Source organism: Rattus norvegicus, chromosome 1, assembly GCF_036323735.1.
Source record: "Rattus norvegicus strain BN/NHsdMcwi chromosome 1, GRCr8, whole genome shotgun sequence".
In the NCBI taxonomy this organism is placed as follows: domain Eukaryota; kingdom Metazoa; phylum Chordata; class Mammalia; order Rodentia; family Muridae; genus Rattus; species Rattus norvegicus.
Genome location: NC_086019.1, coordinates 219,423,389 through 219,479,152, shown reverse-complemented (window position 1 = coordinate 219,479,152; position 55,764 = coordinate 219,423,389). Strand labels below are relative to the sequence as shown.

General features: G+C 39.5%; 3 protein-coding genes, 1 long non-coding RNA gene and 1 other non-coding gene across 6 annotated transcripts; 3 read left to right on the top strand and 2 right to left on the bottom strand.

Moving 5' to 3' along the window:
• The first annotated feature begins 2,322 nt into the window (after window positions 1-2,322).
• On the top strand, window positions 2,323-12,103 carry Or5b96 (olfactory receptor family 5 subfamily B member 96). Of its 2 annotated transcripts, XM_017589526.1 has the most exons (2): window positions 2,323-3,230; window positions 12,061-12,103. In XM_017589526.1, the coding sequence occupies exons 1-2, from the start codon at window positions 2,326-2,328 to the stop codon at window positions 12,101-12,103; spliced, it is 948 nt and encodes a 315-aa protein (XP_017445015.1). In that variant the 5' UTR covers window positions 2,323-2,325. The 2 variants fall into 2 exon arrangements, with proteins under 2 accessions (XP_017445015.1, NP_001001042.1); NM_001001042.1 differs by lacking the exon at window positions 12,061-12,103 and having other exon boundaries at window positions 2,326-3,246.
• Or5b12b (olfactory receptor family 5 subfamily B member 12B) lies at window positions 10,881-11,825 on the bottom strand. The gene has a single exon (NM_001000253.1). The coding sequence runs from the start codon at window positions 11,823-11,825 to the stop codon at window positions 10,881-10,883; it is 945 nt and encodes a 314-aa protein (NP_001000253.1).
• A 16,544-nt stretch (window positions 12,104-28,647) lies between the features above and the next one.
• LOC134485206 (uncharacterized) lies at window positions 28,648-34,611 on the top strand. Its single transcript, XR_010063204.1, has 2 exons — window positions 28,648-32,809; window positions 33,646-34,611. It is a non-coding gene; the product is annotated as an uncharacterized LOC134485206 (long non-coding RNA).
• A 9,779-nt stretch (window positions 34,612-44,390) lies between these two features.
• On the bottom strand, window positions 44,391-45,350 carry Or5b21 (olfactory receptor family 5 subfamily B member 21). The gene has a single exon (NM_001000954.1). It carries the CDS (start codon window positions 45,348-45,350, stop codon window positions 44,391-44,393), a length of 960 nt encoding a protein of 319 aa, NP_001000954.1.
• Window positions 45,351-47,663: 2,313 nt separating this feature from the next.
• Window positions 47,664-47,766, top strand: LOC120100482 (small nucleolar RNA U13). Its single transcript, XR_005500219.2, has one exon. It is a non-coding gene; the product is annotated as a small nucleolar RNA U13 (small nucleolar RNA).
• The last annotated feature ends 7,998 nt before the right edge of the window (window positions 47,767-55,764 follow it).

The following is a 55,764-nucleotide window of genomic DNA, read 5'->3' as shown; positions in this document are numbered from 1 at the left end:
ACATTTGTATTATATAAAATAAATCATAAGGAAAATAACATCCTAAGTCAGACTACTTCCTTTTTATTATTTTATTTTTTGAGATTAAAATATAATTATATAGCTTTCTCCTTAACTTTTCACCCCCTAAATTCTCCAATATATACTGTCTTTGCTCTCTGTCAAATTTGTGACCTCATTTTTCAACCACAAGCATGATATGGAAAAGAAGTAATGCTCATTCTTGTACTTTTTAAAGTAAGAGAGCCATTACTGAAATTGAAAAGCACTAATTCTAGATATACAATTAAACTAAACACTATTTTTAATTTAAAAAAATATTTTGACTTGCTATTGTAAAACGGGGGCTAAAAAGTGCAATCGATTTACTATGTTTTAGAAAGAGTAAAGAAAAATGACCTAAAATTGTTGCAGGGTATAGGGACAACAGTTATGCATCAGGCATAAGGGTGGCTAAGAAGCACATGAGAACCCAAATGATCTCAGTGACGCAGTATGAGATAGGGAAGAATTAAGGGAGCAAAGCTTCTATAATTCTTGAGGCTAAATTCTTTAATGTGACATACACCTGCATTGATCAAATTTAAAAACCATCACCTCATACTGACAATAGCAACATAGCTATCACTAAAAAACTGTAGTTAACAGCCACAATTTATTGTCTTTGAATTATGTTTATTTCTCCCAATAGTATCTGAAAGTGACTATTATTGCTGTCTTCAAGTTGAATGAAATGAGATCATTGTGGAAGTAACACTTAGGAGATAAATGGTAGATTTCATAGGCACCTGTCTCTTCCAGGAACCTCAGCTCTAAGTCTGCTAAATCAAATGGCATAGCATTGTTCAGAACTGCCACTACAAGTTGAGTACTCTTCTGGCAAAGCTACCTGCAACATCAGCTACTCTGAGCATACTATGATGTATCCCTTAAACCCATCTTCAATCCACTTAAATATTAGGAATTTGGTAGTATATATATGGTGATGAAAATATGCATATGAATATATATGTATGAAATGAATATATATGGTAGTAGCTGTTCCATACTGCAGGACAGTCAGTGAGGGTGCAGAGGGTACTTGGAAGAGAATGGAGGACAAGAGACATGAAGGATGCCAAGATAAGAGTCTGATCGAGGTGACAATTTTATTTTTTCCCAGGGCTGAATTTATACCATAACAGAGATAACAGAGAGAGGTGGGAAGTGGGAAACATTTATGTAGTCCAAGGACACAGTACTCATGTGGTCAGCTGATGTCAACAGAATGTTGGTTTTTCAGAAAGGATACAAGTTTGTCATATCATTAGTCAGCAGGATGTTGATTTCTCAGAAAGGTTACAGGTTTATCATATCATTGGGCATCCTGTTGTCAGATGTATTTCTCAGCAAGGTCACAACTTTGTCATATCATTAGTCATCCTGACCACCAGATTTGTATTAGTCTTCTGCAGCTGGCTGGGGATTTTCCATGAACATACTTAACTCTAACTATACTGTTAACAAAAATAATGGAGGGTTTTAAGGGCATCGCTCCTAACAAGTAGCCGTGTGTGTGTGTGTGTGTGTGTGTGTGTGTGTGTGTGTGTGTGTGTGTTGGTACTAAAGAAGGAATGATTTCATTTTCCAGATTTCTTGGTTTTCCTTCTTTTAACACCAAAATGAGAAAACATGGCAAATGAGGTGAAATTACTACCAAATCAATCACATTGCGGTTAACTGTGAAACTCTAAAATTTGTTGTGCTTGAGCCAAAAGAGTGAGTTCAATTAAATTAAATTTTCCCTAGGAAAATACAAAGATAAAACCTCAAAGCATAGGGTCAGAACTTGGCATGGTCTATAACATATTAGTGATAGAAATTGAGAAGAGACACATCCAAAGTAATTCTTGATAGGTGAATGGCAAGGAAGTGTTGGGTTTTGATGAGACAATAGAACATGGTTTCATGAACAGAATTACTCATGTATGTCATGTTAATAGAGTTATTAAAATGTTTGCATCAGAATTAACAAATACATAAAATTAAAATTTTGAATTCCATTAAGAGCACTTCAATATGACTTGTGTGTAATTGGTTAACTCAAGTTAATTCTAAAGCCCATGGTAATTCCCTGCAATGTAGAAGTACATGTTGGCATCGCTAGAGAGGTGGGAAGGATCTGGGAGTAGTTGAGAGAAGGGGAAAGAATATGATCAAAATATATTGCGTAAAAAAACATTTTTAAACAATACAGTTTATCATTTTAAGTTCCATTGAATTTTCAAGTTATCATATTATTCTTTTTATTACTATGGAGAATATAATGATTATAAAATAACAATAATGAAGAACAGGACAGAAGTGACACAGTTCATTCTGCTGGGACTCACCAATGACTCAAGCCTACAACTTCCCCTTTTTATCACCTTCCTTCTCATCTACACCATCACCCTGGTGGGAAATCTAGGAATGATCCTGCTGATTGTCTTGGACTCTCGACTCCACACTCCCATGTACATTTTCCTTGGTAATCTTTCTCTGGTGGATTTGTGCTATTCTTCAGCTGTCACCCCCACAGTCATGACTGAGCTTCTTGGAGGAGACAAGATCATTTCTTACAATGGCTGTGCTGTTCAGATGTTCTTTTTTGGAGCCTTTGCTACTGTGGAGAATTATCTGTTGGCCTCAATGGCCTATGATCGTTATGCAGCTGTGTGTAAGCCCCTACACTATGCCAGCATCATGACTACAAGTGTGTATACAGGGCTGATCATTGGTTCTTATGTCATCAGTTTCATGAGTGCCTCCATCCATATTGGAGATATATTCACTCTCTCCTTCTGCAAATCCAACGTGATCCATCATTTTTTCTGTGATGTTCCTGCAATCATAGCTCTCACTTGTTTTGATAATCAAGCTAGGGAACTTGTTCTTCTTTACATTGAGAGTTTAGATGTGTTTTTTGCTCTAATAGTTATCTGTACTTCTTACATGTTAATTTTTGTAACCATCTTAAATATGCACTCAACTTCAGGACATCGCAAGGCTATATCTACCTGTGCCTCCCACTTCACTGCAGTTTCCATTTTCTATGGGACTGTTATTTTCATGTATTTACAGCCCAGCTCTAGTCATTACATGGACACAGACAAAGTTACTTCTGTATTCTATGCCATGGTCATTCCTATGCTGAATCCTCTTGTCTACAGCCTGAGGAATAACAAGGTCAAGAATGCATTTATAAAGTTGATACTACATTATTAAGGATGAAAAATGCATTAATTTATTAAAAGCAAAAAATAATAGGATTTTAATTTAACTTTGTATGTGACATTATTCTTCTCAGATATCTTTCCTGTACTGAATTAGAGGTAAATTCCACAACAAATTCAAGTAGATGAAATAATATTCTTACTTTTTCTTCAAAACTCTTGAAAATATTTTATACAGAATTATATACTTAGATAATGTACAATAGCTTAGAATTTTTAAAATCCCATTAAGAATACACATTCATCACTTAACTACATGTATTTTTTCTATTACATCTCAATACAAATACACATAAAGCAATTCTAAAATAAATACCATGAAGAAAGAAGTGCATGGAGTGTTCCACGATATGTACATGAGTATGGTAAATTTTATAGAATTTTGTGTGTAATATGGCTATCTGTGGTGCATAATATTATGTTTTCATCTTACTGCATTAATGGTATGGCTGTGACCATATTTCCAAGAATTCAAGTGTATAGAATTAGAAGCAGTGAAATTAGAAACTAAGATGGTCTATCATCTATGTGGGTGAATGGGATCCTACTACTTAGACCTCAAAGAAATGCAACCCTCCTCTCTGTCTCTCTTGCCCCCAATCATTTCCCCTCTCTCTGCCTTCTTCCCCTCCCCCTCCTTTATGTTCCTGGCTCCCTTTTCTTTATTCTTTCCCCTCCTCCCACTTTACCCTGAGCATTAATCTCCTCTCACTCTCAGACATCTGAACTGATTATACGGTCCTCACTTTTTTTTATTAAACTGCACCTTCATTAGTTTAACTAAACTGTACTATCAGTGGGATGGCAGAAAAACAACCAGACTACCATAAAATCCTTAAAATCTATTCTGAGAATCTTAAATCTATAGAATCTATAGAAAATCCTTAAAATCTATAGAATCTACAGAGAATCCTTTAAATCTATAGATTTAATATAACCCAACTTCCTGAATCTTTAGATTTTTATCTTCAAATATAAGTCAGATTGAATGATTTACCAACTTCTCTTCTTCTCAAGCTTAAAGACAGGATATCATGGTATTTCCCAACCTCCATATCACATGAGCTAATGTCCATTATAAATGCTTTCTATTTGTCCATCTATATTATATCCTATTGATGTTGTTGCTCAGGAGAACTCAAAAAAGAGCTAAAGCATTTGGTAAATGTGGTGTTTTGAATGACGAATGTCTCCTATATACTCGCCTATTTGAATATTTGGTCACCAGATCTGGTACTGCTTAAGGAGTTTTAGGTAGTAGAGCCTTGCTAGGTAGGTAGAGGCTTTTGCGTGTTTATAGTTTTGCCTCCATTTCCAGGTTTCCTTTTCCCTAATGTTTGTAGTTGAATATGTCATCTCAGCCTTCAGCTCCTTCACAATGTCTGCCTCTTGTTGCTAAACCTGCTGTCATGATAGACTTCTATCCCTCTGAAAGTGGAATCCCACATAAACTTTTTCTTCCATAAGTTGATTTTGGTGATTTGTATTTTATTACAGCAACAGGCAACAGGAAAGTAGCTAATTTAGTGAGGATAATCTAATATTTCATTTGCTTTATATAAATGTAATATTTTTGAAATATTTATTTCTCTCTGTGTTGTCAATGGTTAAGTGAAAACATGATCAATAATTGAAAGTACATGTTTCTTATTTGACATTCGCAAGTGAATAATTCTGAATTTTTTTACTGATTATTTATGCTGGATTAAATCATTTTGTGTAACAACATCATATCCATACTTGGAATTTCAAAAGGTAAAATAAAAACACATGAAAATGGAATTATTCATATGTTGTTCACCATCTTCAAATGGCATTTTAAGCAAGCTGAGAAATTATGCTTTGCAGTTTTCCTTCAGAAAGTGCTTTGAAATATTTCATAATGACCATTCATTTTTAGTAAGTTCTTTTGTGATTCTCCTAGTCTTTCTCCTATTTCGCTTCCTTTTAACATCAACCAAACCAATCTTGTTCGTTTGCTTTACATTGGCTCATCCAGTAAGACATGTTGCCATTTCATTCAAATATTTGCTCCAGTTGCTCATGGATCCTCTCTGGCAACATTTATGAGTCAGTTATTCTCCACATGCTACACACACTGTATGTACATGCATCTCCCTGTGATATTCTTTATACTTCTTGTTTTGTTTTCATTTATCCTCCCAAAGTAGAATATACATTTCATAAATACAGCAATGAACCTGTTTTTCACTTGATTATCATACCTAAAAAAGACATATTTCATAGATTCTCAGGAAATATTTGTAAATTGAATGAATGAAATATCTGTGCTTCAGTTTATTCTGACACAGTAATGGGATAATTGGCTGTGATGCTTATTTATGAAAAATATGACACTTAAAGAGATACTGCTAATTGTCTGATCACAGAACATTCTCTACATTGTCATTTGTTTCTCACTCTCCTCACTTTTTAAAGTAATTTTCTTGTAAGTACATATTTAAGTAGTTCATTTAAAACTCCCCATAGTTCTATTATGGAGCAACAAACCATTAAATGGTAAGGAATATATCCATTATAAGTAATGTGTCATGATTTATAAGGAAACACTAAGTGGGAAATTATTTAAAGGATTCATATCCAGTTACATTTTGGTATTTATTTATTTATTATTTTTTTATTTATTCCCTTTACATCCTGATGACTGCCCCCTTCCTCCCATTTCCCCCCTCAGATAGTCTTCCCCCAAACCCCTTCCTATTCTGCCTTAAGACAGTTAAAATACCTCTGAGTAGCAACCTATCATGGCAAGAAATTACAACACAAGCACAAATGGCACAATCGACTGAAATTACTGTAAAATTTGTGTTTGGTGTACTGTCATAAAGTACAGTATGCATGCTTTCAACCTTTTGGCAATTTAAAACATTATTTGATTCTATTAAAGGTAATTTACAATGACCATTTTACTTTTCTGTAATCTGAAATTTATTTATTCACTATGGTTTCTCATCACACCCCCCTTTGTTCTCTCTTCCTTGTCCCATTCTGACAAATACCTCCCATCATTACCTCCTCCCCTTTATTTCACAGAAAAGGAGCTCCCTTTGGGTACCACACCACCTTGGGACATAAGCACAATTAGGTATACCCTCTCCTACTGAGGCCTAAGCAGGCAGTCCAGATAGAAGGGGATCCAATGGGAGGGGCCGAGACAGATACAGCCCCAGCCCCAATTCTTATGGAACCCAACAGAATACCAAGCTGGTCTTTTGTTGAAAATGTAGAGGGGAGACACCGCCCAGATCTGAAGGGAACTGGTCAACAGCTCCCTGCACCCAAATCCCATGGGAGGGAGAGCTAAACCTTCAGAGGGGCAGACACACCTGGGAAGCCAGAAGAGACTACACTCAGCCCACATTTCTGATTCCAGAGAAAAACACCTAACACCATCCGGGACCCCTGTGCACAGGGGCCCAGGAAAAGATGGGGCAGGCCTTTCTGATTGCCACCCTCACAGAGAGCTCAAACACAGCCCCCGAGGAGCAACTTCAGCCCTGGGAGCACAGGTAAGACCAACTTTTTTGCCCCCCAGTGACCTGCCTGGTGGACTCAGGACACACAGAGTCAAAATTCCTCTGGAACCGGACACTTCTGGTTTTTAGCTGGAACCCAAACCTCACTGATCCCTGCCCACAGCTCCCTGCTCCAAAACCCCCTGGGAAAAAGATCTCACCGCCCAGGCAGATGGGCACTCTGGAGACTGCAGAGCGGGAAAGACCACCTATACAGCCAACACCTGCCCACATCCCTGGTGCAAGAGGAAACTGCATAGAGCCTCTGGGAACAGGAAGATAGGGGCACTCAAACAGAAGGTAACCAGCAGTCCAGACATCGCCCGGATATGATGGGACCCGGTCAACAGATCCCTGCACCCAAATCCTGTGGGAGAGAGAGCTAAACCTTCAAAGGGGCAGACACGCCTGGAAAGCCAGAAGAGACTACACTCTGCCCACATTTCTAACTCCAAAGGAAAACACCTAATGCCCTTCAACAGAGGAATAGATACAGAAAATGTGGTACATCTACACAATGGAATATTACTCAGCTATCAAAAACAATGACTTTACGAAATTCATAGGCAAATGGACGGGACTGGACAATATTATCCTGAGTGAGGTAACCCAATCACAGAAAAACACACATGGCATGCACTCATTGATAAGTGGATATTAGCCCAAATGCTTGAATTACCCTAGTTGCACAGAACACGTGAAACTCAAGGATGACCAAAACACAAATGCTTCACTCCTTCTTTAAAAGGGTAACAAGAATACCCTTGGCAGGGAATAGGGAGGCAAAGTTTAGAACAGAGGCGAAGGAACACCCACTCAGAGCCTGCCCCACATGTGGCCCATACAAATACAGCCACCCAATTAGATGAGATGGATAAAGCAAAGAAGTGCAGGCTGACAGGAACCGTATATAGTTCTCTCCTGAGAGACACAGCCAGAATACAGCAAATACAGAGGCAAATGCCAGCAGCAAACCACTGAACTGAGAACGAGACCCCCCATTGAAGGAATCTTAGAAAGGACTGAAAGAGCTTGAAGGGGCTTGAGACCCCATATGAACAACAATGCCAACCAACCAGAGCTTCCAGGGACTAAACCACTACCCAAAGACTATACATGGACTGACCCTGGGCTCCAAATTCATAGGTAGCAATGAATAGCATAGTAAGAGCACCAGTGGAAGGGGAAGCCCTAGGTCCTGCCAAGACTGAACCCCCAGTCAACAGGATTGTTGGGGGGAGGGTGGTAATTGGGGGAGGATGGGGAGGGGAACATCCATATAGAAGGAGAGGGAATGGGTTAGGGTGATGTTGGCCTGGGAAAGGGAATAACAATTGAAATGCAAATAAATATCCAAGTTAATAAAGATGGGGAAAAAAGAAACATAAAGAAAAAAAGAAAAGAAATTTTCAACATTCTTAGTCATCAAATAAATGCAAATCAAAACAACCCTGAGATTCTACCTCACACCACTCAGAAAGGCTAGGATCAAAATCTTAGGTAACAAGATATGTTGGAGAGGATGTGGAAAAAGAAAAACACTCCTCCATTGTCGGTGGGCTTGCAAGCTGCTACAGCCACCCTGGAAAGCAGCATGGAGATTTCTCAGAAAATTGGACATTGCACTACCTGAAGACCCAGCTGTACCACTCCTGGGCATATACCCATATGATGCTCCAACATACAAAAAAGACACATGCTCCACTATGTTCATAGCAGCCTTATTTGTAATACACAGAACCTGAAAAGAACCCAGATGCTTTTCAACAGAGGAATGGATACAGAAAATGTGGTACATCTACACAGTGGAGTACTACTCAGCTATCAAAAACAATGGCTTGATGAAATTCTTAGGCAAATGGATGGAACTAGAAAAATCATCCTGAATGAAGTAAAACAATCACAAAAAAACCACACATGGTATGCACTCACATGAAGCTCAAGAAGATGGACAACCAAAGTGCAGATGCTTCAGTCCTTCTTAAAAGGGAGAATAAAAATATTTATAGGAGGAGATATGGAGACAAAGTTTGGGGCAGAGACTGAAGGAATGGCCATTCAGAGGCTGCCCCACTTGGGGATCCAGCCTATATATATATATATATATATATATATATATATATATATATATATATATACATACATATATGTATATATGTGTGTGTGTGTGTGTGTGTGTGTGTGTGTGTGTGTGTGTGTATCAAACAAAGACTATATTGATGAAGCCAAGAAGTACATGCTGACAGGAGCCTGATATAGCTATCTCCTGAGAGTCTCTGCCAAAGCCTGACAAATACAGAGGCAGATGTTGGAGCCATCCATTGGTCTGAGAGAGGGTCCCCCCAATAGAGGAGTTAGAGAAAGGACTGAAGGAGCTGAAGGTGTTTGCAACCCTGTAAGAAGAACAGCAATATCAACCAACCCAACACTCCAGAGCTCCCAGGGGCTAAACTATCAACCAAAGAGGACACATGGATAGACCCAGGGCTCCAATCACATTTGTAACTATGGATAGCCTTGTTGGGAATTAATGGGGGGGAGAAGCCCTTGATCTTGTGAAGTCTGGATCCACCAGTGTTGGATAATGTCAGGGTGTGGAGGCAGGAGGAAATGGGTGAGAGAATGGGTGGTTGGATAGGGGAACACCCTCATAAAAGCATTGGTGGGGGATGGTTGGGAGATGGGATAGGGGTTTTCCAGAAGGGAAACCTGGAAAGGGGATAACATTTAAAATGTAAATTTAAAAAATCCAATAAAAGAAAGTTACTAGAGTAGAAACCACTAATATTTCAAGAAAATGTTAGCTTAACAAACACTGCACTTAACCCTCAAAATACATGTAACCCTCAAGAACCTGGAGGCCCCAGGGAGTTTAGAGGTCTGGTGGGGTGGGTAGGGTGGGAACATCCTTGTTGCAGGTGGGGGCTGGGGGGAAGGGAGGATGTATGGAGTGTGGAACAGTTGGGGGAGAATAAAATCTGGAGTGTAAAAACAAACAAAAAAACCATTGCAATGATAAAGTGTTCAAGAACCTTCCTAAAAATCAGTGTTTCCAAAGAAATGTCACTATTCATTGAACAGCTCCCTATAAAAGTCCTACTTATAGTTTATGGTTTTATTTTACTAAACACAGTTAACTGGGTGAGGAAAAACTCTGTACTTAGAGCCTATGTTCACAGAGCTGCAGCTATTTAACAGTGCAGCTTCCTAATGTATAAATATCGGCTGGAACAAATAACAGTCTAGCCAAACTCTCTTTCTTAACATGGAAATTGTTCTTTAATCAGGACGACTGAAGGCTACCAGTCACCCATGTCATCTTCCCTCACCCCAGGGCATGATGGAAACTGGGGGCACATAGTAGTGTGTGCTTGGTGATTTTTTTGAGACAAGAAAAGAAAACTTGGAGAAAGATTTCATCTGTAGGTCTGTTCCTCTGCCATCCCAAAGTGGTACATAGCAGTGGCGGATGGTATGTTAATACCCTTATCAAAATTATACTGGATTCTGTCAGCCCACAGTTGTTATCAGTCATGTTAATGCTGGATGTTTATCAGGCCACCTGAAGGCTTTTAATTCATTAACTCTTAGTTCCAGACCTTGAGGATTGATTTTTTAGCAAACATATTGTTAGAATGGATAAAAACAAAGCTAACATGTGTGGAACAAAGGAGTACTGAGGAGACACAAAACACTTAGACCCATTCACAAGAAAATGGATGCAGAGATACCAAGGAGAAATAGCAGGTATTGAGATACTTCATAAGAGTTGCCATGGTCATAGTGTATTTCACAGCAATGAAACCTTAACCAAGAAAAGAAGAAAGACATATTATCCAGGGCACAGAAAATGATATTAAAATGTCCAAATGTGGCATCAAATATAGTTCAGTGGAAAGAAACTTGCTTGTCATGTGCCAGGCACTAGATTCTATCCCAATGCTACCAGAATAAAATGAGATAAAATAGTAGAATCTTACATGAGTTAAAAACCATTTAATAGAAACTATCCCTGAGAAAATCCATTTGTTGAACTGAAGAAATATTAATTTGAGGTAGATAAAACTGCCTTTGTACAGGTTCTATATAATTAAAATGTGAATGCTATAGAAAATTTTGCTTTCTCCACAGCCTTTTTGAATGCACTCTTGACCTCTTTGTTCCTCAGGCTGTAGACCAGAGGGTTCAACATGGGGATGATCATGGTATAGAACACAGATGCCATCTTGTCACTTCCCATGGTGTGACTGGAGCTGGGCTGTAAATACATGAAGATGCCTGACCCATAGAAGATGGAGACTGCAGTGAGGTGGGAAGCACATGTGGAAAAGGTCTTCTGGCGTCCTTCAGATGAATGCATCCTCAGAATAGTGATGAATATAAACAGGTAGGAGACCATGATGACCACAATAGAGAAGAGATCATTGAACCCCACCACAAATAAAATCACCATCTCACTGACAGAGGTGTCTGAGCATGAGAGGGCCAAGAGAGGTGGGGCATCACAGAAAAAGTGGTCTATCACATCAGACTTGCAGAAGGAGAGCCTGAAAATGTTCCCAGTGTGAATAGAAGAATTTAGGAAGCCACAGACATAGGAGCCTATGATCAGACAAACACATGTGTTTGTGGTCATGGTGGTGGTATAAAGCAGGGGCTTACACACTGCTGCATAGCGGTCATAAGCCATGGCAGCCAAAAGGAAGCTTTCCGTAGTTATAAAGCTTACAAAGAAGAAGAATTGTATAGCACAACCATTGTGAGATATGGTTTTGTCTATTGAAAGGAGACCTGCCATTACTTTGGGAGTGACAGCTGAAGAATAACCAAAGTCCACCAGAGACAGGTGACTGAGAAAAAGATACATGGGTGTATGGAGGTGTGAGTCCAGCAGAATCAACCCTACCATTCCCAGGTTCCCAAGCAAGGTGCTGAGATAGATGAGAAGGAAGACAATGAAGAGTGGTATCTGGAGCTCTGGGTCATCTGTTAACCCTGCAAAAATGAAGTCAGTCACCTTGGTACTATTCTCCATTGGGGATCATGTGCCCTATAGCAAAGAGAAAGAAGATAAGAATGAGAATGGAGAGGATGCTTCTGGGCCATTCTGTCTATTTTCTGCATGCCTTCCTTCAGCATGTCAATGTTCCTTTCAAACATTCTGATACAAGCAGTCTGTGGGAACAAAATTCAAGTTTTAATTAAAAGTAGATCATACTATGTTTAGAAAAAAAATGATGTGTCTCAATCTAATAACTCAACCTATGTTGAATTGAGGCCCAAAAAAATGCTCATCATGAAATTCTTATATAAGTCACTCACTGGAAAATTTCAAAATTCCTAACTTTATAAAACAAAGGTATTCCTTATTTTACACCATAATAGCTTAATGTCTTTATTTCTTCTGTATATGTAACAAAATACCATAAATTTGACAGAATATAAGTATCACAAATTTATCAAGTACTGTCCTGACAGTTGGAAAAATCTAAGACAAAGATATTAGCAATCCATTGTCTGCTGATTTCTTGGTCTTTTTCTCTCTTCTCAAAGCAAAAGAGGCAACCATCTCTCCAGCCTTTCTTTCCATAAACATTACTCTCATTCATAAGAGCTCTTTCCTCATGTACTGGCCATATTTAAGACTCCACATTATGACTCTCACTTTGGAAATAACAAATTCAAAATAGAAATTTGGTGACAAAAACAATAACATGTAAATGTGAGGTAAAACAAATTAATTTCAGTTCTAATTTTTTATTATTCCCATCGTGTCAAATCTGTCATAGGATAACTTAAGATACACCATCATTTGCTAAGGAAAATCTCATGGTATTATGTAGTCCATTTGACATACAGTTTATCATAACATAAAAAAAGCAGGACAAAATCCCATACAAAGAATAAAGGCATCTATAAACAATGGCACTTAAATTTTATTACATTAATAGAGGTTTTAGATTTTACACACTAATGTTTTTAATCCGGGGGAAAGTTATCTAGAGCAGAGGGATCAAGACACCCTTTGTTCTTTAAATATTACTCACCTGAATAAATAATGCAGGTGAATAATTTTCTGTTTTTGAAAAAATTTAGGAATTATCTCAAAAAATGTTACCAACATTTTATTATATGTAAAATCAAGTTCTAAACAAATATTACAGTGAAAGAAAAATAACTTACTTTAGTCTTTGTAAAAAAAAAGAGGAGGTTAATAGGAGAATATATCTTATTTGTAGAAGGAAATGAATAACATGAGAAGGGATTTTAACTCAGGAGGGGCAAGTTAGGCAGGTAAAATAACACTGTAAAAGTTATAAGGAATCAATCACATTATTACTTATTTACATAATATTACCTATAATACATATAATCTGTATGTATATATACATACATATATTAAATAAATTTATTACACGTAGGCTGATAATCCCTCTCCCAGGAATCATAAACTATGTAACAATCACAAAAATAAAATACCAAACATGTAGTCAACAGCTATCTAATTCAACTTACAGCCATCTCAACAGTAGGGAAATAGTGTCTAATGCTGAAAACCTACTAACAAAGATCATGAGTCTTAAGAGTATCTTCTACTGTCACTTTACTAAATGAACTAATAATTTCTTACTGCATCCTTTAACCACAGATAAATGTGGCCTCACCCCTCACCAAAGGAACTTCTTTTTGCAACAGAAAAAGACCATTACAGAACAATACAACAGTTTAAAATAAAGAGAACAACTGATCATGAAGGTTCCAGGCCCTGTGATTACACTTACTATATAAATCCCGAACCTACAGCTCAGGGAACAACATGGAAAGTGCAGAATGTATGTAAAAGCGAGAGGATCAGGAAATCTGCAGTGAGATTGTGTCTCCCAAAAGTGATAGAAAAAGTTCATCCATGAAAACTTAACAATATTCTAAACAAGAGGCGTAACAGCAACAAACATGGAAGGGGGACGTCTCACAGGTCTCTACTGCTAGACAAAACCTAGTCAAATAAGGAATGCTGAAAATGGGAGAAATAGTTTTCCCAGAGATGAGCACTCTAATTGGAAATTCAATACAAAGGGGTCAGCCCTGAAGTTACATAGAGAGAAGTAATACTAAATGGACTGAGCAGGAGATAGATAGATAGATAGATAGATAGATAGATAGATAGATAGATAGATAGATAGATAGATAGATAGATAGACCGACAGACAGACAGACAGACAGAAAGACAGACATAGATATAGATAGATATAGAGAGGTGTGTGTTGTGTGTGTGCATACATGCGTGTTCGCACACACGCATGCATTAGAATAACGAGAGATAGAGAGAGAGAGGGAGAGAGAGAGAGGGAGAGAGAGAGAGAGAGAGAGAGAGAGAGAGAGAGAGAGAGAGAGAGGTATTCTAAAATGGAAGGAACCAGAAAAAGAAAAGAGAAGGGGAAATGGCAGGATTAATATTGTAAAAATGGCCATCTTGACAAAAGCAATCTACAGATTCAATGCAATACCCATAAAAATTCCAACTCAATTATTCATAGAGTTAGAAACAGAAATTTGAAAATTGATTTGGAGTAACAAAAAACCCAGGATTGCAAAAACTATCTTCAACATTTAAAATCTTCTGGGGAAATCACCATCCCTGACCTCAAGCTGTATTACAAAGCAATAGTAATAAAAAAAAAAACTGATGGTATTGATACACAGACAGGCAGGTAGATCAATGGAATAGAATTGAATACCCAGAAATGAACCCACACACCTATGGTTACTTGATCTTCAACAAAGGAGCTAAAAACCATCCAGTGGGGGAAAAAGATAGCATTCTCAACAAATGGTGTGGCTCAATTGGAAGTTAGCATGTAGAAGAATGCAAACCAATCCATTCTTGTCATCCTGTACAAAGCTCAAGTCCAAGTGGATAAAACCAGATACAGTGGATCTAATAGAAGAAAAAGTGGGGAAGAATCTCAAACACATGGACACTGGGGAAAATTTCCTGAACAGAACACATAATGACTTATGCTCTAAAATCAAGAATCGACAAATGAGACCTCAGAAAACTGCAAAGCTTTTGTAAGGCAAAGGACACTGTCAATAGGACAAATTAGCAACCAACACATTGGGAAAATATCTTTACCAATCCTACATCTGATAGAGGGCTAATATCCAGTATATACAAAGAAGACAAGAAGTTAGACTCCAGAGAATCAAATGGGTTACAGAGCTAAAAACAGAATTCTCAGCTGACAAATATGGAATGGCTGAGAAGTACCTAAATAAATGCTCAACATCCTTAGTCATCAGGGAAATGTAAATCAAAACAGCCCTGAGATTCTATCTCACACCAGTCAGAATGGCTAAGATCAAAAACTCAGGTAACACTACCCAAAGACTATACATGGACTGACCCTGGGCTCCAACTGCATATGTAGCAGTGAAGAGCCTTGTTGGGGCACCAGTGGAAGGTGAAGCCCTTGGTCCTGCCAAGGCTGGACCCCCAGTATAGGGAATTGTTGGTGGGGGGAGGTAATGGGGAGTGGACAGGGAGGGGAACACCCATATAGAAGGGGAAGGAAAGGGGTTAGGGGGCTGGTGGACAAAAAAGCAGGAAAGGGATTAACATTTGAAATATAAATAAGAAATACCCAATTTAATAAAAATGAACAAAACTAAAACTGATTACTAAATAAATGCATATACAAAGTAACTTGGGAAATTTGAGCAATCAAAACAATAATAAAAAAACCAACTTTATCATGAAAAGTTAAAAAAAATCTCAGGTAATGACAGATGCTGGTGAGGACGTTGAGAAAGGGGAACAATTCTCCATTGTTTGTGAGATTGCAAGCTGGTACAAACACTATGGAAATCAGTCTGGTTGTTCCTCGGAAAGTTGGACATAGTACTACCTGAGGACCCAGACATACCACTCCTGGGAATATACCAAAAAGATACTCCAGCATATAACAAGGACACACACACTCCATTATGTTCATAGCAGCCTTATTTACAATAGCCTAAATCTGGAAACAACCCAGATATCCTTCAACATAAGAATGGATACAGAAAATGTGCTACATTTACACAATGGACTACTACTCAGCTATCAAAAACAATGACTTCATAAAATTCATAGGCAAAAGAATAGAACTAGAAAATGTCCTCCTAAGTGAGGTAACCCAATCATGGTATGTATTCACTGGTAAGTGGATATTAGCCCAAACGCTTGAATTACACAAGACACAGTTGATAGACCACATGAAGTACAAGAAGAAGGACGACCAAAGTGCAGATGCTTCAGTCTTTCTTAGAAAGGGTAACAAAATTATTCACAGGAGGACATATGGAGAAAAAGTTTGGAGCAGAAACTGAAGGAGTAGCCATTCAGAGCCTGCCCCACATGGATATACAGCCTGTATATATACAGCTACCAAACCAGATAATGTTGATGAAGCTAAGAAGTGCACGCTGACAGGAGCCAGATATAGCGGTCTCCTGAGAGGCACACCCAGAGCATGTCAAATACAGAGGCAAATGCTAGCAACAAACCATTGAACTGAGAACAAGGTCTCTATTGGGGGAGTTAAAGAATGGACTGGAAGAGCAGAAGGGACTTTCAATCCTGCATGAAAAACAATGCCAACCAACCAAAGCTCCCAGGGACTAAAGTAACATTCAGAGTACAAATGGACTGACCCATGGCTCCAACTGAATATGGTGCCCTTGTTGGGCACCAATGAAAGGAGAAGCCCTTGGTCCTGCCAAGGCTGGACCTCCAGTGTAGGAGGATGTCAGGGTGGGTAGGTAGGAAGGTGTGGCAGTTGGTGAGGGAATACCCTCACAGAAGAAGGGGTAGGGGAGATGGGGTAGGGGGTTATGGAAGGGAAACTGGGAAAGGGGATAGTATTTGAAATGTAAATAAAATTATCCAATAAAAAATAGAGAAGAGGAAATGATATAATTATATTTTAATTGTATTTTTAATTAATAATGGAAACAGAAACTAAACAAACAACAAGAAGAGAGCAAGAATTAAAACGGTCTCTTGTCATTATTCGTTACAGTGAGAGAAAGGGTTTGTTGGTTGGTTGGTTGGTTGGTTATTTTGTTTTTTTGCCTTTTTGGTTTTGGGGTTTGTTTTTTTGTTGTTGTTGTTGTTGCTGTTGTTTTTTGTTTGTTCATTTTGTTTTGTTTGTTTTGTTTGCTTTTGTTTGGTTTGGCTTTGCTTATATTGACTGGTCTTGAATTTACACCAATCCCAATGACTCTGACTCCAGTATACTGGGGTCTCAGCATGTTCTACCGTGTATGGTTTAGAAACTGTCTAATGGGTTGAAGCATTATGTAATTTACTTCAGAGAAAAATCTTTTAAAAAATACAAAGCATCTTTACAAAATATTATTTCTTGTCATACTAATGCATTCTTCAAAGACTAGCACAAGGTATAAAACTTTCTTGAAGTCTCCTCCAGTCCTTAATATTCTAACATTATTATACAGGTATAAGTCTACTACCTTGTAATGCAGAATAATTAATTTTATCTTAATTTATTATTTTATATACAGAGAAGTTGAAATTTATTGTGACTATCTGTATAATATTTGATATTTACTGTGTTCCTATCACCAATTTAGAAACTACTTTATCATCAAAACTTACAAGTGAAGTAAATTATTAGTCAGAGCTCAGAGATATGGAAACTGAAATGTGCTCACATGTGAAAGCTAAAGAAAGCAAGCAAAGCCTAAAACTAACTTCTTTTCAAAGTAAATCTTGGCTCTCTGCCATGAAGAAATGCTATTTTAAACATTTTCATCTAACCTAAAAATGAGTATAAGTATTTGACTGACTCAGTGTTTGAGTGTTAAATTTATTGTCCAGAGTCAGTATGGATAGCTGAAAACCATAAATGTGGAATTAAATATGAATGTCAGTTTGTGAGTCTTTATGAAATAATCTACATTTATGAATTACAGTTTAGAAACAAGAACTGAATCTACAAATATTTATATAGTTTTTAAACCCATGAAAGGAACCATTGATATTAAAAGGAACAGTGCTTTTGGTAATATCCATATGCCACACAGAGTGTTGGGTGTTGCTGGCTCCTCTACTCTCTCCAAAGGTACTTGCTGTTCCCTGTGGTTCACCAGATTATGGGCTCATTTCCAGGACTACACTACTATACAGATACGTGCCTCACATCCATTGACCTCCAGAGGCTTCATGGGCTGGACTATCTACAGCTGAGAATAATGCTTGCTCTCCTAACTACATGATGGTGATTGAACTACTAAACACTTTAATCCACCCATCACGAGTCCATAAAACTATATCACACACTCTAGAAAAGCCTCTAAGAGAAAAATGGGAGCTTAAGATAACAAGTTCATATTCTCATAGTCAGTAGTGGCTTGCATACATTTTTACTTATTTTATTGCAGCATAAACTATAATCCAGCTTGCAAGCCTGATTTCTCCCTTATGTGGTTATTTTTTTTCTGTTCTGAGGTTCTTTTCTTAAATGATAATGTGCTCCCGGATTACAATGACATTTTATGTTGTTCCCAATTCAGTCAATTCAACAATTAATCCAGGTAGCTAATATTAACATATTTTCTGATAAAAACTAAGATTAAAGACATAATTAACTTGCTCAAAATCATAGTAGCCTATCTGTAAAGATAAGAATCAAACAAAGTCTTTTGTTCTTTTCTGTACCTCATATAAAACACATATGTTCTAGTGAAACATTGTTATTGAGGTACATCAATTAATTAATTAATTATAGCTATATGAAACATATTAAAACTGACAATATGGAAATCAAATATGTGAAAAGGCTAAGATTAGCCTTTCAACTGCCACAATTCACCTCCCTAAACTAGAAAGACAGTCAGTTGAGCTAAAGACTTACCTTCCTTCCTAAATAACACAACATTCTAGTCCAGCACCCTTATATAGGATCAGGTCTTCATTCAGAAATTCAATCTTTAAATGAAAGAACACATCTTTATTTGGAAAGTCTTCCTTAGCATATTGTGAAAAGACTAAAAGTTTACTGAGAGCTATCAACAAATATATCTTATTTGGTGATAATCATTTCATCATTTACAGCTTAATCAATACCCAATATGAAGACTTTTACTATAAGAAAATAGAATACTTGCCATCCTTTTACTTGAGCTGGAGTCATGACATCAATAAATGTGATCACTACAGGTTTTACTCCCTGGCCAATATTATGGGATTTAAATAATAAATCATCTCAAGGAGAAGTCATTGCTATTATTAAGTGATTACTAACATTTAGATGAATAAATGAATTATCATAGTGGCTCTAATACTCTGGCTGCTCCCTCTACATGAAGACAACAGTAGATAGCTTATGATTTAATGGGTTGAAAAGGAACCAGGAGATAATTATGTAGTTATGGAGCTCTGAGGGACAAAAGTATCCCATGAGGGTTTCAAACACTTTATCTCATCTGACTAGTAATCAGGTGACTGCAGCATCCGTGGGGATCTATCTTCACTTCTATGGAAAAGCATGGGTATAGTTGCTTTATATATGATGGTTTCCCTTGAAAATGAACATGCCAAGCCTCAGGATAATGTTCAGCATCATGACTCATTGTGGCCATTAAAACACAGAGTTGCAAAGTATATTATTAGAGTGAGTTCAAGAAACTCATCTTCTCTGAGTAGCCGTGTAGCCTCCTGAGACCACAGATATATCTGGAGTTATACTGCTACCAAGGACCGTACCTGAGTCTGTAGCCATACTGTGGCCAGAATCTGTGTTGATGTCTGTGGCCTGTGTTGCCACCAAAGGTCTTGCGAATGCCCATGGTCTATGTTGCAGCATAAAGCCATGTTGATGTCCTTAGGCCATGCTGTGGCCAAGCACCATATTAATATGAGTGGCCTGCACTGCCATTTGAGACCTTGATTTTGGCCTTGGCCTGTGTGGTCATTGAGTGCTGCGATTGGCATTTGTGGCCTGTACAGTGGTAAAGGCCCAGGTTCATGTCCATGGTCTGTACTGTCAAAGGAGACCATGCTAAGATCAGTAGCACATGCTGATGCCAGGGACCATATGAGTGTCTGTGGTCCACATAATCATGAGAAAACACATGTAAATCCATGATCCACTCAACTGCTAACTGTAAAAAGAAAGGAAGTTACTTTTCCCACAATTCAAGCTAATGGTGCAGAAAAAGAGACATACAAGGCTTCTGTGACAACCCCTATCACTACCACATCTCCAAAAGAGTAACAGACTAGACAAAAGACATATAGGAAAACTCTTCTTTCTGGTCTGAATCAGTACACTGACCAGACCTTGGGTGCTGGCTCTGTACCCACTCCTACAACACCCAGAGGAAGTTTGACTTCCAGAGGCTCTGAAATGCCCAGGATCACAAGAGAGACTACAACATCTGCCCCAAAACCTGAAGTAACTGGGTCACCCAAGATCCAGGGACACAGAAACCCTGGCCCAGACAGTGGCATGGTCTGAATCTGTACCCTGAGCAGACCTGGGGTGCTGTCTCTGCATCCACTCTTACAACACCTAGAGGGAGCCCTACTCCCAGGCTATCGAAAATGCTGAGGGTCACAGGATCACAGGATCACAGAGCAAGCTGGACTCCCAGGAGATCGGACACAACCAGGAGCTCTGACAAACTCAAGATCACAGCTGAGGCAAAAATATTTTTCAGAACACCCAGCCTAACTGGGACCACCACAAGAACCAGGAAAATACAAACCACTGCCTAGAGAAAGGCACAGGTGCCTTACAGCTTGCACCAGTGTCCTGAGCAAACCTAGGGCTCTGGCTCCCCACCCACTCCAGTAACACTCTGAGAAACTTTGACAACCAGGAGCTCTGACACAGCCAAGATCTCAGGATCACAACATCTGAGAATCACAGGATCACAGAAAGAGTTGGACAAAGAGGAGTTCTGTTACAAACAGTATCACAAAAGGGACAGGCTCCTGCAACAAGAAGAGCAGGTAACATTACAGATAACCAGATGGCAAGAGGCAAGCAGAAGAACATGAACAATAGAAGCCAAGGCTACTTGGCATCATCAGAACTCAGTTGTCCCACTATAGTGAGTCCTGGATACCCGATCACACAGGAAAGGCAAGACACAATTTTAAATCATATCTAGTGATGATGAAAGAGGACTTTAAGAAGGACATAAATAACTCCCTGAAAAAACTGCAGGGGAACACCGGTAAACAGGTAAAATCCCTTAAAGAGAAAACACAAAAATCCCTTAAAGATTTACAGGAAAACACAACCAAACAGGTGAAGGAATTAAACAAAACCATCCAGGATATAAAAATGGAAATAGAAAAAAATCACAAAGGGAGACAAATATGGAGATAGAAAACCTAGGAAAGAGATCAGGGCTCATATATGCAAGCATCACCAAGAAAATATAAGAGATAGAAGAGAGAATCTCAGGGGCACAAGATAACAAAGAAAGCATTGACAAAAGAGTCAAAAGAAATGCTAAATTCAAAAATGTCCTAACCCAAATCATCCAGGAAATCCAGGATACAATGAAAAGACCAAATATAAAGATAATAGGTATATAGAAGAGAGTGAAGATTCCCAACTTAAAGGGTCAGTAAATATCTTCAACAAAATTATAGAAGAAAACTTCCCTAACCTAAAGAAGGACATGCCTATGAACATACAAGAAAACCTACAGACCTCCAAATAGACTGAATTAGAAAATAAACTCCTTCTGTCACATAAAAATAAAGAGACCTAATGTAAAAAAAAAAGAATGTTAAAAGCAGTAAGAAGAAAAGGCAAGTAACATATAAAGGCAGATCTATCAGAATTACAACAGATGAATCAACAGAGACTATAAAAGCTAGAAGATCCTTGACAGATGTCATACAGACCCTAAGAGAACAGAAATGCCAGCCCAGGCTACTATGTGCAGCAAAACTCTCAATTAACATAGATGGAGAAACCAAAATGTTCCATGACAAAACCAAATTTACACATCTTTCCACAAATCCAGACCTACAAAGGATAATAGATGGAAAACTCCAACACAAGGAGTGAAACTATACCTGGGAAAAAGCAAGAAAGTAATCTTCTTGCAACAAACCCAAAAGAAGAAAGCCTCACAAACATAATTCCACATCTAACAAAAAAAAAAAAAAAACAGGAAGCAACAATCACTTGGATTTAATATTCCTTAACATCAATGGACTCAGTTCCCCAATAAAAAGACACAGATTAACAGAATGGATAAGTAAGGAGGACCCAGAATTTTGCTGAATACATGAAATACACCTAACAGAAAAAGACACTATCTCAGAGTAAAAGACCGGAAAATATTTTTCTAAGTAAATGATCCCAAGAAACAAGCTGTAATAACAATTCTGATATTGAATAAAATTGACTTTCAATGAAAAGTTATCAAAAAAGATAAGGAAAGACACTTTATACACACCAAAGGAAAAATTCACCAAGATGAACTCTCAATCCTGAATATCTATGCCCCAAATGCAAGGGCAACAGCATTAATAAAAGAAACATTACTAAAGGTCAAAGCACACACTTCACCTCACATAATAATTTAGTGGGAGATTTCAACACCCAACTCTCATAAATGGACAAATTATGGAAACAAAAAAAAGACACAGTGAAAGTAACAAGTTATGAACCAAATGGATTTAAGAGATACCTATAGAACATTTCATTCTAAAAGAAAAGAATATACCTTCTTCTCTGCACCTCATGGTACCTACTCCAAACCTGACCACATGACAAAACAGGCCTGAACAGAAACAAGAAGACTGAATAATCCTTTACATCATAACAGATCACCACAGACTAAGGCTCGTCTTCAATAACAACATAAATGACAGAAAGCCCACATACACATGGAAGTTGAATAATGCTGTACTCAACAATAACTTCATCAAGGAAGAAATAAAGAAAAGAAATAAAAGACTTCTTAGAATTGAATGAAAATGAAAGCACAACACACTCAATCTTATGGGACAAAACGAAGGCATTGCTAAGAGGAAAACTCACAGCTATGAGTGACTGCAAAAAGAAGCTGGAGAGAGCACCCACTAGCAGCTGGACAGCACACCTAAAACCTCTAGAACAAAAAGAAGCAAATACACGCAAGAGGAGTAACTGACAAAAAAACAATCAAATTCAGGGCTAAAGGCCGCCAAGTAGAAACCAAAAGAACTATACAAAGAATCAACAAAACCAGAAGTTTGATCTTTGAGAAAATCAACAAGATAGACAATCCCTTAGAAAGCCTAACCAGAGGGCACAGAGAGTATTCAAATTAACAAAATTAGAAATGAAAAGGGAGAGTAAACAACAGAATCTGAGGAAATTCATGAACTTTTCAGCTACTATTACAAAAACCTATATTCAACAAAACTGAAAAATCTGGATGAAACGAACAATTTTCTGACAGATATCAGATACCAAAGTTAAATCACACTCAAATAAACCATCTAAACAATCATATAACTCCTTAACAAATAGAAGCAGTTATTAAAAGTCTCCAAACAAAAAATAGCCCAAGACCAGATGGGTTCAGTGCAGAATTCTATCAAACCTTCATAGAATACCTCATACCAATACTGTCCAAACTATTCCACAAAATATAAACAGAAATAGCACTACCCAATTCCTTCTATGAAGCCACAATTATGCTTATACGTAAACCGCACAAAGACCCAACAAAGAAAGAGAACTTCAGACCAATTTCCCTTATGAATATCAACGCAAAAATACTCAATAAAATTCTCACAGACTCGGTTTCTAGCAGGAAACACAACCTCGCTGATCCTGACCCACAGCTCACTGCTCCCAAACACCTTGGGAGAGAGAGCTCACCGTTCCGACAGATGGGCACTCCTGATACTGCAGAGCAGGCCCTTCTGGTTGCCGCCCTCATGGAGAGCTCAAAAGCAGCCCCCCACAAGCAACTTGAGCTGCGGGACCACATGTAAGACCAACTTTTCTGCTCCAAGCAACCTGCCTGGTGGACTCAGGACACAGGCCCACAGGAACAGCTGAAGACCAGAAGACAGGAAAGACTACACAGCTGAAAGCAGAACACTCTGCTCCCATAACTGGCTGAAAGAAAACAGGAAAACAGGTCTACAGCACTCCTGACACACAGGCCTATAGGACAGTCTAGCCACTGTCAGAAATAGCAGAACAAGGTAATACCAGAGACAACCTGATAGCCAAAGGCAAGGGCAGGAACCCAAGCAACAGAAACCAAGACTACATGGCATCATCGGAACCCAATTCTCCCACCAAAGCAAACACTGAACATCCAAACATACCAGAAAAGCAAGATCTAGATTGAAAGTCGAATTTGATCATGATGCTGGAGGACTTCAAGAAAGACACGAAGAACTCCCATGGAGAAACACAGGAAAACATAAATAAACAAGTAGAAGCCTACAGAGAGGGATCACAAAAATCCCTGAAAGAATTCCATGAAAACACAATCAAACAGGTGAAGGAATTAAAAACAGAGATAGAAGCAATAAAGAAAGGACACAGGGAAACAACCCTGGACATAGAAAACCAAAGGAAGAGACAAAGAGTTGAAGAAACAAGAATCACCAACAGAATACAAGAGACAGAAGAGAGAATCTCAGATGCAGAAGGCTCCATAGAAATCATCGACACAACTGTCAAAGATAATGTAAAACGGGACCCGCGGATCCCGGCCCGCAGCAGCTCTCTGCTCCCAGACCCGGTGAGAGAGAGACCCAACCGCCTGGTCAGGTGGGCACTCCTGAGGCTGCAGAGCAGAAGAGACCACCAACACTGCTCACCCCTGCCCACATCCCTGGCCCAAGAGGAAACTGTATAAGGCCTCTGGGCTCCCGTGGGGGAGGGCCCAGGAGCGGCAGGACCCCTGCCAGAGACACCGCCGGACCCTGAAGGAAACAGACCAGATAAACAGTTCTCTGTACCCAAATCCCGTGGGAGGGAGAGCTAAACCTTCAGAGAGGCAGACAAGCCTGGGAAACCAGAAGAGACTGCTCCCTGCACACACATCTCGGACGCCAGAGGAAAAAGCCAAAGACCATCTGGAACCCTGGTGCACTGAAGCTCCCGGAAGGGGCGGCACAGGTCTTCCTGGTTGCTGCCGCTGCAGAGAGCCCCTGGGCAGCACCCCACGAGCGAACCTGAGCCTCGGGACCACAAGTAAGACCAAATTTTCTGCTGCAAGAAAGCTGCCTGGTGAACTCAAGACACAGGCCCACAGGAACAGCTGAAGACCTGTAGAGAGGAAAAACTACACGCCCGAAAGCAGAACACTCTGTCCCCATAACTGACTGAAAGAGAGGAAAACAGGTCTACAGCACTCCTTACACACAGGCTTATAGGACAGTCTACCCACTGTCAGAAATAGCAGAACAAAGTAACACTAGAGATAATCTGATGGCGAGAGGCAAGCGCAGGAACCCAAGCAACAGAAACCAAGACTACATGCCATCATCGGAGCCCAATTCTCCCACCAAAACAAACATGGAATATCCAAACACACCAGAAAAGCAAGATCTAGTTTCAAAATCATTTTTGATCATGATGCTGGAGGACTTCAAGAAAGACGTGAAGAACTCCCTTAGGGAAACACAGGAAAACATTAATAAAGAAGTAGAAGCCTACAGAGAGGAATCACAAAAATCCCTAAAAGAATCGCAAAAATCCCTGAAAGAATTCCAGGAAAACACAATCAAACAGTTGAAGGAATTAAAAATGGAAATAGAAGCAATCAAGAAAGAACACATGGAAACAACCCTGGATATAGAAAACCAAAAGAAGAGACAAGGAGCTGTAGATACAAGCTTCACCAACAGAATACAAGAGATGGAAGAGAGAATCTCAGGAGCAGAAGATTCCATAGAAATCATTGACTCAACTGTCAAAGATAATGTAAAGCGGAAAAAGCTACTGGTCCAAAACATACAGGAAATCCAGGACTCAATGAGAAGATCAAACGTAAGGATAATAGGTATAAAAGAGAGTGAAGACTCCCAGCTCAAAGGACCAGTAAATATCTTCAACAAAATCATAGAAGAAAACTTCCCTAACCTAAAAAAAGAGATACCCATAGACATACAAGAAGCCTACAGAACTCCAAATAGATTGGACCAGAAAAGAAACACCTCCCGTCACATAATTGTCAAAACACCAAACGCACAAAATAAAGAAAGAATATTAAAAGCAGTAAGGGAAAAAGGTCAAGTAACATATAAAGGCAGACATATCAGAATCACACCAGACTTCTCGCCAGAAACTATGAAGGCCAGAAGATCCTGGACAGATGTCATACAGACCCTAAGAGAACACAAATGCCAGCCCAGGTTACTGTATCCTGCAAAACTCTCAATTAACATAGATGGAGAAACCAAGATATTCCATGACAAAACCAAATTTACACAATATCTTTCTACACATCCAGCACTACAAAGGATAATAAATGGTAAAGCCCAACATAAGGAGGCAAGCTATACCCTAGGAGAAGCAAGAAACTAATCGTCTTGGCAACAAAACAAAGAGAATGAAAGCACACAAACATAACCTCACATCCAAATATGAATATAACGGGAAGCAATAATCACTATTCCTTAATATCTCTCAACATCAATGGCCTCAACTCCCCAATAAAAAGAAATAGATTAACAAACTGGATACGCAACGAGGACCCTGCATTCTGCTGCCTACAGGAAACACACCTCAGAGACAAAGACAGACACTACCTCAGAGTGAAAGGCTGGAAAACAACTTTCCAAGCAAATCGTCAGAAGAAGCAGGCTGGAGTAGCCATTCTAATATCAAATAAAATCAATTTTCAACTAAAAGTCATCAAAAAAGATAAGGAAGGACACTTCATATTCATCAAAGGAAAAATCCACCAAGATGAGCTCTCAATCCTAAATATCTATGCCCCAAATACAAGGGCACCTACATACGTAAAAGAAACCTTACTAAAGCTCAAAACACACATTGCACCTCACACAATAATAGTGGGAGATTTCAACACCCCACTCTCATCAATGGACAGATCATGGAAACAGAAATTAAACAGTGATGTCGACAGACTAAGAGAAGTCATGAGCCAAATGGACTTAACGGATATTTATAGAACATTCTATCCTAAAGCAAAAGGATATACATTCTTCTCAGCTCCTCATGGTACTTTCTCCAAAATTGACCATATAATTGGTCAAAAAACGGGCCTCAACAGGTACAGAAAGATAGAAATAATACCATGCGTGCTATCGGAACACCACGGCCTAAAACTGGTCCTCAATAACAATAAGGGAAGAATGCCCACATATACGTGGAAATTGAACAATGCTCTACTCAATGATAACCTGGTCAAGGAAGAAATAAAGAAAGAAATTAAAAACTTTTTAGAATTTAATGAAAATGAAGGTACAACATACCCAACTTATGGGACACAATGAAAGCTGTGCTAAGAGGAAAACTCATAGTGCTGAGTGCCTGCAGAAAGAAGCAGGAAAGAGCATATGTCAGCAGCTTGACAGCACACCTAAAAGCTCTAGGACAAAAAGAAGCAAATACACCCAGGAGGAGTAGAAGGCAGGAAATAATCAAACTCAGAGCTGAAATCAACCAAGTAGAAACAAAAAGGACCATAGAAAGAATCAACAGAACCAAAAGTTGGTTCTTTGAGAAAATCAACAAGACAGATGAACCCTTAGCCAGACTAACGAGAGGACACAGAGAGTGCGTCCAAATTAACAAAATCAGAAATGAAAAGGGAGACATAACTACAGATTCAGAGGAAATTCAAAAAATCATCAGATCTTACTATAAAAACCAACAAAACTTGAAAATCTTCAGGAAATGGACAATTTCCTAGACAGATACCAGGTATCGAAGTTAAATCAGGAACAGATAAACCAGATAAACAACCCCATAACTCCTAAGGAAATAGAAGCAGTCATTAAAGGTCTCCCAACCAAAAAGAGCTTAGGTCCAGACGGGTTTAGTGCAGAATTCTATCAGACCTTCATAGAAGACCTCATACCAATATTATCCAAACTATTCCACAAAATTGAAACAGATGGATCACTACCGAATACCTTCTACGAAGCCACAATTACTCTTATACCTAAACCACACAAAGACACAACAAAGAAAGAGAACTTCAGACCAATTTCCCTTATGAATATCGACCCAAAAATACTCAATAAAATTCTGGCAAACCGAATTCAAGAGCACATCAAAACAATCATCCACCATGATCAAGTAGGCTTCATCCCAGGCATGCAGGGATGGTTTAATATACGGAAAACCATCAACGTGATCCATTATATAAACAAACTGAAAGAACAGAACCACATGATCATTTCATTAGATGCTGAGAAAGCATTTGACAAAATTCAACACCCCTTCATGATAAAAGTCCTGGAAAGAATAGGAATTCAAGGCCATACCTAAACATAGTAAAAGCCATATACAGCAAACCAGTTGCTAACATTAAACTAAATGGAGAGAAACTTGAAGCAATCCCACTAAAATCAGGGACTAGACAAGGCTGCCCACTCTCTCCCTACTTATTCAATATAGTTCTTTAAGTTCTAGCCAGAGCAATCAGACAACAAAAGGAGATCAAGGGAATACATATCGGAAAAGAAGAGGTCAAAATATCACTATTTGCAGATGACATGATAGTATATTTAAGTGATCCCAAAAGTTCCACCAGAGAACTACTAAAGCTGATAAACAACTTCAGCAAAGTGGCTGGGTGTAGAGAGCGGCGCGGCAAAACAAAGATGGCGCCGACATCCAGCCTTGTCTGGATATAAACGACTTACTGAGCATGTGCAGGCTTGTCCCCTTGCTAGGGCTCCCTCTAGTGGTGAACAGCGGTACTGCACATGTGCGGTTTATGCACCAGGTGTTAGTTTACTGTTAATATGCTAATGAGGTGATTCATTCTCCGCCAATCCCTGGAGGACAAGTAGTGGGGTGATCCAAGCCCCACCAATCCCTGAGAGATAATTAGCATACTGTTGTCTATATAAGCCGAGTGATTTTGCTGCTCGGAGTCCCTGTTCAAGAGAGCTGGAACACTAAGAAGAGCTGTAACACAGTAAAGGCTTGCTCGCAGAAGAATCCTGTTGCCACGCGTCGTTCTTGCTGGCGGGACATTGGGCGCGCGACAAGTGGTGCCGAGACCCGGGAACCAACATCGCCGGTGCCAGGGGACCCTTCAGTGTGCTGAAGAGGATTCAGAACTGCGAGAAGGTAAATTAAAAGGTAAGCTTCGAGAGGCATGCCCCTTTTTGGAAGAGAGCATGTCAGAAACGGAGCAGAGTGAGAAATTAGGCTTCGAGAGGCATGCCCCTTTTTGGATTTAAGAGAGCATGTCAGAAACGGAGCAGAGGCAGAAACGGAGCAGAGTGAGAAATTAGGAGCTCAAATTAGGAGCTCGCAAAAAGAAAAAGGTTACTAAAACAAAAGTGAAAGAGATACAAAAGGCAGAAGAAATGCCGCTGGAGGAAAAAATAAGAGTGCCCCGGAGGACGAAGTACAAGTCATCCGGAGAGGATACTTTGTATCCATTAAAAGAATTAGAAGCCTTAGAACTGGCTGGCAGTGACTCTGAGCAAGAGTTGTCAGAGTCCCAGGAGGAGGAATTAGAGGAAGAGGCAGCCATATATGAGGAAGAAAGATATGGGCCTAGGTGGAGAGCCACTGTGAAGAAACCTAAAGTTATGGATCCTTTGTGGGCAAGGCTGGTAATTTTGTTTCTTTTTTTCTTTGTGTGGGATAGAGAAGCCACAGACGGCAAGCTTAAGCCCGGACCAAAACCTCTTTGGCAAATGGTCCCTGCCTGCTTAGAGGATAAACAATGTGAGGAAGCCGTTAGAGCCGTTAGGACAGGTCAGAGGGTCCTTGCAGAGCAACAAAGTATGTCAGAGGGAGAAAAGGTCTCCAAAGAAAAAAAAGAAAAGAAAAGGAGATAAAAGGAACAGAGAGAAGGCAGAGATAAAAAAAGAGGATAATCAGGACCAGGAAACAAATAAGATATATTCTTTAAAAGCCTTGACCTTAGAAATGTCAGACAATCTAGAAAGCATCACCGACAGCTTAGAGAAAGTGAAACTAAAGGTAGAACCATCGGGTCCCGGGCCTCCCGCAGAGCAACAAGGGAAGCGCAGGACTCGACCTCAGTTCGACCACCAGACTCATATTGACCCCTCGAATGGGAACTCAGGTGGTGGATACAGATTTTAAAGGCCCCAGTAAGCAGAATTCAGAAGGATCACAGAAACTGAAAGCATGTGCAAAGATAAAGATTTGGGGTAGTGGTAGTGGACAAGGTAATAATGGTAAAATGTTTTTGTGTATGTGTTCTTTTAGAGTTATGTTAAAATCTAGAGAAGCAAAGTCGATTCTCATAGATGCTTCTAGTCTTTGGACCCTGACTAGAGACAGTTTACACCCTGGACAAGAGAGAGAATGGGGTTGAGAAAAACATTCCTCCCGAACTCTCCACAGATGCTTTGGCAAAAGAAGGAAATGAGCTTAAACTTTTTGGAGCTCTCCTGGGAACAGAAGGAGGTGGGAGACGTCTTGCCTCCTTGCAGGCTCCTATTGGAGAAGTGCTTATTTCTGGTTCTGGGTTCTTTAGGTAGGATGTTTGGGTCCTTTTGGTGGAACACCATCTAGTTCTTTTCCTCTGTGTCTATTGTCTGTCCTTGGTGCACCAAGCTGTCCATGTATGTCAATTTATGTCTGGGTTTTGCTTCTCCTTGCTTGAATGTTTTGTGTTTCATGTTTAAAAGAAAAGGTTAAAATTTTAAATGCTGGTTGATTCACCCATTGATGTAGCTTTAACTCCTTTCAAGAAAGGAACAAATAAATAAAAAGTTTCAATTGGCTTTTGGAGCCTGCATCTGTAGCTAGAAGCCTAAGTCGGCTGGGCAAGCTCCCCAGGGGGCTGGCTAAATGTTTACACTAGCCGATCCTAAAGACACAAGGAGCTTCACAGCTTCTAAGGTAACGGAACTGATCGCTGTCTCTCTTAGAAAAATCTTTGACTGTGATTATTGGACTCAACAGGTGACAAGGTGTTTCTCTTAAAACTACAGCTAGAAAAAGTAAAAATGGTGATTGATTTAAATATTAAAGGTATGTGTAGCCACTTCATTTTTGTTTTCTGATTGGTTTTAAATGAATGAATATTCTCTACATGCCTTGGTTATGGACTATTGGCTTTTAAGTTATTGGATATGGTTTAAAAAAAATGTAACATTGGAGGAAAGTAGAAGATTAGAAAAGGCAATGCTAAGAAGGTACAAGGAAAAGGAAGATCTGCTTTTGTGTATACTAAGAACCTTTTGTCAGCCTACAGGAGTGCTATGGCAACAAGGTCCACTTCTTTGGATTTATCCCCATACTTCTCCAAATAAGACCCTTGAATATTACACTTCTGCTGTTGCACAGCTTGCTGTGTTAGGCGTTAAATCTTGTATTCAGCATTTTGGTATTTTACCCAAGAAAATTATTATACCATATACAACAGCTCAAATAGAAACATTGTGTGCCTTGATAGATGATTGGGCCATATTACGCTGTAGTTTTGATGGAGAGTTTGACAATCATTATCCTAAGGATCCTTTGCTACAATTTTTTTTACTGAACATCCAGTGATCTTTCCTAAGATCACTGCCTCAGAGCCTTTGCCAGAGCCTTTGTTAGATATTTATACAGATGGCTCCAAAACAGGTGTAGGTGCCTATATGGTTGATTCTCAAGAACCAGTATTAATTCAATACAGTCCAGGTACCCCCTAAATTACAGAATATAAAATTGTATTGAAAGTTTTCAAAAGATTTCATGATTATTTTAATTTAATTTCTGATTCTGCTTATGTAGTTAATGCTGTGCACTCACTTGAAATTGCAGGGCCAATTTGGTCGAGTAGTACCGTATGTCAAATTCTTTTAGAATTACAAAATTTGATTTGGGCCAGAAAAAATAAAATTTTTATACAACATATTCGAGCCCATACTAATTTGCCTGGTCCCATGACCAGTAATAACACCCTGGTGGATGCTAGTACTCGTAGAGAGTTTATTTTTCATGCCACTCCGGTTGATCTCGCTAGAGGATTTCATCAAAAGTTTCATGTACCTGCTTTTACTCTTCAACAAAAATTTAAAAATCTCTAGAGCTGCAGCTTGTGATGTGGTGTTACGTTGCCAAAATTGTGTTCAATTTCACCACCCTCCTCATGTGGGTATTAACCCTCGTGGTCTGATCCAGCTAAAACTTTGGCAGATGGATGTCACACACATATCTCAATTTGGAAATTTAAAATATGCTCATGTTTCTGTTGATACCTGTTCTGGTATTATACACGCTACTCTGATGACTGGTGAAAAGGCTCGTAATGCCATTAGCCATTGCTTAAAGGCATGGGCAGCCTGGGGAAAGCCTGATAGTCTCAAGACAGACAACAGGCCTGCCTACACTGCAAAGTCCTTTCAGGCATTTTGCCAGACAATGCAGGTCAAACATACTACAAGATTGCCATACAATCCCCAAGGTCAAGGAATTGTGGAAAGAGTACATCGTACCTTAAAAGAGCTTATACAAAAACAAAAAGGGGGAATTGCCAGCAGCTGAACACCAAAAGAACAACTTTCTTTAGCTCTTTTTACTCTAAATTTCTTAATTCTGGATGCGCATGGCCGTTCTGCCACGGATCGCCATGCTGCTACTACACCTATAACTAATGTAGAAGTAAATTGGAAGGATGTCTTAACTGATGAATGGCGTGGCCCAGATCCCGTGATTTCGAGATCTAGGGGAGCGATTTGTGTTTTTCCGCAGAATCAAGAAAATCCAATTTGGGTACCTGAGCGTTTGACTCGAAAATTGCCTTCTGCTCTTCCTGAAGATGAGACTACGAACCCTACTATTACTACTGGGAATGGTAATACAGGTTAATTCTCTCACCCTGTGGGCTATTGCCAGATCCTGGCCAGTACCCATGCCAGTTCATAGCAATTCTACTGTTTTGAGAATAAGACTGACAAGCATAATCTCTGGTCTTGGTTTCAATGGGTGCTGTCCAATGAGCAAGGGTCATATACATCCATGACCCCCTTTGCTAGGTTGATGGGAGAGAACTTCGTGCTGTATAATGTTTCAGCTACCAGAAAAAGGTGATACCAGGTTGATCAATATTCAATATAATAACCTCTTGGTAAATAATACTGCCACTAGTACTTCAGTATGTGCTAGATCACCTTTTTTCTGATAAGCATTAATGTAAGCAGTGGTGCTTTAAATTGTAATAGCTCTGATGTAGTCTGCTATTTAGCTGAATGCTGGGATGGCACTAATGACACCGCAGTGATGGTTAAGATTCCCTCCTTTGTGCCAATCCCAGTGGAGGCAAACCCAGATAGCTTTCCTATTCTTAATTTGCTGAGAGCCAAAAGAGATTTTGGAATTATGGCAGCCATAATTTCAGCCATTGTGCTGTCTGCTGCCGCAGCTACCACAGCTGAAATCGCTATGACCAATCAAATACAGACGGCTGAGACTGTCAATCAGATTGTAGAAAGAACTGCAGTGGTGCTAGAGATACAAGAAGAATTTAATACCCATTTGGCATCTGGCCTTCTATTAGCCAATCAAAGGATAGATTTAGTTCAAGAACAAATTGAAGCACTGTATCATATGACACAGCTGTCTTGTATTTCCTCCCTTAGAGGTTTATGCATTATTCCTTTGTGAGCTAACTTTTCTCAGAATTTTCAACAGAGCAAAGAAATCTCGAATTATCTGAAAGGAAACTGGTCCATGAAAGCAGAGCAACTATCAAGACAATTGCTGATGCAGATTGCTGTCCTCAACAGCACTAGGCTGGACCCCATCACAGTTGAAGACTTTACCTCATGGATTACCAATGCTTTCTCCCTTTTCAAGGAGTGGGCGGGCATGTTTGTCCCGGGGAGCTATTGTCCTCCTGGGATGCGGAGTAGGTCTCTGGCTTATTGGCTGTTTAAAAAGAGAACATGCCAGACACAAAATGGTTGTTTACCAGGCTATGACCACCATTAAAAAGGGTGCTTCTCCCAACATATGGCTGGCCTCTTTGAAAGATCAAGAGTTCGCCCTAGATCATTTTTGTCACAGTCATGTGGAGTCATTGTATCCCAGGGACGGGCAACTTTCCTCGAACTCGGACCAACCTAAGACACAGGGCCCGGTGGCGATAGGGTAACTCTATGACGGGTAAGGCCGAGTTTGGATGAGAACGACCTAAGACAGGAGCAATGACAAGATTGACGTGACACCCAGATCTAGACCAGTCATTTTATTAAACAAAAAAGGGGGAGATGTAGAGAGCGGCGCGGCAAAACAAAGATGGCGCCGACATCCAGCCTTGTCTGGATATAAACGACTTACTGAGCATGTGCAGGCTTGTCCCCTTGCTAGGGCTCCCTCTAGTGGTGAACAGCGGTACTGCACATGTGCGCTTTATGCACCAGGTGTTAGTTGACCGATAATATGCTAATGAGGTGATTCATTCTCCGCCAATCCCTGGAGGACAAGTAGTGGGGTGATCCAAGCCCCACCAATCCCTGAGAGATAATTAGCATACTGTTGTCTATATAAGCCGAGCGATTTTGCTGCTCGGAGTCCCTGTTCAAGAGAGCTGTAACACTAAGAGAGCTGTAACACTAAGAAGAGCTGTAACACAGTAAAGGCTTGCTCGCAGAAGAATCCTGTTGCCACGCGTCGTTCTTGCTGGCGGGACATTGGGCGCGCGACAGCTGGGTATAAAATTAACTCAAATAAATCAGTTGCCTTCCTCTATACAAAAGAGAAACAAGCCGAGAAAGAAATTAGGGAAACGACACCCTTCATAATAGACCCAAATAATATAAAGTACCTCGGTGTGACTTTAACAAAGCAAGTAAAAGATCTGTACAATAAGAAATTCAAGACACTGAGGAAAGAAATTGAAGAAGACCTCAGAAGATGGAAAGATCTCCCATGCTCATGGATTGGCAGGATTAATATAGTAAAAATGGCCATTTTACCAAAAGCAATCTACAGATTCAATGCAATCCCCATCAAAATACCAATCCAATTCTTCAAAGAGTTAGACAGAACAATTTGCAAATTCATCTGGAATAACAAAAAACCCAGGATAGCTAAAGCTATCCTCAACAATAAAAGGACTTCAGGGGGAATCACTATCCCTGAACTCAAGCAGTATTACAGAGCAATAGTGATTAAAAACTGCATGGTATTGGTACAGAGACAGACAGATAGACCAATGGAATAGAATTGAAGACCCAGAAATGAACCCACACACCTATGGTCACTTGATTTTTGACAAAGGAGCCAAAACCATCCAATGGAAAAAAGATAGCATATTCAGCAAATGGTGCTGGTTCAACTGGAGGGCAACATGTAGAAGAATGCAGATCAATCCATGCTTATCACCCTGTACAAAGCTTAAGTCCAAGTGGATCAAGGACCTCCACATCAAACCAGACACACTCAAACTAATAGAAGAAAAACTAGGGAAGCATCTGGAACACATGGGTACTGGAAAAAATTTCCTGAACAAAACACCAATGGCTTATGCTCTAAGATCAAGAATCGACAAATGGGATCTCATAAAACTGCAAAGCTTCTGTAAGGCAAAGGACACTGTGGTTAGGACAAAACGGCAACCAACAGATTGGGAAAAGATCTTTACCAATCCTACAACAGATAGAGGCCTTATATCCAAAATATACAAAGAACTCAAGAAGTTAGACCGCAGGGAAACAAATAACCCTATTAAAAATGGGGTTCAGAGCTAAACAAAGAATTCACAGCTGATGAATGCCGAATGGCTGAGAAGCACCTAAAGAAATGTTCAACATCTTTAGTCATAAGGGAAATGCAAATCAAAACAACCCTGAGATTTCACCTCACACCAGTGAGAATGGCTAAGATCAAAAACTCAGGTGACAGCAGATGCTGGCGAGGATGTGGAGAAAGAGGAACACTCCTCCATTGTTGGTGGGATTGCAGACTGGTAAAACCATTCTGGAAATCAGTCTGGAGGTTCCTCAGAAAATTGGACATTGAACTGCCTGAGGATCCAGCTATACCTCTCTTGGGCATATACCCAAAAGATGCCTCAACATATAAAAGAGACACGTGCTCCACTATGTTCATCGCAGCCTTATTTATAATAGCCAGAAACTGGAAAGAACCCAGATGCCCTTCAACAGTGGAATGAATACAGAAAATGTGGTACATCTACACAATGGAATATTACTCAGCTATCAAAAACAACGAGTTTATGAAATTCGTAGGCAAATGGTTGGAACTGGAAAATATCATCCTGAGGGAGCTAACCCAATCACAGAAAGACATACATGGTATGTACTCATTGATAAGTGGCTATTAGCCCAAATGCTTGAATTACCCTAGATCCCTAGAACAAACGAATCTCAAGACGGATGATCAAAATGTGAATGCTTCACTCCTTCTTTAAATGAGGAAAAAGAATACCCTTGGCAGGGAAGGGAGAGGCAAAGATTAAAACAGAGACTAAAGGAACACCCATTCAGAGCCTGCCCCACAGGTGGCCCATACATATACAGCCACCCAATTAGACAAGATGGATGAAGCAAAGAAGTGCAGACCGACAGGAGCCGGATGTAGATCGCTCCTGAGAGACACAGCCAGAATACAGCTAATACAGAGGCGAATGCCAGCAGCAAACCACTGAACTGAGAATAGGTCCCCCGTTGAAGGAATCAGAGAAAGAACTGGAAGAGCTTGAAGGAGCTCGAGACCCCATATGTACAACAATGTCAAGCAACCAGAGCTTCCAGGGACTAAGCCACTACCTAAAGACTATACATGGACTGACCCTGGACTCTGACCCCATAGGTAGCAATGAATATCCTAGTAAGAGCACCAGTGGAAGTGGAAGCCCTTGGTCCTGCTAAGACTGAACCCCCAGTGAACTAGACTATGGGGGGGAGGGTGGCAATGGGGGGAGGGTTGGGAGGGGAACACCCATAAGGAAGGGGAGGGGGGAGGGGGATGTTTGCCCAGAAACCGGGAAAGGGAATAACACTCGAAATGTTTATAAGAAATACTCAAGTTAATAAAAAAATAAAAAAATGAAAAAAAAAGAATAACAATACCAAGCAACCAAACTCCCAGGTGTTAAATTACTACCCAAAGAGTACACATGGACAGACCCATGGCTCCAGCTGCATATGTAGGAGACGTTGACCTTGTTGGGTTCCAATGGGAGGAGAACCCCTTGGTCCTTCCAAGGCTGGACTCGCCAGTATAGAGGAATTTCAGGGCAGGGAGGCAGGAAAGTATGGGTGGTTAGGGAAGGGGAACACCCTTATAAAAGAAGGGGTGGGGGATGGAATAAGGGGCTCATGGATGGGAAACCTGGAAAGCAAATAACAGTTGAAATGTAAATATAAAATATCCAATAAAAAATAAAATATATACCAAGAATTCAAAAAGTTAGACTCCAGAGAATCAAAGAGCCCTCTTAAAATTGGGTACAGAGCTAAACAAAGAATTCTCAGTTGAGGAATATCAAATGGCTGAGAAGTACCTAAAGAAATGTTCAACATCCTTAGTCATCAGGGAAATGCAAATTAAAACAACCCTGAGATTCCACCTCACACCAGTGAGAATGGCTAAGATGAAAATCTCAGGTGACAGCTGATGCTGATGAGGATGTAGAGAAAGAGAAACACTCCTCCATTGTTGGTGGGATTGTAAGTTGGTAGAACCACTCTGGAAATCAGTCTGGAAGTTCCTCAGAAAATTGGACATAATAACCTGAGGACCCAGCTAACCACTCCTGGGCATATACCCAAATGATGCTCCAACATATAACAAGGACACATGCTCTGCTATGTTCATAGCAGACTTATTTATAATAGCCAAGAGCTGTAAGGAACCCAAATGTCCTTCAAGAGAAGAATGGATATAGAAAATATGGTACAGCTACACAATGGAGTACTGCTCAGCAATTAAAAACAATGATTGCATGAAATTCATAGGCAAATAGATGGAACTAGAAAATATCCTGAGTGAGGTAACTCAATCACAAAATATCACACAGGGTATGCACTCACTGAAAAGTGAATATTAGTCCAAAAGCTCTGATTACCCACAGACCACAGGAAACCCAAGAAGAAAGATTACTAATATGTAGATGTTTCAGTCCTTGTCAGAAGGAAGAACAAAAATATTCATAGGAGGAGATATGGAGACAAAGTTGGAACAGAGACAGAAGGAATGGCCATTCAGAGCCTACCCCACCTGGGATCAGCCCATCTACATAAAGCCACAAAACCCAGACAATATTGCTGAGTCCTAGAAGTCCATACTGATAGGAGCCTGATACAGTTGTCTCCTAAGAGGCTCTGCCAGAGCATGACAAATACAGAGGCAAATTCTTACTGCCAACCATTGAACTAAGAACACGGTCCTAATTAGAGTTGTTAGAGAGAGGAATGCAGGAGCGGAAAGGGTTTTCAACCCCATAAGAACAACAACACCAACCAACCAGAGCACCCAGGGACTAAACCATCATCCAAAGAGTACACATGGACAGACCCATGGCTCCAGCTGTATATGTAACAGAGGATGGCCTTGTCCAGTACCAAAGGGAGAAGAAGCCCTGAGTCCTACCAAGGCTGAACTCACACTGTAGGGGATTATCAGGGCAGGGAGTTAGGAAGGAGTGGGAGGTTAGTTGGGGGAAAGGGGATAACATTTTTATAAAAGGAAAGAAGAAAGTGCGAAGGGACCAGGATTGCATGAAAGGGACCGAGGTGAGGAAAGGAATGGCTTGCAAGGAAGCTAATATTCCAATCCAAGGATTAAGATCTATAATTGAGAAAGCATAGGCATTAGAATATCCAGTTATATAGAGAGAAATGTCAAATGCATTCTGAGAGACTACATATAAAGAGAAATAAATGACCATTCTTATAGTTGTATCATAGATTATTTTATTTTCCTTTTTATTGATTTAAATATTCTTCTGTATGGAGATGTATTTGTTTTGCAAGCAAAAATTGTTCTAATTATTATGTTTTAATATATGCCCTATTTCTGTGCATATGAGAAACCAAAAAAATATATATGCAATAAAAAAGGGGAAAAAATAACCCTGAGATTCCACCTCACCCCAGTCAGAATAAGTAAGATTAAAAACTCAGGTGACAACAGATGCTGACAAGGATGTGGAGAAAGAGGAACACTCCTCCATTGTTGGTGGAATTGAAAGCTGGTACAACCACTCTGGAAATCAGTCTGGAGGTTCCTCAGAAAATTGGATATAGTACTACCTGAAGACCCAGATATACCTCTCCTGGGCCTATACCCAAACAATGCTCTAACACATGACAAAGACACATGCTCTACTATGTTCATAGCAGCTTTATTTATAATAGCCAGAAGTTGGAAAGAACCCAAATGTCCTTTAACAGAGAAATGGATGCAGAAATTGTAGTACAGATATACAAAGCATTACTACTCAGCTATCAAAAACAATGACTTCATGACATTTATTGGCAAATAGATGGAACTAGAAAATATCATCCTGAGTGAGGTAACCCAATCACAATGGTATGCACTCACTGATAAGTGGATATTAGCCCAAATCTTGAATTACCCAAGATACACAGACCACATGAATCTCAAGAAGGATGACCAAAGTGCAGATGCTTCAATCCATCTTAGATGGGGGAACAAAAATATTCATAGGAGGATATATGGAGACCAGGTTTGGAGCAGAGACTGAAGGAATAGCCACTCCGAGTCTGCCCCACCTAGGGATCCAGCCCATATATATACAGCCACCAAACCCAGACAATATCACTGATGCCAAGAAGTGCTTGCTGACAGGAACCTGTTATAGCTGTCTCCTGAGAGGCTTTGCCAGAGCATGACAAATACAGAGGTGAATGCTCACAGCTAACCATTGAACTGAGAACAGAGTCCCCATTGTAGGAGTTAGAGAAAGGATTGAAGGAGCTGAAGCAGTTTGCTACTGCATAAGAACAACAATGCCAACCATCCAGAGCTTCTAGGAAGTAAAGCAACATCCAGAATACACGAGAACTGACCCATGGCTCCAGCTGCAAATATAGCAGAGGATGGCCTTGTTGGGCACCAATGGGAGGAGAAGCCCTTGGTCCTGCCAAGGTTGAACTCCCAGTGAAGGGATTGTCTGGGCAGGGAGGCTGGAAAGTGTGGGGGGGTGGGTGGGGAAATGCCCTCATAGAAAAAGAGGAAGGGGAGAGGGGGAGGGGTTTCACTGATGGAAAACTGGGAAAGGGGTTAACATTTGAAATGTAAATAAAAATATCCAATAAAAATAAAAGAAAGGAAAGTGGAAATGGAGGAGAGAGGGAAGATGAAAATTCAAGACTGGACTGTATTAAATGTTGAACAACTTCTTCCCTGAGTCATCTACAAATCCATCATTCTTCAGTTCCATAGGCCACTGAGGAGTCATGGATCCTGGACATTAAAGGCTGTCCATCTCTCTGAAAAGTTACTGTAGGACAGAAATGGTAGAGGACAGACAAGGTGTGTGTGGGTTCTCCACGCCTCTGCTGCAGGAGCTCCTGATGTTTCCATACAGTAGTAGCCATGTAACAAGAAAATTTGTTACCCTGCATTTTGACTTCCTATTCAAAAACAACTTCTTTCTTTCTTTATCCACAAGACCTGTGAAGTGTCCTCGGATCGCGGCTTCCCCGTGCACAATCTAAAAACTAATTTTTGAGCTCGACATAAATGATTGAGATTTCTTTGGTTTATATTTCAAGTAAGAACAATGTATTTCTGTGGCCCATACATATACAGCCACTCAATTAGATAGGATAGATGAAGCAAAGAAGTGCAGGCTGACAGGAACCGGATGTAGATCTCTCCTGAGGGACACAGCCAGAATACAGCAAATACAGAGGCAAATGCCAGCAGCAAACCACTTAATTGAGAACAGGACCCCCGATGAAGGAATCAGAGAAAGGACTGGAAGAGCTTGAAGGGGCTCGAGACCCCAAATGAACAACAATGCCAAGCAACCAGAGCTTCCAGGGACTAAGCCACTACCCAACTACCCAAAGACTATACATGGACTGACCCTGGGCTCCAACCTCATAGGTAGCAATGAATAGCCTAGTAGGGGCACCAATGGAAGGGGAAGCCCTTGGTCCTGCCAAGGCTGGACCCCCAGTGAACAGGATTGTTTGGGGGATGGCGATAATGGGGGGAGGATGGTGAGGGGAACACCCATATAGAAGGGGACGAGGAGATGTTAGGGGGATGTTGGCCTGGAAACCGGGAAGGGGAATAACAATCGAAATGTAAATAAGAAATACTCAAGTTAATAAAGATAAAAGAGACTTTTTATATAATAAAAAAAAGAACAATGCATTTCAGTTGGAGGTTTTCTTCTTGAGATTGTTTTTCTTTTTTTTATTTGTTATCACTATATTTAATTGGTCTGTAGATTATTAATTTTAATACACCTATGTCATAATGGCATCAGATTTACTTTCAACTACTATTATTTTGCTCTTTGCTTTTCTCTGTCTTTGTTTTCTTTTTATATTTTTACTTCCCGAGAGCATCATACAGGAGTGCCGCACCTCCGTCACTGCTCTCCTTCATTTAACTCCTCCCACATCCTTTTCTGCCAATTCATGAGGCACTCTTCAATTATTATTATTACATATATGTCTTTTCGATTGGTAGTGTCATTATGTTGGTCTTGCTCATATTGTTAAGTGTTCATGGGTACACTGTCATGTCTAGGGCACATTGTCTAACAGCCCAAATTCTGGTCCTCTGGTTCTTGTTAAAGCAAATTCTCACACAATGGAGTACTACTCAACTATCAAAACCAATGACTTCATAAAATTCATATGCAAATGCATGGAACTAGAAAATATCATCCTGAGTGAGGTAACCGAATCACAGAAAAACACACATGATATGCACTCATTGATAAGTGGCTCTTAGCCCAAATGCTCAAATTACCCTTGATGCACAGACCACTTGAAACTCAAGAAGGATGACCAAAATGTGAATGCTTCACCCCTTCTTTAAAAGGGGAACAAGAATACCCATAGGAGGGGATAGGGAGACAAGTTTAGAACAGAGATTGAAGGAACGCCCATTCAAAGCCTGCCCCACATGTGGCATGTATATATATATATATAGATAGATAGATAGATAGATAGATAGATAGATAGATAGATAGATAGATAGATAGATATATAGATATATATATAGTCACCAAACTAGGTAAGATGGATGAAGCTAAGAAACACGGGCTGACAGGAACAGGATGTAGATCTCTCCTAGACACAGACAGAACACAGCAAATACATAGACGAATGCCAGCAGCAAACCACTGAACTGAGAACGGGACACCCGTTGAAGGAATCAGAGAAAGGACTGGAAGAGCTTGAAGGAGCTCGAGACCCCTTATGAACAACAATGCCAAGCAACCAGAGCTTCCAGGGACTAAGCCACTACCTAAAGACTATACATGGACTGACCCTGGACTCTGACCTCATAGGTAGCAATGAATATCCTAGTAAGAGCACCAGTGGAAGGGGAAGCCCTGGGTCCTGCTAAGACTGAACCCCCAGTGAACTAGACTGTGGGGGGGAGGGCGGCAATGGGGGGAGGATGGGGAGAGGAACACCCATAAAGAAGGAGAGGCAGAGTAGTTAGGGAGATGTTGGCCTGGAAATTGGGAAAGGAAGTAACATTTGAAATATAAATAAGAAATACCCAATTTAATAAAGATGAAAAAAAGAGAAAAAAAGCAAATTCTCTTTAGATTTTGAAATCCTGGACTTTATGGTGAGTTACATTAATTGCATCTATAAACACCATCAAGCACTTGGCATATAAGAATCAAGAATTAATTACTACTTCCTTCTCGTACCGATACATTTTCTTATATCATTTAGCCCATGGAACAAGGTATGAGGGTTAGGTTTGCACTATGCAACTTTGAGTCACTCTTATCTTAAAATATAAAATTCCAGGCAGATTTGTTTCATTCTTATAGCATCTAATTGAAAAATACAAGAATGCTACACGAATCCAGAAATGAGGAGGGTTACTGATAAAATTAAAAAAAAAAGAATAGGTATAGAAAGCTATTATTTGGATTTATATTAGATTGGCCAAAATTTATAGTTCTGAGAAATGCAATAATTCAATTCAGAACATAAACATCTCTTTTCCTGGTCCTTGGAATAATTTTCTGTTTTCTCCAAATGTTCTGCATATGTTGGTCAGTATATTAGGCAGAATGACAGGATGGAGAGCAGATTCTCCAAAGAATTTAAGCAATTCAATTCATCTATTGAAACTGTTCAATTATTCCATGTGTCTAATTATGTACTACTAAAGTTATCTCAGCACTTCAGTAAAAGCATATGCATGCAGCAAATACAGAGGTATGCAGCTAGGAAGCAGAAACAGGAAAGTGAGAGGAGACAGAGACCAGGCATTAAGATTTGATCCTAAATCATCTGACTATTAGTCCAAACTCTACCACTCTCTTCAAATTATGAAGGATACTTGGTTGGTATTCGAAAGTTAAATAGTAATCAAACAATGTTGAATAAGTAGACAGAAATGCTAATTGCCCAGATTTGATCACTGTAAAGATTTAGTTTCTTGGCATATAATCCACCAATGTGTACAATTAAAAGAATAATTAATAACAAAAGGAACTTTAGCTTTCTAAATCATGGGTCAAAAAATACAAACCATAATACTGTATATTCTACCTGACTGATAAATTAAAATGACAAAACTGGGGAGATGGCTCAGTAGGTGAAGTATTTTCCATACAAGCATGAAGACAAGAGTTTAGATTTCCAGTACCCACATAAAAGATAGGCAAGGCAGTATATGCCTGTAACTCTGGAACTAAGGAAACAGAGATGGGCAGATTCTAAGCTTGCTAGCCTATTTGGTGGATTCTATGTTCAATGAGAGACTTTGCTTCAAAAAGAATTGGAGAAAAATATTCAAAGTTGACTTCTGACCTAGACATCCATATACACAGGCATATGCATCCCACACATATATGTGCACATATATGTTAAAAAAACAGAGAAAATAAAAATAAATAAAATTGAAGGTGTAATTCTTATACTAAATTTAATAGTAAACTTTTCTTGCAGATAATAACAAGGCAGTGTAATTTGGAGACATTTACCTGTGTACTTTCATCTGCTTTAAACTACATCATTAATACACTTCTATATAAAAGCTATAAACGTCACAAATTATTTCTGTTGAACAGGTCATCATCTTCCAGAAGGAAATATTTCCAAGTGTTGCTTTTATCCCCTTTCCTATGAACTGAAATAACCACTATTCTTGGGAAAGGTGAAACTGAAATTCTTCAGACATCAAAAGTTGCAGCTGCTCAGGAGGCAATCTACCCCTTACTTTGCTGTCTACTTCCCATTCACACTAAAAGACTGAGGGTAAAATTTGTTGAGTATTTTCAAGAGAGCACTTTTCACTTCTCTGTTCCTTAGGCTATAGATCAAGGGATTCAACATGGGAATCACTACAGTGTAGAACACAGATGCTATTTTGTCTGTGTCCATGGACTGACCAGAACTGGGCTGCAAGTACATGAAGATGATTGTGCCATAGAAGATGGACACAGCAGTGAGGTGGGAAGCACAAGTGGAGAAGGCCTTCTTCCGTCCTTCAGAAGACTTCATGTTTTGAATAGCAATGTATATGAAAAGGTAAGAGATGATAATTACCAAGAGAGTGAAAAAGACATTAAATCCCACAACAAAAAAGACAACCAACTTACTGGTGTGTGTATTGGAGCATGCAAGAGCCAAAAGTGGGGGTATGTCACAAAAGAAATGGTTGATCTTATTAGAACCACAGAAAGAGAGTTTAAAGGTATCTGCTGCATGGACTGAGGCATTGAGGAAGCCACAGGTGTAAGAGCCAATGGTCAGGATGGTACACACCCCCGTGGTCATGGTGGTGGTATAATGAAGAGGTCTACACACTGCTGCATGGCGGTCATAAGCCATGGAGGCCAGAAGATAGCACTCAACAGTGGCAAACCCCACAAAGAAGAAAAATTGAGCTGCACACCCATTATAGGAGATGACCTTGTTCCCTGACTGGAGTGCAGCCACCATCTTGGGAGCTACAGCTGACGAATACCCCAAATCTACAAAGGACAGGTTACATAGAAAGAAGTACATGGGAGTGTGGAGGTGGGAGTCTGAGAAGATGATGACCATCATCCCTCCATTCCCAATCAGAGTGGCAAGGTAGATGAATAAAAATATCAGGAGTAGAGGAACCTGAAGATTGGGGTCATCTGTCAACCCCAGCAGGATGAATTCTGTCACTTCTGTGATGTTCTCCATTGAAGCCATCTTGAATTTCACATAATGATTAAAGAGAATGAAGCTATAAAACAGAAAGTTATAAAGGTATAAAAATAAGACACTAACATACACACACAAACATACACACACATATTTATATATGTTTATATATATATATATATATAAAGTACACCATATAAGGCACATGTTCTACCCTCTAATTTTATTACAGTGCTTAATACTTTGAGATGAATACAATATGCCTATTTAACATATCAGAAAGATAATAATGTGGCAATATTAAGTGAAACTGTTTAATAAAAGTCAAAGTAAATTTATCTCTTTGTAGTTTCTGAGTTCAAACTGGATGCGCATGCACATTATTATGTGGTTGTATCTGGCAAAATCATTTTTGAGTCCTTATTCAACTTTCTTTTTTTATAATTATTTTGTTGGTTTTTTGTTTTGTTTTTGGTTTTTTGGGTTTTTTTACTTTATTTTACTTGGATATTTTATGTATTTATATTTCAAATATTATCCCCTTTCCCCCCTCTCCCATTCTTCCTCCCCCTGCTTCTGTGAGGATGCTCTGACTCCCACCTTCAGCTCCTTCAGTCTTTTCTCTAACTCCTCCATTGGGGTCCCGGTGCTCAGTCTAATGGTTAGCTGCAAACATTCTCAACTGTATTAGTAGGGCTCTGGCAAAACCTCTCAGGAAACACCCATATCTGATTCCTGTTAGCCGGCACTTTTTGGCATCAGCAATAGTGGCTAGGTTTGGTGACTGCATATGGGATGGATCCCCAGGTGGGGCAGTCTCTGGATGACTTTTTCTTCAGTCTCTGCTCCCCTTTGTCCCTGTATTTCCTCCCGTGAGTTGTTCAATATTGTTCTCCCTTCTAAGACAGAATGAAGCATCTACATTTTGGTCTTCCTTCTTGAGTTTCATATGATCGGTGAATTTTTTCTTATGTATTCAAGCTTTTGGGGCAATATCCACTTATCAATGAGTGCATACCATATATGTTCTTTTGTGACTGAGTTACCTCACTCAGGACTTACTCAAATTTCAACAATCAGAAAATGAATACTTTGAGTTAAAACGTGTGAATCCATTCTTTCTTCTCTACCACATTCTGTCTTAATATTATATCCTTAATAGAAACTTCATAAAAAATTTTTGTATGCATAATTAAATCGCAATGACCATAGAAATCAATAAAGTACACTATTCACTATATCTTGCTCCAAAATATCTACCTGAATTTAGTACATTTATTCTTAAAATGTACTGATTCTACTAAAAGAGAAATGTAAACACCTACCCAGCTACAATCCCTTTGATCTACAATGGTGTCCTGTCTGCAAAATATGCTTGGACAATGGCGACACAAAGCTTGTGTGGTAGTCAACCAATGTTTGATTTGAATTAAGGCCTACTCTCTGATATGGAAGCCCATTCCTGACACTGCTTGGGAACCAGAGGCTAGGTAGCAGAGAAATCTAAGATAAAACCAAATATTGCTGATCTTCTTTAAAGAATGTAGTGATAAAGTCATCACTAGTGGTATTCTGCTATACTCATACCAGTTCCTTATTCATCCATCAACAGAAAATATGACTCCAGTAAATGGGAGCAAATACAGAGATAAATATCCAGGTATTACACAGATAGAGAAAGGTAGAAGTGGGAAGACAGACAGAAGAATAGACCTTAGAACACTTGGCTCGAAATTAAACGTCTCCATCAAATTCCTCCTCTCAGAGCTTAGGAGGAAGGGAGGCAAAAATAGTGTAAGAGCCAGAGAGGATGGAGAACACCAGGAGAACAAGGCTTCTAAATCAATGAGCAAAGCTCATAAGAACTCACAGAGACTGGAGCCACAAGCCCAGGGCCTGCACAGGTTTGCACCATGTCCTCTGAGAATGTATTATGGCTTCCAGGTTAGTGTTTTTATTGGACATTTCAGTGTGTGAAAGAGTGGATCTCTGATTTTTGTGCCTTCTCTAAGGTTCTTTTCCTTCTGTTGGTTTGCTATGTCCAACTTCAAAGTGGTGGCCTTTTTTTTCTTGTTATATTTTATCATTGTTATTTTGTCATCTCTTAGAAGCCTTTCCTATTCCAATTAGAGAGAAGAAATGCTTCTGGATAGGAGGAAAGGTGGAGGGGAACTGGGAGAAACAGTGGTTAGGGAAGCTCTAATCAGGGTATATTATATGAGAAAATAACCTATTTTCAATAAAACGGGGAAAACGATCCTCTGTAAATGATAACATGCAGAGAACTTTTCCATCTTTAGGTTATGTCTTGTGGCAATATATTTTATACTCTCTTTTTTCTCACTAAATTTTGATTTCTGGGTCCCTTTTTGATTCATACGTGTGATGGCTGGGAATTCACACCATCCATGACACGTGTCTCCCATAAACCTTGTTATAGCATCAGTACACTATCCATCTGATAAAATGGTATTTCTTCATAAGTACTAAAAAGCTACCACTATAAAACAAAAATGATAATGATAACTGATAACTACAAAGTCACATAAAGGTAGTATTAGAAATGGAATTAAAACCTTGGTCAATTTCACTCTAAATCCAGGTATTTTAAACATAGTTTCTAATATTATTATAAATGTATTCTTGAAGCATAGAACAAGTAAAGAGAGACTGTAGTAGTTATGTCATGCATGCATATAAATGATTATTTCATGATTCTATTAATATAAGTATACATACTTACAAATATATATAAACTTATAATTGTGTGTAGAAGTCATTGTATTGGTACTATTAGAGTTAGTTCCCTTTTGTACCCTCAAATCACTTATGCCGTGATTATCATACATTTAGTTCTATAGCCAACCAGCGTTTTGACTGGATTTAGGACCTTGAAAATAGTAATGGTATTAATTCCTTCTTGGCTCACTCAGCCCACCATGATCCCTTGCACATAAAAGTAAATATGTGGTGAACTGAATAGAACATCAATGCCAAGGTAGTAAAATAAATTTCATGCTATTAAAATTAACAACAGGCTGTTGATCACTTGCCTACCTGAGTCCATATTTCCTGTCAAAATGTTAGCTGATAAATACTCCGAAGAAAAAAATGTGTCTGGAGATAATCAGGGCTGGAGAAAGGCTTATGTCCTACTTTGCACCATGTTCTCCCTCCAGTAAGTTATCCTCCTCAGGAAGCATTTACATCATAGACTTTCCTGCCCCTGCAAACACCATAGGTGGAAGTAGGCTCAGAAGAGGAAAGAGAAGATATGCAGAAAGAGAGAACGAAAAGAGAGAACTGGGAATTAGAAGAACACTTCCTTTCTGCTGTTTATCGGTTTGCCTTTAACCACTACTAACAATTTGCTTAGAAGCCCTTTCTATATAACACAAAACTAAGACATAACAGCCAGTCTGACCATGCAAGCAGGGTGCCTGGTTTCCCAAAAATTGGTCCAGCCTTTGAAAACAGTATTGCACTACTACTCCCAATTATATCTTCTCCTGCCTCTTTATACTCTTGAAGAAATTTTCTAGAGTTTTACATTTACAACCTTCTTTGCTTGTGCCTAGACTTATAAGCAGTAATATTTTAATCAACCCTCCAAAAGACAATACATTCAATTAAAGTTAACTGGCATTTTTGCTTTATTTTTCTTCTGACATTTATGTACTAATGTAGGCGACATTGTACTCTGTCTCTTTAGCAGACAGTATCCTAAACTAACGTATCAAAAACTTGAAGTAAGTGTTTCTTCTTGAGGTCACATAACTACTTAATTGCTCATTTATAAACTTGGAACCAGAGCATCTCAGCATCAACATTATTAATAAAATGAGCTAGACATTTAATTGGTGCAGATCATATGACTGTAGGACATTTAGCAGTTCCTCTGACCTCTACTCACTAAATTCTAGAACACATACCCTCCAATTTTTACCAAATGCTTCTATGGAAAAGCATCTCCTTATCTCCTGATATATAGTGCCCCTAATGGAGGGTATAATTTTAAAGATTGTTCAAAAGAACTTATAAAAAAATTGTGTGCAATTACATGGTTGGATAAATATAACATGTAACACAGATGATAAAGAACATACAGATATGAAAAAACTGAGTCCTGGTGACATGCCTCATGTTGAAGTGACAGGGACAAAGTCAAATGCTTCTGTCAAATGTTGCTGCTTATTGATGAAGTAATTATAGGAAGGAAGGTAGCTTTTCAACTCCTGTCATTGTTTGATGAAGGAGACATATAAACCATCACACATCATAAGTCAACTTATTTTTCCTAACACAAGGTAAGATAAAAACTGAAAAATTTTCAAGAACTAAATGTAGCTGACTGAGTGGGAGGGAGAGCACTCTCATACAGGCAAAGGTTGGGGGAAGGGCAGATGTGGGTTGGAATGGATGATTTATAAAAAAATTAATTACTTAAAAAAGAATTCTGAATTATTTTCCAAAACACCTCCACAAATCCTTCTGTAGTTAATTATTTATATATTCTATTCAGGTATATTTCAGATTTCATCAAAGGAGTATGAAGACTCCCTCAGTTATCATACCCCAATTGAAATGTTGGTAGGATGACTAAGTGTCATGAACGAAGAAACAAAGACCATCTTGTTGGTCATTTGATGGATGCTTTTGCATATTATTTAAGTTACTGGCATGCACAGAGAGGACTTAAATGCTTATTAAACAAATACAAGAATTTCAGTACCATATCTAAGTTGAGACTGTAGCCCTTTTTGAGACAAGGGCATGTTGTATTGTTCAGGTTGGCAAAAATAACCCTACTATCTCAAGCTTATGAATAACTGGCATGAAGAACATGCTCCCCCATGCTTAGTGGGAATAATAACGTCCATGGTTACTTGCTACAGAACTGTAGGCAAGTCAGTTTCCAACTATCAAGAGAAAATGAACTGGAGCGAAATAAGGGGAAATTCAGCTACTGTGTGCTCAAGAGTTTAATACAAACTAATTAATGATGACTTTATAAAGCTGTGCATTAGACATCTGAATTTGTTTCTTAGTGTTTTATGAGCACCATTTGGTGGCAAAATCCCATCTAGTAATATCAATGGCTCTCTTGTCTATGCAAAAGTGACAGAAAAGTAACTATAAAAAACTTCTGTATATTCTTCTGAAATGGAGCAGATGAGTCTGGCAATTAGAATCTGGTATTTTGTATCTATATTCTGTCTTCCTTTCTCCAAGACCACACCTTTATTTTTACCCACAATGTAAAGAATGTTGCTTTAATTTATAAAAAAAATTAAAAGTCATGGAAAACATACCTATGTTCTTGGACTTCTAAGATCTTAATTCAGAACTGGATTCAAACACTTTGCTTTCTGAAGCCTGAAAAAGAAAATAACTGCTTGCCCTCTGAGAGCCTTTAACTTCAAAGAGTAGTAGAATTCCTGAAGCTGTGTGATAAAGTGCAAGACAGTTTAGAGACCCCTACAGTTTGGATGAGAACCACACCAAACTTGCTGAAAGGCTGAGATCTCCAAGAGATTGATGTCTATGTAGATTCAAGATCCTCTGAAGGGAATATCCCCAAGGAATCAACTCCAATCCAGGGCTCAGTGACATGTAAACATACAATCAAACAACACTTTCCTGAGGGAACTAAGACATTACTATAATAGGAACATTCTGGAAAGACCCCTCAAGGGACAAAGAGAGCCAATTTGTTCTGGTAGTAGGTTAAAGTCATTAATAGGAAAATTCTATCTGGTATCTTGAAAGAAATCTTTGAGTATACACTTTTCCCTCACCTTACAAATTTCATATGTTGGAAGATGGCTCTTTACTAACGTCTCAATGGGAAAGAATGTTTAAATAATCAAAACAGACTGTCAAAAATCTCTATTTCTCTTAAATTCCATTAATATTGCAAAAGTCCATGTACAAAGAGTACTGGGAACAAATACTTTCCAGAAACTCTTTTCTAATAAACTTAATTAAAAATAAGCTCAAGATAAGAGGAGACTACTCTCTGCCCACATTCCTGACCCAAGAGGAAATTGCCTCATGCCATCTGTGCCCCCTGGACACAGGGACCTAGGAACAGACAGGGGCAAGACCTGCACCTAGAGCTGAAAACCAGTCTCCAGGAGTGCTTACACACCTGAGGGCAGAGGTAAGAACAACTTTTCTGCTCCAAGTGACCTGCCTGGTGGACTCAGGACACACAAAGGCAGAAGTCCTCTGGGACAGGGCACTTCCAGTTTCTGGTTGTTTCTGAACTGATCTGAACTGATCCAACAGCCCCCAGCACCCAAATCCCGTGGGGGAGAGAGCTGAACACCCAGAAGTGTGGACAATCCTGAGAACTCAGAGGAAACTACTCTCTGCCCACATTCCCCAACCAAAAGGAAATCACCTAGTGCCATCTGTGCACCCTGGGTGCAAGGAGCTAGGAAGAGTTAGAAGCAGAACTGTTCAGGGTTCTGCCTGTGTCAAGAACTGAAAGTCAGTTGCCAGGCGAGCCTACACACCTCAAAGCAGGGCTCTGTTCCCAGATCTGGCTGAAAGAAAACAGTTCTACAGGAGTGCCGACACACAAGCCTACAGGAGGGTCAAGCCACTGTCAGAGACAGCAAGACAAGCTAACACCAGAGACAACCTGATGGGAAGGCAAGAGGAGGAACCTAACCAACAGAAACCAAGACTACTTGGCATCATCACAGCCAAGCTCTCCCACCATGGCAAATACTGGCTATCCAAACAGACCAGAAAAACATAAATATAAAATCATATTTTATGATGATGATAGGGGAGTTTAAAAGGGAGGTAAATAACTCCCTTAAGGAAATATAGGACAACACAAGTAAACAAATAGAAGCCCTTAAACAGAAAATATAAAAATCCCTTAAAGAATTATAGAACAACACAAACAAACAAGTAGAGGAATTGAACAAAACTGAGTGGGATTTTAAAATGGAAATAGGAGCAATAAAAAAGCACAAAGGGAGACAACGCTGGAGACAGAAAACATAGGGAAGAGATCAGGAGTCATAGACGCAAGCGTCACCAACAGAATATAAGAGAGAGAAGAGAGAATCTCAGGGGCAGAAGATACCATAGGAAACATTAACACAACCATCAAAGATAGTGTAAAATGCAAAAAGTTCCTAGCACAAAACATCCATGGAATCCAGGACAAAATGAGAATATAAAAGCTATGGATAATAGATATAGAAGAAAGTGAAGACTCCCAACTTACAGGGCCAATAAATATCTTCAACAAAATTATAGAAGAAAACTTCCCCAACCTAAAGAAAGAGATGCTCATAAACATACAAAAAGCCTACAGAACTTCAAATAGATGGGATCAGAAAAGAAATTCCTCCCATCCCATAATAGTCAAAACACCAAATGCACAAAACAAAGAAAGAATATTAGAAGCAGTAAGGGAAAAAGTCAAGTATCCAAATTAACAAAATCAGAAATGAAAACTAGGAAATTCAAACAAAAGCCTATGCTCAACAGAGCTGGAAATTTTGGAGGACATGGCAGTTTTCTAGACAGATACAAAGTACCAAAGTTAAATCAGGCTCAGAAAAATAATCTAAACTGAAGAATGCAAATCGATCCATTCTTATCAACATGCACAAAGCTTAAGTCCAAGTGGATCAAGGACCTCCACATCAAACCAGATACACTCAAACTAATAGAAAAAAAAAGCGGGGAAGAGTCTCGAACACATGGGCACTGGGAAAAATTACACAAATGGGTAATGCTCTAAAATCAAGAATTGACAAATGGGACCTCATAAAACTGCAAAGATTTTGTAAAGCAAAAGACACTGTAATTAGGACAAAACGGCAACCAGCAGATTGGGAAAAGATCTTTACCAATCCTATATCTGATAGAGGGCTAATATCCAAAATGTACAAAGAACTCAAGAAATTAGACTCCAGAGAGCCAAATAACCCTATTAAAAATGGGGTGCAGAGCTAAACAAAACATTCTCAGCTGAGGAATATCGAATGGCTGAGAAGCACCTAAAGAAATGTTCAACATCCTTAGTCATCAGGGAAATGCAAATCAAAACAACCCTGAGATTTCACCTCACACCAGTGAGAATGGCTAAGATCAAAAACTCAGGTGACGGCAGATGCTGGTGAGGATGTGGAGAAAGAGGAACACTCCTCCATTGTTGGTGGGATTGCAGACTGGTACAACCATTCTGGAAATCAGTCTGGAGTTTCCTCAGAAAATTGGACATTGCACTCCCTGAAGACCCAGCTATACCTCTCTTGAGCATGTACCCAAAAGATGCTCCAACATACAACAAAGACACGTGCTCCACTATGTTCATAGCAGAGTTATTTATACTAGCCAGAAGCTAGAAAGAACCCAGATGCCCTTCAACAGAGGTATGGATTAAAAAAATGTGATACATCTACACAATGGAGTACTACTCAGCTATCAAAAACAAGGGCTTCATGAAATTCATAGGCAAATGGAATGAGCACAAAAATATCATCCTGAGTGAGGTAACTCAATCACAATAAAACACACTTGGTACGTACGCATTGGTATGTAGATATTAGGCAAAAAGCTCAAATTACTGAAGATGCAATCCACAGACCACAGGAAGCTCAAGAAGAAGGATGACCAAAATGCAGATGCTTCCACTCCTTCTTAAAAGGGGGGAAATATCCATATGGGTGATATGGAAGCAAAGTTTAGAGCAGCAACTCAAGGAATGGCCATTCAGAGCCTGCCCTACATATGGCCCATATATATACAGCCACCAAAACTAGATAAGATTGATGAAGCTAAAAAATGCATGCTGAACGGGACCGGATATAGATCTCTCCTGAGAGACACATCCAGAGCTTGTCCAATACAGAGGTCAATGCTAGCAGCAAACCACTGAACTGAGAATAAGACCCCCTTGGAGGGAATTAGAGGAAGTATTGAAAGAATTGAAGGAACTTGCAACCCCATGAAAACAACAGTGCCAACCAATCAGAGCTTCCAGAGACTAAACCACTACCGAAAGACTATATATGGACTGACCCAGGGCTCCAACTGCTTATGTAGCAGAGACTAGCCTTGTTGGGGCACCAGTGGAAGGGGAAGCCCTTGGTCCTGCCAAGGTTGGACCTCCAGTGCATGGGAAAATGGGGGTGGGGCAATAGGGGGATGTAGAGGGGGAATACCCTATGAGGGAGGGGAAGGGGAGGGAATTGGGGCTTATTGAGAGGAAACTGGGAAGGGGAATAACATTTGAAATGTAAGTAAAGAAATATATCTAATAAAATATTAAAAGAAAACCCTGAGATTCCATCTCACACCAGTCAGAATGGCTAAGATCACAAACTCTAGTGACAGTAGACGCTGGGGAGGATGTGGAGAAATAGAAACACTCCTCCATTGTTGGTGGAATTGCACACTGTTACAATCATGCTGGCAATCAGTCTGTGGTTTCTCAGAAAGTTGGTTATAGTACTACCTGAGGACCCAGCTATACCACTCCTGGGCATATACTCAAAGATGCTCCAGCATATAACAAGGATACTTGTTGATAGCATCCTTATTTATAATAGCCAGAAGCTGGAAAGAACCCAGATGTCCTTCAGCAGGGTAATGGATACAGAAAATGTGGTACATTTACATAATGGAGCACTACTCAGCAATTAAAATCAATTACTACATGAAATTCTTAGGCAAATGGATGGAACTAGAAAATATCATCCTGAGTGAGGTAACACAGTCACAAAAGAACACACATGGTATGTACTCACTGATAAGTGAATATTAGCCCCAAACTGGTACAACCATTCTGGAAATCAGTCTGGAGGATCCTCAGAAAATTGGACATTGAACTGCCTGAGGATCCAGCTATACCTCTCTTGGGCATATACCCAAAAGATGCCCCAACATATAAAAAAGACACGTGCTCCACTATGTTCATTGCAGCCTTATTTATAATAGCCAGAAGCTGGAAAGAACCCAGATGCCCTTCAACAGAGGAATGGATACAGAAAATGTGGTACATCTACACAATGGAATATTACTCAGCTATCAAAAACAACAACTTTATGAAATCCGTAGGCAAATGGCTGGAACTGGAAAATATCATCCTGAGTGAGCTAACCCAAACACAGAAAGACATACATGGTATGCACTCACTGATAAGTGGCTATTAGCCCAAATGCTTGAATTACCCTAAATGCCTAGAACAAATGAAACTCAAGACAGATGATCAAAATGTGAATGGTTCACTCCTTCTTTAAAAGGGGAACAAGAATACCCTTGGCAGGGAAGAGAGAGGCAAAGATTAAAACAGAGACTGAAGGAACACCCATTCAGAGTCTGCCCCACATGTGGCCCATGCATATACAGCCATCCAATTAGACAAGATGGATGAAGCAAAGAAGTGCAGACCGACAGGAGCCGGATGTAGATCGCTCCTGAGAGACAC

Excerpts from the sequence above, each read along its gene's own strand:
- Or5b12b (NM_001000253.1), bottom strand. The coding sequence starts at position 11,825 with ATGGAGAATAGTACCAAGGTGACTGACTTCATTTTTGCAGGGTTAACA.
- Or5b96 (XM_017589526.1), top strand. The coding sequence starts at position 2,326 with ATGAAGAACAGGACAGAAGTGACACAGTTCATTCTGCTGGGACTCACC. Across the intron at positions 3,231-12,060 it reads AAGAATGCATTTATAAAGTT|AATTGAGGCCCAAAAAAATG; the intron begins GATACTACATTA and ends CAACCTATGTTG.
- Or5b21 (NM_001000954.1), bottom strand. The coding sequence starts at position 45,350 with ATGGCTTCAATGGAGAACATCACAGAAGTGACAGAATTCATCCTGCTG.